General features: G+C 50.9%; 1 protein-coding gene across 1 annotated transcript; it reads left to right on the forward strand.

Moving 5' to 3' along the window:
- The first annotated feature begins 355 nt into the window (after nucleotides 1-355).
- Arfgap3 (ARF GTPase activating protein 3) lies at nucleotides 356-44,389 on the forward strand. The gene is made up of 16 exons (XM_026394339.2): nucleotides 356-504; nucleotides 5,217-5,335; nucleotides 13,465-13,537; nucleotides 16,247-16,378; nucleotides 17,385-17,468; nucleotides 20,158-20,245; nucleotides 24,884-24,943; nucleotides 26,939-26,985; nucleotides 27,577-27,716; nucleotides 30,899-31,027; nucleotides 31,653-31,775; nucleotides 36,132-36,263; nucleotides 37,351-37,474; nucleotides 38,389-38,479; nucleotides 41,933-42,054; nucleotides 43,453-44,389. The coding sequence occupies exons 1-16, from the start codon at nucleotides 436-438 to the stop codon at nucleotides 43,468-43,470; spliced, it is 1,551 nt and encodes a 516-aa protein (XP_026250124.2). The 5' UTR covers nucleotides 356-435; the 3' UTR covers nucleotides 43,471-44,389.
- The last annotated feature ends 12,079 nt before the right edge of the window (nucleotides 44,390-56,468 follow it).

Here is a 56,468-nt window from a genome sequence, read left to right on the forward strand (position 1 = left end):
GTGAGAAGGCCGCGAGAAGACCTTAGCCTCGTAAACAGCCCGCAGGCGAAACGGCGACCACCCAGCCGAAATGCTGGGGCATGCGGGGACGTGCGCGTGAGAGCCCCAGCCCCGGAAAGCCTCGTCCCGCCACGTCGCGTGCAGACGCGGGATGCCGAGGGCGGGAGAAGGCAGGTAGAGGGCGCGCGACCCTCCTGCGCACGCGCGTGCGGCGCCGGGGGCGGGGCGGGGGCGGGGCGGGGGCGGGGCGGGGCCCGCGGGAGCCCCTAGGAAGGCGCGAGGCGCGTGCGCTCCGGCCGTGGGCGGGGAGGTGGGCGGGGCCTCCGTCGCGCGCAGCTCCGCCCCTCGGCTCCGTCAGCCTCCAGGAGGCGGCAACCGCTCCTGGTCGGTCCTTCCCGGTCGGTGGGGCCCCTGCACCTCGGGTCTCCGGTGACCATGGGGGACCCCAGCAAGCAGGACATCCTGACCATCTTCAAGCGCCTCCGCTCGGTGCCCACAAACAAGGTAACGGCGCCTGGCGTGTTCGGGCCTGCCTGGCTTCCCCGCGGGACACCGCGGGCGGCCCCTGCGGGCGCCTTGGCCAAGGCCGTGGGAGGAGGAGCCGGCCCGGCCTGTGACACGTCGCACTGTGGAGCCGCGGCAGCGGGGCCTCGCCCGGGTCCGGAGGCGCGCCGCTCCCAGCCCCCGCCAGGGAGGGGTGGGGAGGGGGCGGTGCGGGGGGGGGGGGGGCTGGAGGCCCGGGCCAGGCACTTGGGGGTCCTGCCGGGTGGAGACCAGAGCACCTGAGGGCTCCGACGTGGGGGCCGGGGCCAGGCACCTGGGGGCTTCTGGGAGGTCTAGGCCACAGCACCTGAGAGCTCTGACAGAGGGCAGAGGCTGGGCACCTGGTGGTCCTAGGAGGAAGAGACCAGAGCACTTGGAGGTTCCTAGGGGATGGAGGCCAGAACACATGGGGACTCCAAAGGAGGGCAGGGGCTGGGCACCTAGGCTTCTGCTCCCAGAAGGGGGGCTTCTTGGAGGTGGAGGCCAGAGCACCTAAGGGATCCGACAGAGGGCTGGGTCTGGCACCTGGGGGTCCTGGGAGGAAGAGGCCAGGGCATCTGTGGGTTCCTGACACTTGATCAGAGGGGTGGGTAGTGGACAAATATGAGTTGCCAGGTCTGGGGCCAGCTCCTAGGGCGTCTCTGAGAAGAGCTGGGAGCATACATTAATCATACTAGGGCTGCTGCAAGTGGAGGGCTCAAGTGACACAAGGGGCCCCTGGACCTAGCAGGTCCCAGGGGTCAGAAACTCCAGCTGGTGGAACTGGGTACTGGGAAAGCATGGCTCTCCCTTCACTGTGTTCCAGGGAATTGGGGGAAGCCCTTGGAACCTCTTGGTTCACTTTGTTCCTGAGTGGCAGCCTCAGGTTCCCTTTCCAGTGACGCTGCTAAGCCATCTCTCAGTGGCTTCCCACTCTTTTCCATTCCTAAGGAATCCCACCACAGACCCTCTCTTTCCTCCCTTTGGCTCTCTGTGGAGATAGGGCACCCCCCCCAACACACACTCCTTTTTTTTTTTTTGTCTCCAGTGTTCTCCCCCCCACACCTTGTACAACTTTTACAACTTTCAGCATCTGGCTGAAGGTATAATGATGACACATGGGGCTAAGGTGACACCTTCTAAGGATCACAAGGAGAGTGGAACCTGCAGAGTGCAAAGGGCTGTCCTGTCAACCTACCCTTCCTGGGACAGTTCTATCTGGTCCCCACTGTCACCCAAAGGGAACAGCTGTTAATGAGTATGCTTATGAGCTCTAATGTGATGGCATAGAAAGTTTCTGAATTTTACAAAATTTAAGTGTTTTATATCTTTTTTTTTGGGGGGGGGTACCAGGGATTGAACTCAGAGTATATCCCCTGCCCTTTTTTGGGGGGAGGGGTTTGGATACCAGAGATTAAATTGAGGGGCACTCAACCACTGAACCACATCCCCAGGCCTATTTTGTATTTTATTTAGAGACAAGATCTTGCTGAATTGCTTAGAGCTCGCTTCTGCTGAGGCTGGCTTTGAAATCGGGATCCTCCTGCCTCAGCCTCCTGACCTGCTGGGATTATAGGCGTGGCCACAGCACCCAGTCCTTTTTATGTTTTATTTTGAATCAAGGTCTCACTAGGTTGCTGAGGGTCTTGCTAAGTTGCTGAGGCTGCCTTGAACTCACAATCCTACTGTCTCAGCTTCCCAAATCGCTGGGATTACAGGCGGGCGCCACTGTGCCCAGTACATTTTAAATCTTCATTGTGGAAGGGAGATTTATTTTGATAGCCTAAGAGAAATGAGGAAGGAAGTAGTTTATTGGGGGCAGTGTCTATTTGATGTATGAGAATGAGAGGAGAAAGGCTCCAGGAACTTTCCAATGCCCATTTCTTACTTTTCAAAATAGATTGATCTATTTGTAATCATGGTTACTGCATTACTAGACAAGACTGAATCTGCAGTTAGCAAAGTGGAAAATATTTTTTTCTGCTTTATCTCAGAACATATCAAGATGTATTCTCTTTGATTCAATTCATCAAAGGGAAAGGATGAAGTCTGTCATTATACCAAGAGATAATTTTGAGGGATTTGTGTAGGCTTATAAATTATCTAGACTCTATTATTCTAGCTCTGTTACCTAGGGCAGGTTACTTGACCACTTTGTGCCTTATTTCCCTCATCTGAAAATGAGGATATGAATTGAATCTAATTCAAGGACTATTTTAAGTATTAGATGAGATGGGACATTTGGAGCAATACATGCATGACTAGTATCCCATAAATGTCAGCTATTTTAAATTTTTTATCATGAAGAACATACCATTGGAAATTTTTATATGTTCTATAACAAAATTTTAAAACAATTTGCAAAAATATATTTTGGTAATGTTTCACAGTAGTTTATTTTATTTCTTGATCTTGAAACCATTACCTGAACAAAAATGAAAAACAGTTTTAATGATGTGGAAGAGTCAGACAACAATAAGCATTTTTAAAATGGAGTTTTAATTATAAAAGTTCTAAGATTAATGAAAGGCAGTTAAACAACTTGGTTTGCTTTTAGGATATGGAATCCAATATTTTCCCCTTATATATGATAGAGATCTACTTTGCACCAGCATGGTTGTGCATGCCTGTAGTCCTTGTCACTCGGGAGCTTGAAGCAAGAGGATCTCTTGAGCCTGGGAGTTTAAGGCCAGCCTGGCAACAGAGTGAGAGGCCAGCTTAAAAAAAAGATTAGCTGGATGCAGTGGTCCATGCTATAATCCCAGCGACTCCTGAGACTGAGCCAGGAGGATCACAAGTTCTCAGTGATTTGGCAAAACCCTTGGTAACTTAGCAAGACCCTTCTCAAAATAAAAAATAAAAAGAACTGGGGGTGTAGCTCAGTGTTAAAGTGCCCCTGCATCCAATCTCCAGGACCAAAAACCAAACAAACAAAACAATCACAGTGCAGTCCCTTCTCTGGGAGTGCTGGGTTCTGTTCACAGAGGAGATCGAGGCAGCACTGAGAGTGCTAGACCTGTTTCTCTAGCTGCCTTCAGACCTCCACTGGACCCAGCCCTCACCCACACACTGTTGCCCCGTGTTTGTCCATTTAATAGTAGCCACTCTGTGCCAGGCTTGGTGCTAAGCTCAGGAGAACAAGATGGACACGGCCCCGCCCCCTGCAGCTGCAGTTTAGTGATTCCTCAGGTCTGGGTGAGGGGTGGGAGGAGGATGCCACAAATCTGGGAACCCACTGCCATCTTCTTATAGCCATCCTTGTCACCATTCAGAAGTAACTCTCAAACTCTCCTGCTTAGAGCTACACACACCAAACCTCTGCTGTCCCCTCCTTCCACAGGGAATGTCCTAAGCAGGCTTTTGCCACTCACTGTTCTGGAGATCCCAGATGCCTCCTGGACCCTGTGGAGAAAACCTCCTGCACTCCAGCTCTGCTTGAAAGATAGTCGTATAACTCATTGTCTTGCCCGCTGGACCCTGGCTCCATGTGGGCAGACACATCCTGAATCATCTTTGTGGGTCCACTTTGTATGTGCTGGGGATAGTACTGGATAGCAAATGACAGCATGCATCAGTTGACAGCAATGTGGTGTCACAGCCAGCCTCTGGAAGCAGCGCACTTTCAACAGTCAGTCACGCTGTTTGGTGCCCCACAGGAGAGGCTCTCTCTTGAATGGCTGTTACTTCAGGGCAGTTTAATGTCATGTCTGTCCTTCTCACTACACAGTGAGCTTTTCAAGACCAGCATGGGGCCTTGCAGGAAATAGAACCGAGTATTTATTGGTGGAATCTGTGATGCTATCAACTCCTATGTGCCTCGGCACCTATCATGTTGCTGTTGCTGTGTGTCAGATTACCCCCGATGAACATTTGAACATATGTTCTCTCGCACAGGGTCTGATGGCCAGGAGTGGGGACAGCTTAGCTGGCTGGTTCAGTCCTCTGAGCGTCTCTTCAAGTGGTGTAGGCAGGTCTCTACTCCCCCGGCTGTTGAACCAGCCTTCACCCCAGTTGCTTGGCACCTGAGCCTCTCTACCAGGCTATCTGAGTGTCCTTGAGATAGGGCTGCTTTACCCAGAGCTGGTGATCCACCCATGGTGGGAGAGAAGGACCTTGAAAGCAACACGCCATCATTTCTGCCATCTTCTGTGTGTCACACAGATCAATTTGGTAAAGTGAGAGTGGAGATTATTTGAGAGTGGGGATCACTGGGACCATCTGGCTACCCCTGGCTGAGAAGAGAAGGAACACATGGAGGACCTACCATGTGAGATACAGCCCCTGCCCAGTGATGGCGAGAGCTGAGCATGTCCAGCAGTCCACATCCCTGGGCAGGACTCGTTTACATGATTACAGGGTCCTTGTTGAGGCTTCCTGGATAAGTAATAATTGAGATGGCCTACACGCCTCATTCTCCACTACGTTCAATGCAGAGTGTTACACGTACATAATAATGTAGTTTGATCTGTATGTTCATCTAACTATAATAATAGCATAATTAATATACTTAGATCTAATATAAAAGGAGTGGAAATTTGAGAGTTTTAAACACCTAAATGAAACATTCTCTAATAACTGAAGTTTAGATTGTGAAGGTAACACAACTTTCAGGCCAGTCCCGCGCTATACCCTACTGGTGACTCATCTGGCTAATACAAATTAATTAATAACTGAATTTAACATTTTTATTTCAGGTGTGCTTTGATTGTGGTGCCAAAAACCCCAGCTGGGCAAGCATAACCTATGGGGTGTTTCTCTGCATTGACTGCTCAGGGTCACACCGGTCACTTGGTGTTCACCTGAGTTTCATTCGGTAAGTGACTGTTCCCTTGCTGGGCGGCAGAGATTCCATTGTTATGTGGGGTCTTTCCCCTTTTTTCATTATGTTTGCTCTGACATCACGAAAGATGGCAGGGTGATTGTGAGATATAGAGATTGAGTCTTATGTCCCTCAGTAACCTGGTAACTCAGGTATCATCTACAGTGGAGATTCTGTCAGAGACACGAGGCTGTGACTGGGACAACCAAGTCAGAATGGAGGCTGTGACGCAACATTTCCTTCCGTCCCTTTATTAGTGGGAGGTGCTCACTCTTGGGAGAGGGCTTCAGTGCTGTGGGTCCCTCCTACACACCAACGAGGGCGTTCAGGTAAGGTGGGAGCCCCCTTATATCAAGGTGCCACTTCCCACGTCCCCTTCTGGCTTTGGCTCCCAAGGACACTGATAGCCCAGAGTCCGAGTAAGTGATTTTCATTTGACTTTAGTAACGATTTCAGATATTTATAACATGAGCCTCTCTGCTTTCTCCCTGAGGACGTGGGCCACGCTGGGCCTCTGCCAGTCGTCTTCCACTTCTGACGGTATGGCTGGAGCCACTGTGGGACCTCTGTGTGCACCAAAGAGAGGCGCCCCCTCTCCACAGAGAGCCCACAGTGGGAGGTGGGAAGGGCCACCCTATGAAGCAAAATAAATTGAAATAAAAAGTGGAAAAGTGCCTCTGTCCAGGCTTAAGGCCTGGAGCTGAGCAAGGTCTGCACGTCAGTGGCCGCGGCCTTTGCCAGGCCCCTCTGCAGGGTCCATGGAGCAGCCACGGCTCAGGTCTCTGGAGGAGTCACCTCCTCCAACCAGCTCACCCACTTCCCTGTCACCTCTTTTTCCAAGGAAAGAACCTGCTGGCCAGGCTACTTGGAATCATGGCAGTTTTATTCTCTACTATGACTTAAGGAGTATTGATACGGATGTGATTGCTGTAACAGAGCGAGTGTTCCTGTGGGATTAAAATCTGTGATAACTCCTAATGACATTTTGTGTGATGGCACAAAAACCTAGGAATAATCACAGCATAGCATATCTTTTTTCATATATTAAAATACCTTACTAGTGGGGCTGGGGATGTGGCTCAAGCGGTAGCGCGCTCGCCTGGCATGCGTGCGGCCCGGGTTCGATCCTCAGCACCACATACCAACAAAGATGTTGTGTCCGCCGAGAACTAAAAAATAAATATTAAAAAAAAAAAAAAGTGACAATATGGGCTGGGGTTGTGTTGTGGCTCAGTGGTAGAGCAGCCCTCAGGGCCTAGCTTGTGTGAGGCCCTGGGTTCGTCCTCAGCACCACATAAAAATAAATAAATAAAACAAAGGTATTAAAAAAATAAATAAATAAAATAAAATAAAATACCTTACTAGTGCATGGAGTTATTTTAGAAACCATCTTGTAAAGGCACTGTCAGTTAAATATATAGCTATATAATTCTGGATAATTATTTATAAAGGCAGTTAATGTGTATTCTTGTGGTTTCTATCATTTTCTTCTTTTTTTCCCCTTTTTTCTTACACTTTGGTTACAAAATATTTTGAATATACTATCCTATTTTTGTCTCTTTTGTAAATATTGAGGGATTTAGTTGCCATGGCAAGTTTATTTATGTATTACAGGTTTTTTTATTATAGTAAAATACACATAACAGGCAACTTATCACCATTTTTAAGTGTACAGTTATGAGTTATTTAATACGTTCATGAGCCGGCTGTGGTAGCTCACATCTGTAGTCCCGGCTACTCAGGAAGCTGAAGTGGGAAGATCACTTGAGCCTATGAGTTCAAGACCACCCTGGACAACACAGTGTGACCCCATCTCTCAATCAATAGGTAAGTCAGTGAGTAAATGCCTAGATATGTACACACATTTATGATGTGCCACCACCGCTGCCAGCCGTCTCCCTCACTCTCCGTCTTGTAAAGATAACTCTATGCCCATTAAACAATAGCTCCCTGTTTCCGTCCCCCCTAGTCCCTGGCAATCACCATTCTACTTTCTGCCTCTATGATTTTGACTCCTGTAAGTGCCTCATATGAGTGGAGTCAGAAGTATTTGTCTTTTTGTCACTGTGACTTTTTTGTCACTCAGTATAATCTATATTGGAATATAGGTCAGAATTTCCTTACTTTTTAAGGCTGAATAATATTCCATTGTAGGTATGTACTGAAACCAGAGTTCCAGATGAAACCAGTGTTCTGCTTCTGTCCATGGGTGGAGGCTGCTTGAGTTGCAGGCCTGTGCAGCCCAGGAGCCTTTGTTAGTGTTAGCACCTGTTAAAGCAGAGGATGTCTGCAGCGTCAGCTCCAAGCATTGCAACTGGCAAAGCTGGATTCTCCTCCACTGCTACCAAGCAGCATGTCGTAGTGCTAATGGCGGGCCATGCCCCCAGTGTTAACAGCCAGCCTCAGCCACCTGCCTGTCTCCTCTTCCCTGGTTCTTGTCTTGTGAATTTGAAGAATGAAATCCATGGATGGGGAAGGGTGAGCCTAAAAGAGTAGGATTCATTCAAGTGAGAAGCAAAGAGACCGAGCTCCAGCAAGAGCAGGCCCGCAGGGTTGCCACTTAAATGTGCTAGTCTAGGGGCGCTGAGCGATAGCTGTGCTGATCAGGTCTTGGTACACTGCCCAGGCTATTGGTCAAAATCTGTGCTAAACAGGTATTGGAAAAGGTTAAGCCTGCGGGTTAGCCCTCGAGTCTGTGGCCTTCACTCAGGTCTGCCCCGCTGTCCTGTCTCCCTTTTCCAGCTGGACAAAGGAGTTGACACGGGAAGGTTTGGAAGGTTAACTTCATGGAGTGGCCTTTACATTAAAGAAGCCTTACTTGGGGGCTGTTCCCTTCCCTGCCTTATTCAGGACTGCAGTGTGCTTGTCCATCGAGCATGGGTAGACCTTGGGCTGCTTCCACATCTCAGCTACTGTGAACAGTGCTGCCGTGAACAGCATATGCAGATATCTCTTTGATGATAAATGTTTATTGTTTAAAAGGAAAAAAAAAGTCTCTATAAGAATCTGTTTTGAGGGGCTGGGGATGTGGCTCAAGCAGTAGCACGCTCACCTGGCATGTGTGCGGCCCGGGTTCGATCCTTGGCACCACATACAAACAAAAATGTTGTGTCCGCCGAAAACTAAAAAATAAATATTAAAAAAAAATTCTCTCTCTCTCTTAAAAAAAAAAAGAATCTATTTTGAATTCCTTTGTGCACATAACCCAGAAGTGGCATTGCTGGATCTGATGGTAATTCCACTTCTAATATCTTGAGAAGCCATCATACTGCTTTTCACAGTGACTGTTCCGCTTTCTATTCCCATCAGTAATGTACAAGGGTTCCAGTTTTTCTGCATGCTCTCCATCAGTGTCTTTCTTTTTCTTCTTTTTTCCCCATCTCTGGAGATGGAACCCATGGCTTCATGCATACTATGCAAGCATTCTACCACTGAGCCACTCTCCACTGACTTATTTTTTATAGTAGCCATCCTAATGGATATGAGATCATGTCTCATTGTAGTTCAATTTGCAGTTTCCTAGTGATGTTGACATCTTTTCATGTGCTTATTGGCTATCTGTCTATCTTCTTTGAAGCATGTTTACCCAAGTTATCCGACTTTTTTTTTTTTTTTTTTTGGTACTGGGGACTGAACCCAGGGATGCTTTACCACTGAGCTACATCCCAGTCCTTTTTATCTATTATTTTGAGACAGGGTCTTGCTAAGTTACTGAGGATCTTGGTAAATTACTGAGGGTTGCCTTGAACTTGAAATCCTCCTGCCTCAGCATCCTGAGTCATTGGGATTACAGTTGTGCACCACCATACTCCACTCTTTGCCCATTTTAAAATCAGGTTATTTTGGCTTTTTGTTGTTGAATTTTAGGAGTTCTGTATGTTTGGAGGATATTAATTCCTTATCACACATAAGATTCCCAGGTGTTTTCTCCTTTTTTTTTTATTCTGTTGACAAGTCTTCTGATAAACAAAATTTTTAAGTTTCCATGAAGTTTGGTTTGTCTGTTTTCCTTTTTGCCTGCGCCTTTGGTGCCATATCTGAGAAACCACTGCCAAATCCAATGTCATGATGCTCTCCTTCTTTTCGTATTTTCATAGTTTAGGTCCTACATTTATGTCTTTAATCCATGATGAGTTAATTTCTTGTTTATGGTGTGAGGTAAGAGTACAACTTCATTCTTTTGCACATGATATTTAGTTTTGCCAGCACTGGTTGTTAAAAAGACTGTTCATTGCCCATGTAACCAGATTTTTATTTATTTATTTATTTAGTTAGTTAGTTGTAGGGGCTTGAACCCAGGACCTTGCTCATGCAAAGCATGCACTCTGTAACTGAGCTACTCCTCCAGTCTAGATTTATTTTGATGTACTTTTCCCCAGATTGATAGCAGTTAACATATGGTAACAGCGTGCCCAGAGCACGTGAGGACTGGGCTTGAGACCAGAGGTAACTAGTACACTCCCTTTCTCTGCTGACGGTGTTCTTTCCCTCTTTCTCCCTGCCACTCCCTCCCATTATAATCTGGCCCCCCTCTTCCTCACCTCTAAAGCATACTGCCAGAGTATGCTGGTCCAGGAAGGCAGGCAGTTTTCTGGTATGTTCCTTGTTGAGGGAAGGACTGGCCTGGATCTGGAGGAGGCTGGATGGCAGGATCTGTTTGGGTGGGTGCAGGCTTCACCACTAGTCTTTTAAAGGTCAGATAAATACATGTGTATGAATCATATTGCTTATGAACGATTCAAAAACAGCAATTAAAAATCAGTGCATAAGCAGAGGGCAATAGTCTAGGATGTGGACAAGAGAAGTCAAAGGTGAAAAGGTACTCAGCATGGGTTTGGGGTTTATTTGGGAGATGGCTATTCTTTAAATATTTTTATTGATGGAAAAAAACATTACATACACTGGTTCATTGGGAAAAAGTCCCAAGCATCCCCGAAGTATAAAGTAAGATGCAAGAGTCTCTCTTCTAGGATCCCCCCTCCCTTCTTCCTGCCCTGCCAGCCACACACACATTTCCCAGGCGTGGCCACTGTTCACAGTGTGTCATGGGAGGAGTGTTAAGTGGAGTTTGTTATTTTGTAAGTAGAATGTCAAGTCAACATTTTACAAAGGAAACTATGGCTTTTGCCGGCAAACCAGGTGAAGGCAGGTTAGAAGCGTACAGAAATGGCAAGCTGGGCCCAACTGAAGTGGCCCAGTCCCGCCACCTCTGAGGGCTGGGACTCTTCACCTGTGTTTCTGGAATGCCCAAGTGTCAGGCTGCTTCGCTCCCTTGAGCTGTTTCTTCTCAGGTTTGCCTTTAAGTATTTCCTGAGCTTATGAAATGGGAGCCCCACACGATTCTGTGGGGAGGGGGCAGGGGCCGGGGTGAATACGAGGATGTCAGAAGGCAGACTGAAGAGATCTCCATGAGAACTGGAAACCAGCCCAGCTACCAGTCAGCCAGGTGCCTGCTCAGGGGACACTGGAGGCCGCCCTCATTGTGTTAGTGTAGAAGGGGACACTTTCTTGACCCTGTATGGAACAGTTTCACACAAACAACCAGGTGCCCAGAAGCCATTCCTGAGCCTGTCTATGAGTACACGTCTAAGTTAATTGTGTACTTTATTCCCTTTTAAGTTTTGATTATATGAAAACTGTTCTGTTGACTTTGCAAGATCATTCTGATTTCATAAGCTTCTGAAATCTGTTTAAATCCTCTACTTAGAAAAAGTGCTGACTTTGGCAGCCTCAAGGGAAGCTGGTTTGTACAGTTTTTAAGGTTATATTTTGACTCAGGATTGTCGGGATTTGGGGACCCTGTGACATCCTTGCTTACCTGGTTAGTAATGGGAGCCCTTGGGACACACACTTCTGTAGCCTTTCTTGCCTTCCTCTTTACTTTCTTCTTACACTCTCTGCTTTCACTTATCTCCTAATCTAAATTGAAGATAAGAAATTACCTGCAGGGACTCCTGGCTCCGTGTGGGAGGAGGCGCTGTGAGCTCACTTTCTTCCTAAGGCTCCTGTGGACATGTTCAGAGCCATCGTCACCAGAGACTCGGAGCTAGAAGTCCAGTGTTCTGACAGAAAATCCTGGCAGCTCAGTTCAAGAACAATGCATTCTTAGGTTTTGTTTTTTTTTTTAACAGTTGTAGTTGGACACAATACCTTTATTTTATTTATTTATTTATTGTTATGTGGTGCTGAGGATCGAACCCACCACCTCACACGTGCTAGGCGAGCGCTCTACTGCTGAGCTACAACCCCAGCCCCTCATCCTTAGTTTTTATAGAACTGTATTTCTAAGAAATACATAGAGAGTTCTTGGGCTTCGTTTTTGTAAAGAGAACTTAGGACTAAAGTCACAGAGTCAGAGCAAGGCAGAGTAGGCAGGGCCTCACCTGAGGACACACGTTAAGGCAGCCCGTATTCAGCTACCTGTGATGGACGCCTCTGGCCTAGGAGCACCAGGGGAAGCTTGGGCCTGCCCTGTCTGGAATAGGGTGTCCAGGCCACCAATGGCAATGGCGTTGATGGGACTTCCAGCCACAAGCTATTTATCAGGGCCAGGTCCACATACTCTCAGACATTAGCTTACTTCACTTCTACACCAACAGGATGAATAACACTGTCATCATTCCTACTTTGTAGATGGGAAAAGAAGGCACAGAGAGGTGAACACTTCTCCAAGGTCACATGGCCAGCAAGAGGCAGAGTTGAGGTTGGCACTCTCAGTCTCTCCAGAGGCTGTACTGTCAGCTGCTTCCCTGTGACACGGAGCGAGGTGGGGAGGTCACAGAGGGAGAGGATGTTCCTGAAAAGGTGCCTAAGCAAGACCTTTCCGAGAGGGGTTCAGAAGAGCTAATTGCTTACTCGGTGGAAGGTGCATCGCCTGATCCTCTTCCTTTACCAAGTGAGACTTTCTGAACAGAGGGGAGTTTTGCTTGTTTTGTTTTTATTTTAGAAGCCTATCTCTTACAAAGTGTGGTTTGATCTCTACGGTTTATACATGACCATGGAGTGCACTTGTCATTGTGTATTTGTATCTTGAAGTTTAACACTTACACAGTTAAATGACACCAGCAGACATAGGCATTAGCCAGGGGAGGGTAGCCCAGAAGGAGATTCTGGTGTATCTGGGCTTGCTTGTCCTCTCCCCTGCTGTCAGTGTGTGCAGCATGCTCCGCCTCCTCCCATCTGCGATGGGGATGACAGGCCTGCCTTGCTCTTGCTCACGTCTGTGGACCTGGTACCTGGCCAGATGGATTACCATTAATCCTTTGGTGACACTGCGTCGTCAGTACTCTGCACACTACTGCCTTTGCCCTCTCTGAGCTGATGTCCCACTGGAGATGAGAACGTCAAGCATGGTGGGAGGAGGGGGGCATGCAGCTTGCACTTCAGGAGCCTGGCAACCTGCCTTTCCCCGCTTCCTGTGGGTGGTAATGTCATCCACCTGATGATCACAGTATGCGCATCCTGAAGGCTTCTTCGAGGGTCACAATTTGCAAGTAGATAGCTGACCTGAAGACATCCAAATGGCACATTTATTTTGGGTAGAGATGTGTTACAAAATTTTAGCTTATAACTCCCTAAAGATGAGAGGCAAGCAGTTGGGGTAATTGCAGCAGCCCCAGGACCCTGACACATCCCTGTGCCCTACAGGAGATGACCTACAGGAGTCAGTGCCATTGGCCTGCCCATGGGCAGTGCAAAGGACAGCAGTCCACAGGGTCAGGGAGGCCTTGGCTTCAGGGGCTGCTTAACTGTCCTGGCCAGAAGGCCTGATATCCTGAAAGTATGTATCCCTGTTAACACAGACTTCTGCAGGATCCTAAAGCCCAAGGAAACCTTGTTTTCAAAAGTGATTTACCATTTGTGGTGGGGCACACCTGTAATCCCAGTGGCTCAGGAGGCTGAGGCAGGAGGATTGCAAGTTTGAGGCTATCCTCAGCAACTCAGGGAGGCCCCAAGCAACTTAGTGAGACCCTGTCTCAAAATAAAAAATAAAAAAGGGCTGGGGATGTGGCTCAGTGGCTAGGTACGACTGTTTTTGATACCCCCTCCCAAAAAAAAAAAAAGCTTAGTGATTTGATTCTAGCAATGAGAAGTATTAACATTTAGGAATATTTTTTGTTTAGATCTACGGAGTTGGATTCTAACTGGTCATGGTTTCAGCTGCGATGCATGCAAGTTGGAGGAAATGCCAATGCCGTGAGTTCATTTCAGTCCTTTTCTTTCTTGCTTAAATTCCCTGGTAAAGAAGTTCAGCTCCTGTGTGCTTGGGAGGCCATATGGACTAAGAGACAGACCTGGTGGGCTTATTTATGCAAAAAATGTATTGAACATCTGATTTAAGCAGAAAGCTGTTGGACAGGGAGCTGCGTATGCGTGACAGACAAGACCCCCCCTCATGAGTAGAGAGTTGGAGCACACTGAAAGTTTAAACATTAACAATGGGGCAGGAGCTGTGGCTCAGGACTGTACTTCCAGTGACTCTGGAGGCTGAGGCAGGAGAATCACAAATTTGAGGCCAGGCTTAGCAACTTAACAAGGAGACCATGTTTCAAAATACAAAATTAAAAAGGGCTGAGGATGTAGCTTAGCAGTAAGGTGCCCCTAGGTTCAATTCCTAATACCCTTCCCCCCAAAAAATAAGTATATTGACAATAAAATAGCAGGCATAAAATCTACATGTTAAAAAACCTGTACTTTGCAACCAGTCTATGTCACATGCTTGTAAGCCCTAGGGACTTGGGAGGCTGAGGCAGGAAGATCAAGTTCAAGGTTACCTGTGCAATTTAGGGAGGCTCTCTCAGAACAAAAAGTAAAAGGGCTAGGGATATAGCTCAGTGGTAAAGTGCCCCAGGTTCAATCCCAATTATATAATAACATATATATGTATTAATATATATATTAATACATATATAAAACATTTATGTATTAACAAAACCTGTATATCAATAATAGCAGACAAATATCACATATTAACTTATAAATAGTAACTTCTATATAAAAGTAACTTTTAAAAAATATTTATTTTTTAGTTGTAGTTAGACACAATACCTTTGAGGACCAAACCGAGGGCCTCACATGTACTAGGTGAGTGCTCTACTGCTGAACCACAACCCCAGCCCCAAAAGTAACTTTTTTAGTTGTAGATGCACACAATATTTTTGTTTTTATTTTTAAAAATTTTTTATGTGGTACTGAGGATCCAACCCAGTGATTCATGCATGTGAGGCAAGTGCTCAACCACTGAGCTACAACCCCAGCCCTATAAAAGTAACTTTTAAAAATGTTCTGATAAGGCTGGGTACAATGGCACACTCCTGTAATCCCAGCAGTTTGAGAGGCTCAGGCAAGAGGATCGCGAATTCAAAGCCAGCTTCAGCAAAAGTGAGGTGTGGCTCAGTGGTACAGCGCTCACTTAGCATGTGCAAAGCCCTGGGTTCGATCCTCCGCACCACATAAAAACAAATAAGTAAAATAAAGATATTTAAAAAAAAAAATGAGGTGCTAAGTAACTCAGTAAGACCCTGTCTCTAAATAAAATACGAAATAGGGCTGGGGATGTGGCTCAGTGCCCCTGATTTCAATCCTAGGTACCTCCCCCCCAAAAAAGTTCAAATAATTTATAGTTTTAAAAGAGTGCATAATATTTAAAATTAAATTAATATCTAAATTAGTAGTTTACAAAATGCCAGAATTCCTTAGGTCAATGTTTCTCATCTCGTTTTCATTATTACCACCTTAGCAGAAAAATTCCATTAACTTTGTTGTCTTAAGTTGGATTGGATATTTCCTAATAAGGGAAATTAAGTGCTAAGGGACACAATCTGGTCAGGTAGGGGCGAGCTCTGGAGGGCCACGAACCATTGCAATAACCATTCCTTTTTCCCTCTGTGCCTCTTCATGTGTACACTAGGTGTCTCCAGCACATTGTTAGAAACCCTTTCTCATTAGCACAATGCTCACAGACTCAATAGTGCTGCCCTTATTGCTGAGGGTTAGAGTCACCAGTCCTCCAGCTCACCCTTTCAGGTGTGCAGAGAGCAGCTCACCCCCACCAGTGAACATAAGGAGACAGGGAGTCTGGGAGAGGGGAGACGGCAGAGCTGCTGACTGGGCCTAGAACCCGTTTGCTTGGCTTTGAACCCCAGCTCTGCCCTTGCTGTCTGTCACCTTGGGTGCGTTGTTGAGTCCCTCTGTGCTCAGTTTCCTCACCCGTCCAGTGTAGTGGCAGTGGTGACCGCGTGGGACAGAGTGACTGTGAGCATTTGATGGGACAATGCCCACGCCCAGCTTTGGACAGGAACTGAGAGATGTGGGCCGTCAGTACTGGCCCTGATCAGATTGGGTCATTGCAAGGATGGCCTGTGCCAGTCTCTAGAAGACCTGCTTTAACTCAGACATGAGTTCTGTGATTCCTTTGTATGTGTGGACTCTCGTGAAGTGGTGAAGGCCGTTTCTTCTAATTGTTTGAACATTTTTGCTGTCACCTCACCTGTGCCGTTATCTCTGCTGATGGAGAAAGGGTGCTGCACAGGGTAGGGGTTCGCAGAGCACCTAACCAACTTGTCAAAACTTCTGATTTAATGAAGTCCAAGTTGGAATTGATTGCTCATGAATTAAAAATAGTTCTGAGTCAAGAGGATCACAGGTTCAAGAACTTAGAACATGTCTCAAATAAAAAGTTTAAAAAGGCAGGGCGTGTAGCTCAGTGGTAGAGTGTCCCTGGCTTCATATTATAAAGCGCATCTCACATCCAGTTTTATTGATGCATTATGTTACCTTTGGATTTTACAAGGGAAATTTATTTTAGAACTGTTGGTGGTGTTCAAAGTGTTTTGGTCTTGGACCCCGCGTCATGTGGAACAGGGCTCTCGGTCATTTCTGTTACTCTGCCCGCTCTCCCTGCAGTCTTCCTTTTTCCATCAACATGGGTGTGCCACCAACGACACCAACGCCAAGTACAACAGCCGCGCAGCCCAGCTCTACAGGGAGAGGGTCAAGTCTCTGGCCTCCCAGGCTACCCGGAAACACGGCACCGATGTGAGTAGGCGAGTGTCTCTCATGGACGTGGTGCTTTCCCGGCACAGTAGAGCTTTCCCCTGGAGCCTCTTATAAGAAGCAGTGTGCAGTGGCTCTCCTTATTCAAGGTGGTTATTTTCCATAAACTGGCAGTGAATATGGATCAGCAAGTCCTGAAGCCTCACTCCTGGCAGCTGTAGAGTGAGGTTCTTCATCACCCAGCACATGGCCCTTATGGCACATGTGTTTTTGTCTGGGGGTAGCTCACTCAGGGACTGGGGGAGCCACTCAGAGGTAGCGCACTTGCCTAGCATGTGCAGGACCCTGGGTTTGCTCCTCAACACTGTAAGAATGAATGAATGAATGAAGCCCGTATAATGTGGTAACTCATGAACACTGAACCAGCAGCCAGGGGCTGGACCTCGTGCTCAGTGGACCTTACCTCACACATCGTCTTCTCACGGAGACACACCACAGCCTTCACAGCGTAGGGACACTTGGCAGCCTTTAGCACTGTACTCAGGGGCCATTTTAAACAATGAAATTAGCAATAAAAAACCAAAAAATGTGAAAAGTGTGGTACTGGAGCGTCTGCCAAGAGGACCTTGTTTCCAGGCGAAGCATTGAGGCAGGGAAGCGGGCCTTGTCTTATCAGCCTTGGCTCGAATGTGCTTCTTCTGCTACTTGGTTTTTGCTGCTCTTTGTGTGTCTGGAATGAACACAAAAATACCGTGAGCACTGATTTGGGATCACAAGTACTGTGAGTGAGTGGGTGCCTTCCCGGATATCGAATCCGGGAATACTGAGGGTTGGCTGTAGATGGAACCTCACTTCCATCTGAAGGCCTTGATCTGTCCTTAGAGCTGAGGCACTTGAGCCCCTCAAGTGTGGAAGTGAAGTGCCCACACTGGGGCCCTGGGCAGGCAGCTCGTGGGAGGTCCAGTCTGCAGGAGGCAGCTGTCCAAGGGGAGGGAGAGCCCTGCACACCGTGGGGTGCCGAGCTGAGGCTGCTTTGTTTCTATTTCAGCTGTGGCTTGACAGCTGTGTGGCTCCACCTTTGTCTCCTCCACCAAAGGAGGAAGATTTTTTTGCCTCTCACGTCTCTCCTGAGGTATGTATTGTGCTTCACATGAATTTAAACTGCTTTTCCTGAAAGTTATAAAAGATACATATTTACCACGTTTCAGTTAAGATACAGGCTGAGCTGCTGAGGTGTCAGGCTAAGCCCTGAGATGTTCATGACATGAATAAGACAGAAATCGACTTCCACTAGTCAGAGGCAGGCTGCCCGGGGTCTCCTGGTGGGGTCCCCTGCTGTCCTCCACATGTGGCTTCCCCCGGGGCGTCCACTGTGCCTTTCCCAGCCTGTGGGCGGAGGACGGAGCTCAGTGCGGAGCAGTGTGGAGGCAGCTCACCTTGCTCAGGAACGCGGTTGCCCGTGTGTGCCAAGCTGCCCGCCAGGCTAGGACACACTGCTCACATGTGCAGTCGACTCAGCTGTGCCCCTGGCCGATGAGGGTGGTTTCACTGGGGACTTGGGTCTTAGTGCCCAGTTTTGCCACGCAGCACAGCATATGCCTCAAGAGCATTGTGGGAAATGAATTGAATAAGTGAATCCAGGAAAAGGTTCTTGATACCTAGTGAGCTTTCTGTCGATGCCATGTTGCTGTTCTCTTGGAGATCTGACAGCAGGCCACTTCTGGAGGTTTCCCCAGAGCCCTAGGCACCGGAGAAGCTTGATGCATTCACCTGCTGGGGAGGGGGCACCAGCTGCTTACGTGCTCTTCAGTTCATGTTTAATTTCCAAGTTAAAATTACGTACAGTTGTATAAGTTTCTGTTGTTCACTTTCTGTCACTGAAACAAATACCTGAGAGAATCAACTGATAAAGAGAAGACGCTCATCTGGGCTCACGGTTTGGAGGTCCTAGTCCACGCTCCATTGCCCTGCTCCTTTGGGCCTGTGGCAGCACATCATGGCAAAGAGTGTGTGGATGAGCAAAGCTGCTCACCTGTGGCCAGGCTGGACTGAAGAGGAGAGAGAGAAGAGAAGGGGTCCCAAAGTCCCCTTCAAGAGCACACCTCCCTCCTGTGATCCAAAGAGCTCGTTGGCCCTGCCTCTTAAAGGCTCCACCACCTCCTCCTAGTCCGTGGGCCAGGGTAAAGCTCTGATGCACAGGCCTTGGGAAGCATTTAAGATGCAGGCCATAGCAGTGGCCAAACTTTGTGTTTTTTTCTGTTATAATTTGCACACACATTATCACTGGTGTAGTCAGTGGTTACCAAAAAAGAAGGAAACAGAAAACAAAAGATAAGGTGGTGTCTTATGGTATGTTGCTTTTGTTTTATAAAGAACTAGGCATAGAATATCCATGATTAATAGATGAGAAGTGTTAGAAATGATGGGCTGAAAAGAGGAGAAATAGGGGCAATGTGTATGGATATTAGACTGGAATCTAATCCATGTTGACCTCAGTGTGTGAACTGTGTATATAAAATATGTAAGTATGTCACACACATGCAGAGACAGAGAACTATAGATACCTGTGTGTACGGGGATCAGCACACACAGAGGTCACCTAGCAGTGTCCCAGAGAGGGCCTAGGGCAGCAGCAGCCTGAGACAAAAGCACACCTGGGGTCCAGATCTTGGTTTCCAAACACCACTGTCCCATAAAAGAGCCAGGTTACTTGTGGAGAAATGGCAGCTGAGGCTCTTGGGGCCAGAAGAGTCTGGAGCATCCTGTGTTGGAAATAGAAAGTCAGGGAGTGCTGTCCAGAGGACCTTGACCAACCTGAGAGAGCCCCCACCCCCTGTGCTCAAAGCTGGAGCAACTGGGACAAGAAAATAAACAAGGAAGGTGTTGAATTGTAATCCAAAGAACAAAATAAATATTTACAAGTCCATACTATTTTAAATAAGTGATTAGGAAATAAGTAAATGGATAGGGGAGAAGGGACAGTCTTCCTCATCGAATCCCAGGTCATGTATGTGAATATTGCCCCTTCAGGAGTGGCGCTCAGCTGCCTTCCCCTCACGCACAGCCTGGGCTTGGGGAGTTACCTCCTGAGACTGGCGTAAGGAAAGGGAGAAAGTGACTTTATGATGGAGGAAGCTGGCAGACACTTAATAGTGTGTCAGGTCTAGTGTCACACTGTTGAGTGACATTGACGTGGTATAAGAGGAGCCCTTCTCCTCTGTGGTGTCTTGCCCAGATCCAAGCCTAAGCAGGAAAGAACATCAGAGAAGCAAACCAAGGGACATTCCACAAAGTGCCTGACTAATGTCCTTCAAAAGTTTTAAGGTCATCAAAAACATGGAAAGACTGAGAAATTGTCACAAGCCAGAGGAGCCCAAAAAAGTAGGACAGCTACATTTACTGTGGCATCCTGGGCCAGAAGAGGCGTTGGCTTAAAACGTGGTGAAATTCAGATAACGCCTGAAGGTTAGCTGATCCAAGGGATGGTTTCGTTTCCCGCTTTGACAGGTGCGTCAGGGGTGTCTAACGTCACAGGAGGCTGAGTGGTGGGCACATGGAAACTTGGTGCGCTAGCTTTGCAGCTTTCGTGCAGATCTGAAATGCCTCCAGAATACACGTGTTATTTTTAAAAAGGTGGGACGGTGAGCACTTGAGCCCTGCAGCAGAGGCTCAGGTGTGACTGTGTTTTAGCATTGCCCTCTCCACTGTGCAGGCCCTCGGAAGGCGGCTGTTCCGGTGTTGGGTTTTGCCCTGCACTGATTGCTTTCTTGTCACTCTTCTCCTTGCTTTCTTTGCTAATGACTTTCCTTACCTTGCTTCAGGTGAGCACCACAACGCAGCCATCAGCACAGCTAGAACCAGCTCCCTTAGGACCACGGGCCACAGAAGCCACTCCAGAAAATAAGGAAGGTGGGGTCCTAGAGCTGTCACGTAATGCTGTTCTGTTTCCTTGGCATGTTGTCAAACTGTTAAAATTAAGGTGTGAAGCGGGCACAGTGACGCATGCCTGTAATCCCAGGAGCTCGGGAGGCTGAGGTAGGAGGATCACAAGTTCAAAATCAGCCTCAGCAATTTAGTAAGGCTCTAAGCAACTTCCTGAGACTCTGTCTCTACATAAAATACAAAACAAAAGCACTGGGGATGTGACTCAGTGGAAGCTCCCTAGGTTCAATCCCAGGTCCCCCGCCCTGCAAAAAAATTAAGATGTGAACCCTTCTGTGTTAGCAAAAGAGATTATGATAGATCATGGAGATTTCTGAATGTGCAATATAATCTCATTTTTTTTAAAAAAAAAGCAAGAAAAACATACACACAGGAGACAATCTGGAAGGCATGTACCACATTGTTAACTAAAGAGTGAAATCCATAAGAATTTTTTGGTTTCTTGATACAGCATTGATGTGCCTCTTTTTTTTTTTTTTTTTTTTTTTTGGTGGTGGTACTGGTGATAAAACCCAGAACCTCACACATGCTAGTCCAGTGCTTTACCACTGAGACAATAGCCCCAAAGTGTCTGAACTTTTATAATGAGTACAAGCTACTTATATAATCAGAAAACAAGATTTTAATTTTAAAACTATTCCCTAAATAATTGACACCTAATGACTTACATTTGGTGAGTTTATTGTGGGATATTTATTGTAAATAAATATTAAAAATCACTTATGTGATATTAGGAGTCATCCCTTTCTCTTAAAATTGAGCATCTTTTGAGATTGAACCCAGGCTTGCTTAACCACTGAGCTACATCCCCAGCCCTTTGTGTTTTGTTTTTTGGTTTTGGGGCATTTTTGTGGTGCTGGGGATTGAATCCAGGGCCTTGTGGATGCAAGGTTCCTATCAACTGAGCTATGTCCCCATCCCCAAATTGAGCATCTTTTGTTAGCCAGAGTGTTAGGCCAGTTAACAACTAGAATGGACATTCTGACAGCTGGGCAGTGAGCTTTGGGACAAGGTATTGTAAGGCAGCTTGGAGCAGTGTGAGGAGAACAGAGTCACCAAGCCAGTGCTGAGTCACAGTGGGATGTCTGAGAGGGCCTCAAACCACAGGCTTCAGAGGGCCAGTGTTGGCTTCAGCAGTGTAGGAGACATGCCCAGGGGTCAGGAAGACGCCCTCCAGCTCTGGGCAACAGTGAACTGTTTAGTAAGAGGAATTGTAACACAAATCTACATTTTGGAAAAAAAAAGAATTAAAAAAAGCATAATTCCTTCTTTACTTTTTATTTATTTATATATTTTTAGTTGTAGATGGGCACAGTACCTTTATTTTTTTTATGTGGTGCTGAGGTTGGAACCTAGTGCCTCACACATGCTAGGCAAGTGCTCTACCAATGAGCCCCAGCCCCTTCTTTCCTCTTGACACTAAACTAAATTCTAGTGGATCAAGGATTTAAATGGAAACATGGTGGCCCTAGAAGAAAACACTGGAGACGCTTCCAGTGACCTGGGAGCGGGAGCCCTTCTGTGCATATTCAAACCTCATAATAGGGAAGGATTAATAAATCTGGCTACATGCATATTTAACATTTCCATTCTGAAAAAATGACAAATGATAAATATTTGTAATTCTTATATAGGTAAAAGGCTGTTCCTCAAACTCTAACATGACTTTTTTTGCATGATTTGCAACCTGTAGGTTTTTTTTTCCTCATATCCCTGGCCCCTTCCTAGGTTTTTGTTTGTTTTTGTTTTCTGGTCCTGAGGATTGAACCCAGGGGCAGCCTATCACTGAGCTCGCCCTGTTCCCCTTCTGCCCCCCCCCACCCCCGCTTTTTTTTTTTTTTTTTTTTTGAAACAAGGTCTCAGTGGCTGAGTCTGGCCTTGAACTTGGGATCCTCCTGCCTCAGTCTCCCAAGTGGCTGGGACTATGGGCCTGTGCTCTGCACCCTGCCCCTTCGGGGATTGCAGCAGAGCCTAAGCCTACTAGGCAGGTGCACCACCCTGAGCTAGACCCCGCGTCCCACATTCCTTATGTGACTTCTGAGGCTGCACAGAAGTGGTTTCCACACCTCTGTCTGCAATTTGGCTTCTTGTTTCCTGCAAAACAAAACTACGGCCACGCCGGCCCTTCCTGTCTCTCCTAGGTGTGCTCTCTGTTTTGCGTAGGGTGCAGGACTGTCCCCTGATTGGCATGGGTTGGCTTTTTGTTGGCGTTTTGGCTCCAGGTCCGCCACGGGCACTGCCAGCCCAACTGCATACTTGTACTTTGTCTCCTCGTGGCACAGCATATCCTGTTCTGGAAATGACTGTGTCCCTTAGTTTGCATGTCACTGTGTCTCCTCCCCTGCTTTTTTTTTTAAGATGTGGGATCTATCTGAGCTGTCGATTGAGTCCCCTTATCCCTAAAGAGAGAAGAGAAAAACAGTTCCAGCACTTTCCTAATGAATGAGGGAGGGTGGGTCATGTATTTTCTGAAAGTACAAGTGATGATGTGACTGTTGTCACTATTACAATTCAGTGGCATAAAAGGCCCTTTGGGATTGAAGGTTATGGGCCGCAGGTGTTGGGGGCCTCTAGGGTCCAGTGTCTCAGTTCGTTTTACTAACTGGAACCTCAGCAACCAAACTCGGACGAGGAACCGTTCTGTGACCTGCTCCCTGAACTGACAGCTCCCCCTGAAAGGCCTGTACTATGGGGAAGCACCTTCCTGTCCCCGTGGGAAGGTCACACAAGCTGCTGAGGATTAAGGAGACCTTTGATGGCCCTTTACCTGGGATATCTTTGTCCCCACAGGTGGCAAGGGGCAGCCTCTTGAGTGACCTTAGTCAGTCAGTCAAGTGAGGAGAGAACAAAAGAGCTTCTTCACCCAGCGCCCCCCCCCCCTTAGGTCCTTTAGTCCCCGCTGCCTCTCTGGTGTCAGAGCAGAGCCCCGCTCAGTAGGTCACACTCCCCCCCCCGCTGTGCCTGTTGAAACACCCATGTAACTAGAGCTTACATTTTAGTTACAAAAGTGACAAGTAGAGTTTCCCCTGGTTCAGTGTTGGGGCTGACATTTTAAAAATAGCTCTACTGACATATAATTCCAAACTTTAAAATTCACCCTTTTTAAAAAGTGTACATTCCTGTGGTTTTTAGTATATTCACAAGGTTGTGGCACAATTCGCCACTAAATGATTTCAGGATATTTTCAGCAGCCCACACTCCTTTCATGTCCCCCTTCCCTCCACTGCTGGCAGCCGCTGGGCTCGTCCCATCTCTGTGGCTTGGCCTGACCTGAACATCTCACACGTGTGGAATCATACAACACGTGGCCTCCCATGACTGGCGGCTCATGCTTGTCACGGATGTTTTAGGACTCACCTTGTTCCTGATTGTAGCCTAGTAATATTGTGTGCACATACTACATTTTCTTTGGCCATTTTTAAAGTAATAAGTAAAACCAAATTACAGTGAAAAATATATTTTAAATGAAGTCTTAACATAGCTCCCAACCAGGATCATTTTTTTAGGTAAACTAGAAAACAGGGTAAATTTCTTGGCAACTGAAATTTGAACTTCTATCATCAATGAAGCTGGTGTTAAATTTTCCAATATATTGAGTATATATATACTAGGTAGCCCAGAGGCTGAGGCAGGAGGATCTCGAGTTCAAAGCAGCCTTATTAGAAAGCAAGGTGCTAAGCAACTCAGTGAGACCCTGTCTCTAAATAAAATATAAATAGGGCTGGGGTGTGGCTCAGTGGTTGAGTGCCCTGAGTTCAATCCCTGGTACCAAAAAAAAAAAAAAAAAATACACTTCTTGAGTGGATTTTTTTCCTAGTACTTAGGATTGAACTTGGACTTGAGCATGGTAAGCCAGTGCTCTACCCCTGTGCTACATCCCCAGTCTTTTTTTTTTTTTTTTTTTTTTTGAGAGTGTCCTGCTAAGTTGGTGACACTGGCCTTGAACTTGTGGTCTTCCTGCCTCCTCCCAAGTTGTTGGGATCACAGGTAGACTTTTAAATCAAATTGCTTATGTGGTAGAGCATTTGCCTAGCACAAGTGAGGCCCTGGGTTCAACCCCCAGCAAACAAACAAAAATTCAGTTTAAATCAAAAAGCTTTTACTCGAGGGAGGACACATGTAGAGAAAATGGTTATTGAGTATGGGGTACAGTTGGATAGATGGAATAATTTCTAATTCATATATAGTATAATAAAATGACTATGATTGACAATAATTAATTATATATATCAAAATAGTTAATAGGATTTTAAATGTTCCCAATACAAAGAAATGCTAAATGTTTGAAATGATAGATCTGATTACACATTGTAGACATGCATTGAAATGTCATACTATATCCTGTAAATGTGTATAATTATTGTGTAATTATGATAAGGTCTGATAATGTAGCTCAGTAGTGGCATAGGTGAGGCCCTGGCTTCCATCATCAGCTCCACCCCCCAAAATTTTGATGATAAAATAGAATACGGAGCTACAGAGAAAGATGATATTTGACAAAATTGGATAAGATGTACAGTATTGAGCAAGTTAAATTATTACGCATGCAAAAGCAAGTTTGTTGAGTATATTTCCTTTATTAATGTTAATGTTTTAAACTTTCAGGGGGACCAGAGCAAGGCCCGAGCGTGGAAGGTCTTAATGCCCCAGCGAAGGCTGCTGTAGGTAATGTGTTTACAACCCAAGACAGTCAGGTCTGTCTTTGCCTTCTGTATCATGTCTCGCTGTCCAGTGCTGACGTGTCATGACTTCCACCCCTCGAGAGCCAGCCTGGAGAACCCAAAGATGAGGGTGGCTGCAGGCGTGAGTGGGGTGGTGATGCACAGCATGAGCAGAGCTGAGCACCACACCATTCCAGTTCATTCAAGAACTCAGAATTCTCTTCCCTTTGATTCAATTTTTTTTTTTCAGTTGTGGATGAACACAATATCTTTATTTTATTTATGTGGTGCTGAGGATCACTCATTTGAGGCAAGCACTCAACCATTGAGCTACAACCCCAGCCCCCCTTTGATTTTATAATAGATGAACTTAACACTGACTTTTCATTATTAAGGAATCATTTGAAATTGATGCATATTCACTGGACATAGCTGCTTTGGTGAAAACAAGTAAGCTGTGTAGAACTAATGTTCCTGACATTTTCATTAGAGGTTAAAAGTGGGTTATGTGACAAAGGCAGTATAAACCTAAACAAGAATGATGGAATCCTGGCATGGTGACACACACCAGTAATCTCAGCAGCTCAAGGCTGAGGCAGGAGGATCACAAGTTTGAGGCCAGTCTCAGCAACTTAGCAAGATACTGTCTCAAAATAAAAAATCAGAAGGGCTGGGGATGTAGCTCAGTGGTTAAGTGCCCCAGGTTTGATCCCTAATACCTAAAAAGAAAAAGAAAATGGTAGAAAAGTTTTATTCATGGGTATCTTTTCTAATTATGTTCTCTTATTAGGACTAATGATCATCTTTTGCTGTTTGTGGTTTCTTGCTCTTTTTTGCCATCATAGAATACTTTTTTTCTGTGGTGCTGGGGATGGAACGCAGGATCTCACTCATGCTAGGCAATGCTCTATCACGGAGCTATACCCCAGCCTGCACATACTCATTTTTGTAGGAAAAAAATTAAGATTTTTCTTTTGTTGGGTATCTTAAACATTATTATACAAATAAAACATATAATCTTTGATTGAAGTTTACTCAATAAATGATTTTTAAATAAATTTTCTTTGTAAGGCTCAGTGGTACACTCCTGTAGTTCCAGCTACTATAAAACACAAAACAAAACGAAAAATTTTTTTCTAAAAGCATATGTTTTATTTCACTTGATCTTAGCCAAAAGACCAAGAAGTGGGCTGGGGATGTGGCTCAAGCGGTAGCGCGCTCGCCTGGCATGCGTGCGGCCCGGGTTCAATCCTCAGCACCACATACCAACAAAGATGTTGTGTCCGCCGAGAACTAAAAAATAAATATTAAAAATTTTCTCTCTCTCTCTCTCTCTCTCTCTCTCTCTTAAAAAAAAAAAAAGACCAAGAAGCAATGAAATTACTGCTAATGAAATAATAGTCTACTTGATACTTCTTAGTGGCTCATATGACAAAAATCTGTATAAGTTGATGTGAAAAAGCTCATTACTGACAGCTTTAGTTGTACACATAATGCTGGGCTAACTTTGTACTTTAAAATAATTTTCACTGGGGAGCAGATGGAGTTCAGTGATAGAGAGCTTGCCTAGCACATGCAAGGCCCTGGGTTTGAGCCCCAGCATCACACACACAAAATTATCATCATAACATAATTTTTAAAGTTTCTGAAGAGCAGAGCACAGTAGAGCTCGTTCTCACATACATTTTTAAATACTCCTAAGGAAAATGCTGAATGGGATGGTCCCAGGTTCGTCCTTTGTCTTCAGCGTGGGCGGCAGAATTCATGTTTTCTCTTGAGTTTGCACACTGCATGGAGAGGCAGAGGACACTGTCTTATGCTCTGTGGATCTAAGTTAACTCATGTACATGAGTTTTCTGGATGACAAACTAAAGTGGGAAAATCTTATAGTCTTTAGTAATATACAGCATCTTAAATTTCTTTTAACATACATGGTAAACAGAAAAATTGTGCTTGATTTCCATTGGTCTGAATTTTAAATTTTCCCTTTTTTTGGCAGAGGTTTCCTCTATCATAAAAAAGAAGCCAAACCAAGCTAAAAGAGGAGTGAGTATTATGTATAAGTACCTGATAGTTTGTCTCTAAAGCTAAAGAATCTCTTTGTCCTGTGGTTTTATTTGCTTTTTACTTTGAGCAATAATGTGTTGAACATGGTTTTGACATGTGCTTTTGTTCAATGAGATGAATGTTGTACTTAGTAAAGTTTTTAGAACGAATGTCTGATGTACCTTCTGTCCCTGATACGACTAAAAACAATTAGCAGAGTCCTTCTAGGCCGAGTTCTCTCCTGCCTGTCCTGGGTTCAGTGCCGCCCTGTGAGGCAGAGGGGCAGCTGTCTGCAGAGCTGGCACAGTGCTGTGCTGGAGCGCCATCCCTGGCGGCCTGTGTCAGGGCTCGAACCCTGGCCTCACCACCTCCTGTGTGACCTTGGCCACGTTGCTGGACTCCCATGAGCGTCAGGGTCCTCTTCTGTAAGCCAGGGCAGTGATAACGCCAACCTCCCAGAGCTGTGGGGACTGGGAGGAGCACAAGCGTCAGTGCTTGTCTTGGTACCTAGCAGGTCCTAACCTCCATCAGCATCAACCACGGTTGCCAGTTTCCTCCCAACGGGTGGATATAATCTTCCATGTGTTCCAGCTTGGAGCCAAAAAAGGAAGCTTGGGAGCCCAGAAACTGGCAAATACGTGTTTTACTGAAATTGAAAAACAAGCGCAAGCAGTGGACAAAATGAAGGAGCAGGAGGACCTGGCCAGGGCGGCGCCCAAGGAAGAGTCCATGTAAGTGAAATTTTGTAACAGTGGGACATTTGGGGGTGCAAACTTGGCTCCGACAACTCTGGGTCTGTCTTCCAGAGGCCACTTATCTCAGGGTGTGTGGAGGGCAAGCCAACTTGAGTTTTATGGAGGCTGTGAGGGCAGGACTATTGGCATCAGCAAGAAGGGGACGGGGTACATCAAGAGGTGTTTGCACACAGCACAGGAAGCCTGACCACACACCTCCTTGCTCCTCCACCATCGTCTCGTTGGAGAATATAATATGAGCAATCAGGTATGGTGCTCAGAGTTTTTAAAAAAGAGGTGTTATACGTGAAAGACACTCAGCCTCAGAGGTGTGAGGGAAATGCAGACCCAAGCTACATGGGGCCACTTGACATCCACCAGGGCAGCAGAATGAACAAGGCCAGGCCTGCAGCTCAGTGGTGGGTGTGCACAGCATGCATCAGGCCTGCTTCCATCCTCAGTAACCCCCAAAATTGTTTAAAGTTACCTTATGACCTAGTAATTCCTCTCCTGAGTGTACTTAAGAGAGATGGAAACACATGTCCATGCAAAAATTTCTGTGTGAATGTTCACAGCAGCATTAATCTTACTGTCAAAAGCAGAAACAAGCCTTATCTCAACTGATTAATGAATAGAGAAGCCTGACCACAGGTGGTGTATCCACACAGTGGAGTTGAGTTCAGTCAGGAAAGGAGAGAACACTGACTCCTGCCACAGCATGGATGACCTTGAAAGTCTGTGCTGAGACACAGACCAGTCACTAGGTCACCAACCACCACACACAGTGGCGACCTGGTCCACGTGAGATCCACGGTGAAGGAGAGTGGGGTGGGGGAAGCACCGAAAGGCCACTCAGACCCCTACTTTTATGCGTATTTATCTTTCTGGGGGTTTTCCTATTTCTGTGGGTGTTTTGTCTGCTTTAGCCTATAGACTATTGAATGAAGAAAATACATAGACGTGTTTTTGAGGTTGTTTTAGGATTAGTTTAGTTAATGTTCACTGGCGTGCGTCCAGTGACACCTGGCACACAGGAGGTGCTCAGCCGGTGTCGTCTCCCAGCGCTTTGCTAAGTGGGATTGCCGAGGCCAGCCCAGGTCATTTGCAGTGGGTGGTTGAACTCAGAACACAGGGGCAGCGCTGCCCCGTGTTGGAGTGTTCCTGCCAGATCCACACACCCTGGACAGGCTTTCATTTCCACATACAAAGCTAGGTTTCCGGCCCAGGGCAAAGGGGTGCATTGCAGCTGGTGTTTGGGAGTGGCCTCTGTCTAGACTGTTGGTCCTTAAGGTTTCCCAGAGGGTGAAGGGTCAATGCCTGCTTGGAACAGAGATGGAATCTGGGAAGTGACCATGCCCTGCTGCAGGGAAGGCAGCCAAGAAGTGTGTTCCTACTAGAAGCCACTCCCAGCCTTCCCTGGCACCTGCCGTTGGGCTCTGTAAGGCATCGAGAGAGCAGAGGTGCCCAGAAGGGATATTTTATGAATCTGCTTTGGGAACCCAGGTGGGCCATTCTCAGTTCTATTGGGGACACTGCAGCACTGTGCCCAAATGCCTGCCACTGATGTCAGACCCGTCTCGCCTCGGTGTCACAAACCAGTGCTGTGCTGACCAGGAGCACGGGGCGTGTGTGTGTGTTGTCCTGAGCATCGAAAATGTTCTACTAGTTGGGCAATTTAAAAAATATATATTTGTAGTTGTAGCTGGACACAATATTTTATTTATTTATTTTTATATGATGCTGAGGATTAAGCCCAGGGCCTTGCCCGTGCTAGGCAGGCGCTCTACCGATGAGTGCCAGCCCTAGCCCCTGGATAATTTTTAATGTCTGCAAATCAAGACTTCAGTTGGGTGAGCTGTTCCCTGGTGCAGCATCATTTCTTGCAGCGTCACACTGTGGAGCTGCGTGGCCTGAGAGCTATCCCAGTGCTGGCCTTCTGGCAGCCTCTAGTGGTCCTCAGAGGCCGTCTGTTGGGAGGGTTAAGAAGAGGCAGAGTGTGGCCTGGAGGCTCTGTGCCTCTGAGGATCCGGGACAGTCTGGCCTCCTGGTTCTGCCGGTGCTTCCAGAGCAGCTCTCCAGCCACTGTCCAGTGCGTACTGTGGCAGGCGGCAGACCTCCTGTCACATCCCTCTCAACAGGTCTATTGTTTTTCTCCAAAAATTACACTTGAAAGAATAGTATTTATTTGCTAAGGAATAAAATAGACTTGACCTATTCTGTAGTAATAATATTACAGAGCAAAACTCTGCTTGATCGTTAACAGCAGGAACAGCAAAGCAAACATGTTTTCCTTTCTTAGGCATTCTGTTGAGATCTGTTACTACACAGAATTTATTTTACTAGTGTTTTTGCCATGCCTCTCTTACAAGGAATTCCTGATTTTTCCTGATCTTATAAGATGATAACTTCAGAATCCCACAAAGAGAGTGTCACCTGAGGTGCTGGCACTTTGTTGTTGTCTCACTGATAGGCTGGAACCCTGCAGTGATACCACAGAGGCCTGGTTTAGTTTTCTTATGAAAACTGAGGTTCTTACTGCAAGGACCTTCCTACTTCTTCAGACCTCTTGGGTGCATTATTTGTAACAGGTGTTTGGTTGATGGAGCAGTACCCATCAGTGGTGCTGGAGAGCATTGGCTGGTGAATGTCCCATTTTAAATGCTCAGATACCTGACTAATAGAGATCCCATGGGGGGTTCTTTTGTAAACTGAAGAATCCTTGTGTAACTAATTATCTCCCCCTTCATTTATTTACGAAGACAAAATTGTATATATTTTAATCTTAAATCACAGCAGATTAGTTTGACTAATTAGTGAGGCATCAGATTCTGATGTCCTTTGGGGGAGTGTGATAAAATATCAACCCGAGGAGGAAGTCTTGCCTTTTACTGTCCCATAGAGAAGTCATTAAGACTTGTGTTGTTATTACACAATAATAGGTCAGATGAGCTAAACTTGAAAAGCAAGGACCAAAAGCATCTGTAGAATGCATTCAAATGTCCTGAGCATCTATTCAGAAAAGACTAGTAGGAAAAAATTCCATCTTCCTCCATAATTGCTAATTGTGGAAAGGAGTGTAAAGCTGAAGTATGAATCGATCGTCATCTGATTTGGCCTGGTATATTATGTAAGAGCACAGGGTCGACCCTCAGCTCAGGAGCATTTGTTTTCTCTGGCAGTGTGTCATCTTTACGATTAGCCTATAAGGATCTTGAAATTCAAATGAAGAAGGATGAGAAGATGAACCTGAGTGGGAGACGGAAAGCCGACGCAGAGAGACTGGGCATGGGGCTTGGGAACTGCAGGAGGTAGGTGTGGTTCTGCTTCCAAATCAGGAATGGATCTTCCTGGGGCTGTGTGCATTTCAGCCTTGAAGGTGTCCTCTTGGTATTTCTGCCCTTCTTTCATTGTGTTTGCTTTACTCCAGGACTCAGAATTGTATGAAAAATTGCAAACATGTTCGTTAGAAAAAGGAAAGGGGTCTGACTTGTCATTGAGCTAGCACCAGAGCCCATGCCACAAGCATCACCATGGGCGTGACTGTGTTTTGTGTAGTTATAGAAAGATTTCCTTTTTTGTACTGAGGATTGGACCCAGGGGTGCTCTACCACTGAGCTACATCTCCAGCCCTTTTTGTTTTTTATTTTGAGGCAGAGTCTTACTAAGTTGCTGAAATTAGCCTCAAACTTTCCATCTTCCTACTCAGCACAGTGTTGCTGAGATTACAGGTGTGATTGGGCCCAGTGATCTCACAAAGATTTTATATATTTTTAAGTTTAACCAAAAAAATTGTTTTGTCCCGTGTTTTTAACCCTCTTGATCAATTTGTCTCTGATTGGAATATAGCTTAAAGCATGCTTTTTTCCCTTAGTGAGATGCGGATCTCTATGAACTAACATGTAACTTTTCCCTGTTCTGTTCTGCTCTCTCAAGTGGCATTTCTCATTCAGTGACTTCAGATATGCAGACCATAGAGCAGGAGTCTCCAACCCTGGCAAAACCGAGAAAAAAGTACCATGAGGACAGCGAGGATTCTTACTTTACTTCCAGCTCAAGGTAAATCTAGTAAGAATCACCACCACTTTGAACAGTAGTGACGAGCACTCGGGTATTCATTGATTGGCAGTGGGAGTAGTACAAATTCATGTACTGCATTGTTTTCTAAAGCTCTGGCTGGTGTGCCAAGGCTGTGCTCTGGAATAAAAATTGGGGAAATATTTGTAAGTTGACAGTGTGTGCTAATATTAAAATGTCCAATAGGGCTGGAGATGTGGCTCAGCGGTAGCGCTCGCCTGGCATGCGTGCGGCCCGGGTTCGATCCTCAGCACCACATACCAACAAAGATGTTGTGTCCGCCAAGAACTAAAAAATAAATATTAAGAATTCTCTCTCTCTCTCTCTTTAAAAAAAAAATGTCCAATAATAAAATCAGCATCCAAGAGTTCAAATTAGAGGTGGGGATAGATGTGTTTATCTAAAACATGAAATTGGAGATATGCAAAGTCCCCCAGTCAAAGGGATGGCTGCTGGGTGTGGCGCCCTAGAGGTGGACCTGCATCTGCCCTGGGCTTCAGCAGAGTCTCCTGCTTCCGAATGCCTTTGGGAGGCTCCTGTGGCCTGAGTGTGTGGGTACTAATGAGCATAACTGGTGTGAAGCTGCCGTGGGGAGTGCTGGCAGCCAAGCCTCCTGTTGTAAGTCAGAGATCCCAGCAGTCAAGCAGCCCAGGGCCTCTGAGGGCCAAGTGAGCTTAGCTGCTCTGTGATGGGGAAATAGCCTGAGTCGCTTGGCTCAGTTCTGTGGCTGATCACTCTTGTTGGGGCTAAACTAACCACACCAAAGGCCCCCTCAGGCTAGGAGCTGGGGAAAGCTGCATAGCTTTGGGGCGGGCATGGAGTTGTCTAGCAATGACACTGACTTCAGGGATGTCATTGTATAACAGGTGTGTGTGTCACCTAGAGGATGGATGTAAATACATGCTAGCTAGACTCATGGTAGAATTATTTATTTCCCTATCAAAGCGTGAAGAAAAGGACTTGTGAAAGACTGCTGTCTCTAACACTATTTCAAATCCCCGTTTAAAAAAAAAAAAACAGCCTCCCATATTCCCTTTCATTAGTTTCAGGGACCTGCATGGTTTATGTTTACCTATTTTTATGACCTGTGTAAAGCACCAGGTTTCAGTTTACTTGGGGATTGTATCCAAATCATGCCCTTTAAAAGCATTTAAATACTTTTGTACAGGATGAAATTAAATTTGCAGTTTGATTTGGAAGCTGTGCGCGCGCTGGCCACTTCAGGAATAGGTGTTCAGCCAGGGAGGAGGTTCTCGCATTTGCCCCTTTGACTTGCTCTCGCCTTGTGGTAATCTCACTGCTCACTGATGCCTGCAGATGGTGGCGTAGGAAGTAAGGAGCAAATTTCAAGGTGAACCTTGCTATCACCTGGTAGCAGCCTGGCTGAAGGGCCCCAAGTGGGCTCACCTGCTGACTGGGAGCCCCAGATCCTCATGGCCCCAGGTGGTGGCCTTGGGGACCTTCAGGGCTCTAGACAGAAGAGTCGGCCCTTGTTGCCCTGGGGCAGTTATTTACCATTTGAACCTGGGAGCCCTCGATGTTTTATTGTAGACCAGGCTGCCTGGACTCCCACCAGAGAGACCCTAGTGCATTGTTTATTGTGACCCTCGGATTGTCCAGGGACATAAATGTCTGTCTAGTTCTCTGTGAGCAGGTGACCACTGTTAGTCAAGCGTGGCACTATTAGTTAGGTTCTTTGGCACACAGGGACTCCGAGATCCAGCATTTTAGTGCCATGAAGAGCTCTTACTGCTTCCAAATTATTCATTAGCCATTAGAACTTGCAGATTATGAATTATAAAGGAGTGTCATTTCTATTAAAAATAAGATCAAGCCCATCCTTGGGTTTTGAGCTTTATTGAGTTCCATTATTTCCAGGACATAAACAATGCAATTACATACTGAGTTCAAAACGAGCAGGGAGCACTTTGTGCAGCCAAAGGGCTCCTCGGCCTCTACCAGTGTGCTTGCAGGGGCTCTCAGCAAGGGCTCTGGGGAGGGTGCTCCGGGTGGAGTGAGGACACTGTGTGAGGGCAGACACCAAAGATGGAGCAGGGAGGGGACACCAGTGAGGCTGGAGCCAGGCTGCTGAGTACCCAGGAGAGACACAGTCCTACTCTCCCATCCTCCCAGGGCAGCTCAGGCCTGGCTGGATGTCTGTCTGTCCTCTGCGAGTTGCCAGAGCACAGACCGCTGCTCATGGTAAGTGGTAGGAAGAGAAGCTGCTGTTGTGGCTGCTGCTGCCTGAGCCATGCTGGTCAGGAGACCCACGCAGTGGCTTTCTCTTGCCTCCTGACCTGGATAGTTCAGCCATTTAGAAACCGCCCAGTGCCCTCCTCTCTAAGAAGAGCACTTCGGCTGTGTGAAGAAAGCGTTAGTTCCTTAGAGTGATGCTAAGTCTGCAATTGTAAGTGCCTCAGTCTCAGTGTTGTAAAGAACCAGAAGGTTCCAGCCTCCATGCCTAGGCCCCTGTGCACCTTCCAGGGCCACCCAGCCTCCCATGGACTCTCCATCCTCGGAGCAGCTCAGGAAGAAGCACTGCTCACATGCTCCCTGGGTTTCTGAGCTTACAGTAGCCTCTCCCTGAACCAGGGCCTGAGCCCCATGAGGGCAGGCAGAAAGGCCCCATAAGTCACCTGGGTCCCCTAGCAGAGTACCCGCCCTCCTAAGTGCTTGTTGAGTGGTTTGTCATTTTCTCATTGAATTGGTCTGTCTCCCTTAAAAAGCAGTCTGTCAAACATGGGAGGGCCTCTCTCCAGGCCAGGATGTGTCCCACATCTTTGGACCCTTCCTCTGATGTGACTTCCAATCCCTTCATTGTTCTGTTCTCTGTTCTCTGAAGATGGGTTGTCTCTGTTCCTCCAATCTGTGGCCCACAATGCTGAGCTGCTCACCAGCAGGAGCACAGGGCCCTTCGAGCTGAAAGCCAGAGCCTGGCACGGCGGTGAGGAGTCTCGTGCAACAAGACGTGTTTTTTTTTTGTTATTGTTGCTTTTTTAATACACATATATATTTTAGTTGTAGATGGACACAACACCTTTATTTTATTTATCTTTATATGGTGCTAAGGATCAAATCCAGGCCCCCACATGCTGGAAAGTGCTTCACCACTGAGCCATAGCCCCAGCCCACATGATGTGTTCTTAGTGCCCTCTTGCCAGGGCAGGCAGAAGCCTTCTCCACAGTCCTTACAAAGTCGCACCACCTGCTTCAACAGCAGTCTTATCCTGCCTCCCTCTCTTGCTTTTTTCTGCCTGGAAAGAGCTTTGTGGGTGCTGGGGCTGTCGCTCAGTGGTAGAGCGCTGGCCTAGCACATGTGAGGCCCTGGGTTTGATCCTCAGCACCACATAAAAAGATGAATAAATAAAATAAAGGTATTGTATCCACCTACAACTGAAAAAACATTAAAAAAGAGCCTTTGTTCCTGCACCCTGTGCCTCCGCCCAGATCTTGTTTCCTGGGTCCCAGCAGGTGGGTCCTGCAGGCTCTTGCCCATCTCACACCCTGCGCCTAGCATTTCCAGCTTTTGTGCAACTCCTTTCAAGGTGGAGCTTGGCACTGGCCTTTCTTCCTGTGCTCCTGGTTCTCTCTCTGGGGACAGGCAGGGTGCATTCTCTTCACCTGCCTTCCAAACCCTGAGCCCTGGGACCTGCCTTTCCTCAGAGTCCCTTGCGGTGTGGGGGCCAGTCTGTCCATGGACTCTGACATAGCACAGTCACTGTTTATCAAGGTCTGTCCTGTCCACCTCGCCTGCCAGGCTAGTCCTATTCCAGGCAAATCTTGCTCTGACCACACAGGACACTGCCATCGCAGGCTACTCTGAGCAGCGCTGTGCTGGGATGCGCTGGGATGTGGGGTCAGTTCCCCTGGCCAAGCAGCATTACTTGTAACTAGACTTAAAGAAAATGAAATATGTGACCAGTGGAGGATAACACTGAGCAATGTCACGTGCTGCCTGGAGAGGCCAGGTCATGCTGCGGTGTAAACATGCCCCAAATCTCAAGGGCGTCACATCAGTTTATTTCTGTGCACATCAAGTCAGCTGCAGTGCAGGTGATTGTCTGGAGCTATCTTCCACGTGGTGCCTCAGATGTCCAGGCTGATGGAGGGTCACCTGCCTGAGGTGATCCATGTGGAAAACGCAGCCATGTCCCTGCAGTAGCAGGGAGAGAGGGGACAGGTGGGCTGAGCACAGCGCTTGAAAAGCCTTAGAAGTGACGCCTTGTGTCTGCTGCTGTTTGTCAGCCACAGCTGTGTGGGGCAGGGAAATGAGAGACTGCAACTGGAGTGGGTGTCCCCACTGACCTCCCATGTCACTGTCCCCTCTTGTTCCTACAGGTACTTTGATGACCCCATGGAGCTAAGAGGTGGATCCTTATCTAGCTGGGATGACAGTGCAGATTCCTACTGGAAGAAAGAGAGCAGCAGGGACTCAGAGGCGGTTGTGAAAGGTGCAGCCTCTTCAGACAGGTATGAGCACAGCCCGGGGTTGCCATGGGGACACATGCAGCGGGGAACACCAGGCGAGGGGAGGGGAGGGGAGGGGAGGCATGGAGACCTTCCGCAGCACTGTCCCTGAAGCCTGTCTCTTTTAAGTCTCCTTTTCATGTGAAATGAGTGATTCCCATTGGAGGCACAGACTCACCTATGGATCTCAGACAGACACAGGAGGAGGCCTCTTCCCAGGGATTCCCAGCCCATGGCCCTGGGTGGTCTGGACCAAGATGCATCACTTTTCCCATTTCGAAGTCTTATTTAAACACAGTACAATGTATATATGTATAGATATTTTTTCTTTCTTTTTCCTTTTTGTTTTGCTCAAGATGGGCTAAGTTGTAGTCCTCCTGCCTCAGTCTCCTGAGTTGCTGGGATGACAGCCTGAGCCACCACACCTCTCATCTTTTTAGGTTACAGTTGTGCAGGTTTGGGCAAACATGTACGGTTGTATACTGGCCGCCGAAGGCAATGAACAGAACATTTCCCCCCTCTCCCAGCCCCTGCTGCCCTGTGTGGACAGCCTTGGTACCCTGGTTTGCCCTTGGCTTTCTCAGGATGCTGTGTGAATGGGCCCAGTGGTGGCCCCTCCTGTCCGGCCTCCGTAACTCTCCTCATGTGTTTGGCTGCAACTTACCAGGCTGTGTCTCCCTCTTTATCACCAAGGTTGCTTATCCTTCCGCCTGCTACAGGGCTCTCTAGCTGTTAGAGATCATGAAGGACTGTATAATTTATTGTCCCATCCAGGGGCCCCTTGTGTGTAAGCAGAGGTGGTCTAGGCACCTGGGGTGTGGGCACCCTCCCTGCACCACACACCGTGTATGCAGTGTCATATCCGACATGCGCAATTACACGTCAGAACTGAAAAGAAACAACAGACCTGTTTTAGGCAAGAATTCCTTTAAATGTTTTATTGTTTGGATTTTTTATTAGAATTTTCAGACTTTTTAAAAACTGCTGCTATTAGATTTTTAAATTATAAACTGTATTATGTGCACTCTACAGATGAGATCGATTTCTGCCTCACAAGTTGGTTTAACTCCTTTGACTATTGTAATTGTAGAGCTACTGCTCGTCGCAAGCCTGACTATGAGCCCATTGAGAGCACAGATGAGGCCCAGAAGAAGTTTGGTAACGTCAAGGCCATTTCATCAGACATGTACTTTGGAAGACAAGCCCAGGCTGATGTAAGGTCCAGAGAGTTCCTTCATAGGGAACCCCACAAGGCAGGAAGAAGGCCTGGGGGTGGGGGCAGCGGGGATGCTGCCAAGGCCCCAGGCTGAGTGCCCGAGCCAGGACTGGAGCGAGGCCTTTCTGACCACTCATCGCCAGCCACTTCAGCAAGACAAGTGCTGGGCGGCAGAGGCTGGGCCTCCTTTCTCTTCCCCTCAGTGTTTGAGTGAATGACAGGTGATTTTTGATACAGCTGTAATTAATTGATAATCTTTAGCCATCGTGAAATGGGGAACACTTGGTTTGTGGGCGGCTGCGTTATGTCTGGGTTGTTCTGGGGCCGTGCTGAGGAGGCCTGCTGCACTGGGGGCTGTGGTGGGGGTGGAAGGTCCCAGGCAGCCGGTTGCGAGGCGCGGCTCTGTCTGCCACACTCTTAGAGGTCCCTGTTCTCGAGGCTTCTTGGACCCCACTCTGCAGATTTCATTTCACAGCAATACCATCATTTTCAGAATAGAATGGCCTCCTGTGTGTTCCCCCACCCATAAAATCTACTTTGTTTTCAAGTCCCTGGCAGGGCTGGTGGTAGCTCGGTGGTTCAGCACCTGCCGGCACACCTGAGGCCCCAGGTTCCGCCCCCAGCACTGCAAAAGCCTTTTTCAGTTAAGGTCGATAGCATTCAGGCTCGGTTCTAAAATGGCGTGATACCTGGCAGCTGGCTGAATGCAGCACAGATCTAGCCTCTCCCCCTGCACCGCTCACATGGCCTTGATGTCACAGTGGATTTGGCTGCCTGTGCCCTCCCCAGGACCCCGCCTGGCAGTTACAGTAACTGGGAGAGAAGAGCCTAGAGGGAAGCAGTGCCTTGGGGAGCCTTTTCCTGTTGCTGCGCTCCCTGCAGGGAGCCTGACGGCCCTCTCCTCTCTCCTAGTATGAGAGCAGGGCCCGGCTGGAGCGGCTGGCGGCCAGTTCCTCCATAAGTTCCGCCGACCTGTTTGAGGAGCAGAGGAAGCAGACGGCAGGTGAGAGGCTGACGGGCACGGCTTGTGGCTTGCGTCCACCGCACGGGCACATCATGTTTCCTTGGGGGTTTTGTTGTCCCAAAATACTTGAGCAAGTGTCCTCCGCCTCCTGTGTCCTGTGAAGCCGGCAAGTGGAGGCTACTCTTCTGGGGTCACTCTTGGGAAGGCCACATCGTGAAACTTAAGCAGTGGCGCGCACAGCACCTGGCAGGCTGTCTCCTAGCACGCGTGGTGAACTGGTGTCTCCTGGCACATGTGGGTGTGCAGACGCCACAGGGTGCTGGCCCTGGGGACACGGGGCTCCCGCCAGCTGACGCACAAGGCCTGCCTCAAGGTTGCAGCGAAGCTTAGATGGATGCTGTGTGTTCGGTGCCACCCAGTCGGGTCTGACTCACAGCAGGTGCCTCACGGGCCTCAGCCCCCAGGGCTGGGTGGCAGCCCATAAGAACAGGGATCCCCCAGGAAGGCCAAACATCCAGGACCAGCAGGTGAAGAAGTGCCTGTCCATGCCATCTCGCCTCAGGGTGGGACCCCAGCGCCAGGTGTCCTTTCATCCCAGGGCTGGGGGCTGGGTTGGGAGGGGATGGCCTGAGAGCGCAGGTGTGAGCTTCAGTGCAGCCACTTGGGGACCGCCCAGAGCCCTGCCTTCCGGCTTCTGCTCCACACCCCGAGCTGCAGAAGGGCCTGGTGCATGGCCATGGGCCCCCCGGGCCACAGGTGTGAGGGGAGGCTGTGTGGTTGACGTGGAAGGGCAGTGTCCTCTGAGGTCACTTTAGGAACCCCTCCTCAGCAAGAGAGCTGAGGGGAGGGGACCCCAGCAGCGAGCGTTCCAGGCCCGGCACCCATAGGGAGCTGGATGTGCTGGAGAGGAAGGTCATGGGTCTCTCTGCAGGGGTGGCTGAGTGACTCAGTGGCTTCCAGCCATGGAGAAGTGACATAGAAGGCCATAGTGCAGACCGCCAGTGTCCAGGGCCTTCTGTGACGCGGCTTAGAGCATGTTAGAGACCCACTGTGCCTTGGGGTACAGCGGGCACCACCAGATAGATCAATGTGCTGTGCAGGAAAGAGCATTCTCTCCAGGTGTGTGGCTGGCAGAGTGGCTGGCAGGGTGACAGGGGGCAGGTGGGCACTGTGCCAGAGTGGGCAGGCCCCGCACCTCGACTTTTGCTAGACTGTGGCAGGGCAGCCAGGGCCACGGCTCCCTGTGCCTCACCTCTGACCTCAAGCGAGGGGGCTGTTGGTCTTGCTCAATCTCCGTCTGACCAGCGTTTCCCAGCCCCAGGTCTGCTGGGGCAGGGGTGGCCCTGGGCCATGTGCGCTGAACTTTCAGGATCCTGGCCTTTGTCAGGCAACTTCCTCTTTCCACCAGCCTGGCACGTCGGCCACCTTCCAGTGCTCCCAGCAGACCTACCCCAGGGCCCACTCAGGTCAGCTCCGGGGCACGCGCCGGGTCCTGGCACCGCCGGTCTTCTCAGGCCAGATACCTGGGTTATAGAAGCACCCCAGCCGTGGATGGTTTCCTAATTCAAGTTGCTGGGAGGTTTACTTCTAAAAATGGTTTTTTGTTTGTTTGTTTGTTTGTTTGTTTTTAAACTCTTGGAGGTCAGATGGCAGTGGCCTGCTTGTTGCTGCGGGAGGACTGAGGCAGCCCCTGTCTGCATCCTGTCCCTGTAAGAAAACAAAGGTTCATTGATTTCTTTGACCCTGTGTCAGACAACCGTCCATAACAATTCAAGATCATGTAAGGTGCACCCTGGGGCGCCACCACCCTAGACTTGGCCCAGGCGGGTGGTCTCTATTGGGCTTGCCCCCATTCAGAGCCAAGTGATGCAGACCTGGGGCCACCCTCCTGCACTTCCAGGTTCCCCCGGGACGCCAGCACATCCCGTGGTTTTCTGGAAACATTGACTTTTTACTTAGAGAGCATTCAGCAGAGCAAACGCTGGTTTTAAGAAATGGTCCTGTGTTCCTTAGCTTCAGGCGCTTGCCCTGTGTGTGGAGTAGGGGTGAACTGAGGGCCTCGTGATTTAACCTGGGGAGAAGGGGGGGTAGTTCCAGTTGAGACTCCTTCCTGTGAAGTGACTCCCCCACTGTGTCCCCACCAGGAGCACCAAGATTTCTGGCAGCTGTCCCCTTCAGGGGTGGAAGGGCTGAGTGGGAAATGCGTGTCAGCACCCTTGGCCAGCTTGCTCCTGCAGTGCCTCTGGTCACTCCCAGGGAGCAGGGCCAATGGGGACATGGATTGCCATGGACTGGGCCCTGCCTGGGAGAGGGGAGCTCAGGGCCCAGGTGACAGAGTGCAGGTAACTTGAGAGCCATGTGATAACAAGGTGACTGGAAGCCCCACCGCCCTTCTCAGAAAACTTGTTTCAAGAAAACCAGTTGTAGGGCGCTGGGGGTGGCTCAGGGTTAGAGCACGCGCTCTCCCAGGGTGCAGGAGACCGGTTCATCCCAGCGCCTGCCCCTCGTGTCTAGGCCTTGGCTCTCTCCTGTGGGGCTTGATGGCTGGAGGCCCCGGAGCACTGTGCTCAGTCCTGAGGTCTTGCTTGGCTGTTGGTCGGAGCATTTGTCAGACATCGCAGCTGGGAGGCTGAGTCCCTTAGGCAGAGTCCTCACTGACTCGGTGCATCCCAGCCCTGACCCTTCTCAGAAGCAGCATCTGTGGAGAGCACTTTGTTCTCGTTGGATTCGTTGTTCTTTTAATCTTGGAAATACTTTTCTCTTGATTGTCTCAATTTCAGGGAAATTGGTACATAATGTTCCATTAAAAATCCTCGTGGTCCAGCCTGCGCCATGGCCATGGGCTGCTGCGGTGGCCTCCTGCCCGCACAGTTCAGCCCTCTGTTTAGAATCCTGCCCCAGGTGGGCCTGCAGCTCCCCTGCCCACTCACCCACCTCGGCTCCTGCCAACCTTATTTCTTTCACTTACCGCCTGAGCCTGGGAGGCCTGAAGACGCTGGGCTCCTACAGGACCCCAGGCCCCGTCTCCCACCCGCTCTGCCCAGGTGCCTCACAGCAGGGGCGAGACCATCCCACGGTGTCCCCCTGACAACCGAGGAGCTCTCTGGGGAAGGACTGTCTCTTCACTTTTCCGAGGCACATGGGGGAGCATTGGCAGGATGAGTGATGGGCAGCTGGGCAGCCAAAGCATCCAGCCACTGGCTGGCCTGGGAGCCTGCCCACTGGCTGCAGGAACGTGTGTGGACCCTCTGCCCAGCACCCTGAGGTCCCACGGCCAATGCCAGGTGGCTGTGGTGATGTTCCCTTCCCATACCAGCCTTAAGAGCAGAGCATGTGCCCAGGGCAGGTGTCCCCTCCCAGCTGCTAGAATGTGGCCATGCCCCTCCTGTATAGCTGCTTGGAGTAAGCGGGAGGGGCGGCCCTTGTCCTCTAAAGTCACTAGTGTCCTGGCTGTGGTTGAGGGACAAACTGGCATCTGCCCTGTGTATGCAGGAAATTACAACCTCTCCAACGTGCTGCCCAGCGCCCCCGACATGGCGCAGTTCAAGCAGGGCGTGAGGTCCGTGGCTGGAAAGCTGTCTGTGTTTGCCAACGGAGTGATGACTTCCATCCAGGTCAGTGAGGGATGCTCCGACCCCTCCCCCACAGTCGCAGGGCAGTGGGTGGTGGGTTGCTGCTTTGTGTGTTTGCTGCAGTGTGACCCAGGGCCTCACGGAAACCAGAAGTCACAATTCTATATTGGCTTAAAATTCTCTAACTTATGACATGGATATGGCATGATATTAAATTTTCTCCTAGTTTGGAACAGAGAATTATTAAGAAGAAAGTTTTTATAAAATCATCACTAATGCCCCTGCTCAGAGAAAAAAATCTGTTAATATTTTGGTATAGTTTAGTTCCAGATTTCCATGCAAGTCATTGAATTAAAAGGGGATTATATAGTCTATGATTTTATATCCTTAGAACATCTAATTTAGTTACTATTCCCATGTTGGATATTTAGATTGTATTTCAATCTTTTAAATAAAGCAGAGATGGAATCTGAAGTAAAGCCATCTCAGATTATGTGAAAGGCTTATTTCTGGAACCTTCTAATTTGTATCATTTTAGAAGGACTCTGTTAACATAAAACTACTCTGGTTGGGCACAGTGGTGCACGCCTGTAATCCCAGCAACTCAGGGGCTGAGGGAGAAGGATTGCAGGTTCAAGGTGAGCCTCAGCAACTTAGTGAGACCCTGTCTCAACATAAAAAATACAAAGGGCTGGGGGTGCAGGTCAGTGGTGGAGCACCCCAGGTTCAATCCCCAGTATCGCAAAACAAACAAAAAGCTTGGCTCTGGCAGGTTACTGAATCCAGGTGGTCTCTGGTGCCCCCAAGGGGGTTCCTAGTCCCAGGGGCTGCTGCTATGGTGGGTAGGGTGGGGATCCCTGTGGGGGTAACCTTGCCTGACTGGGTCTCTGTCCCAGGCTCTCTGCAGAGCCACAGAGCTGCTTCCCACTCCTTGGTTGGCTGAGCCTACATGGGTCCCTTCTAGTGAGTAGCACCCCCATTTGGTAGGTAGTGGCCCCATTGTACAGATCGCCACCTTTTCATGTCCCTGTTTTACAGTGAAGAGGTGGAGGCCCAGAGGGCAAGTCACTTCTCTACCATCAGCAGCTGGCCCCAAATTTTAGGGTTTCAGACTGGTGGGTGTTCCTCTGTCCTCCCCAGAGGGCTCAGCATGTGGCCATCATCTTCCCAACACCCCTGCCTCACACGCTCACGGGCCCTGGACGAACCCTGCAGCACGTCCACCCGCAGGTTCCCAAAACCCTCGCCATGTCCTGGGCGTCGGAGAACATCGGGAGGCCCAGCAACCTGTGTCTTGCCCTGTGCTTGGGGTGCAGCGTCGGTGCCGATGCCACACACACACCCACCCATCCCCAACTCTCGTGCCCAGGGTCAACAGCCGCATCAGCTGCACTGTGCTGTTGGGAGCCCCGAGCAAACCCTGGCTTTGGTTCTCCCCAGGATCGCTATGGCTCCTGATCCCCAGGTCAGGCTCTGCGCTTCCTGGAGAAATTGCCTCTTCTCATGGACCAGTGACCGCATCACAGGCTGCGATAAAGACCAGACACACCAGTTTTCAAGATTGTTTTGCTACTTTTTCACATGGTATATATACACTTCTGATTTTTAGTATTTCTTTTTGAGAAATTCCTATTTTTGATGTAGAGAGAAGCCTTATTGTAATTTCCATTTGCACCAGTCCTGCGCATGCCCCCTGTGGGCACCTCCCAGCGGATCCTCGCTTTAATTTCAGGAATCTTTAGTTCCAGCAGTGGGGCTGCAGTCCCCTCCGCCCCTTCTCCCTGACTGAGCCTTCCTCCGGGGAGCAGGGCGCGCACTGTCCGCTGACCGGGGATTGGCCTGGGGAAACAAATTCACAGCACACATCTCGTTGAAAAGGGAGCAGAGAATAAAACAAAGACCAAAAATGACTGGTGTCTGATTTGACAGACTGTTCGTTTTTATTTCCATATATTGAGGTGATTTCAAAATAATATCCCTTTGGAAATTATTTGTTGTGTTCTATAAGGTTAAAAATACTTCCCTGTAGTGCTTTTAACAAACCTAAGCTTCCACATTGTCAAGGGAATTAATTTGGTCTTTTGACGAGGTGTTGCTGTTTGAATCTATGAGAAGTGAAAGCCGAGCGCTCCCTGCGTGTGCTTACGAATCAGTCCAGTGGCAGAATCACGGTTGGAGAAGGCGAGGGGGCACAGCTGCGGACAGCAGTCATCGTAGTGAAATAGCATTGTTATGATTTTTTTGTCTTAATCTTGGTTTTCAAAAAGTCACAGAATGTTTGTGAATCAATAAAGACAGACAATCTGGCTGTGTGATAGAGGCACTGGGCTGTGTTGTTCAGCCATAAAATATATTTGAAATTTGATGAACCAAAAATGTGATTTCAAATGAATATTTTGTGAATCTTTCTTAAAAGCTCAAATTTGTAGACTCCTAAATACAATAAACAGTCGCAGCAGATCCCGTGAGCCATGTTTTTTTTGCTTCGTTTTAACTGAAGTCTTTGTGGGTCAGGGCCGTGGTGCAGCATTGACTCATGATGTGATCACAGACCCGGGCGATGCTCTTAATGTGGGTGGATTCCATTAACTGGGGTGTTCTTCCCACTTCCTGATGGGGACGGGGTGTGGGTCCGCCTGGGCCTGACAGTGGACAGGTGCTTCCTCACAGTCCAGGGCAGTGTCCTCAGGGTTGGTTTCCCATGAGGTGCCTCCTGCCTGAGGGAGCCCCTGCCTTAAGGACACTTTTGTCATCTCTCCTCTGGGATCCCTCCCTGTTTGTCATTTGGGCCTGGGGTGGAGCATGGCTACCTCAAAGGCACCCCCTCACTACCCCTCCTTACTATCCCTCACTGACCCCCTCACTACCTCCCTCTCTACCCCCCTCACTGCCCCTTCACTACCCTCCCACGAGTACCCCCTTTATACCCCCCTCACTGATGCCCCACTGACCCCCCTCACTACCCCCTCTCACCCCCTCACTACCCCTTCTCACTACCCCCCTCTCTATCCCCTCAATACCCCCTCACTACCCCCTCCCACTCCCCCGTCACTGACCCCCTCCCACTACCCCCCTCACTACCCCCCACTATCCCCTCACTACCCCCCTCACTACCCCCCTCACTACCCCCCTCTACCCCCTCACTACCCCCTCACTACCCCCCTCACTACCCCCCTCTACCCCCTCACTACCCCCTCACTACCCCCCTCACTGACCCCCCTCACTACCCCCCACTATCCCCTCACTACCCCCTCACTGACCCCCCTCACTACCCCCCTCTACCCCCTCACTACCCCCTCACTAACCCCCCTCTACCCCCTCACTACCCCCCTCACTACCCCCCTCTACCCCCTCACTGACCCCCCTCACTACCTCCCTCTTTATCCCCCCTCCCTACCCCCCACTACCCCCTCACTGACCCCCTCCCACTACCCCCCTCACTACCCCCTCTACCCCCTCACTACCCCCTCACTGACCCCCCTCTCTACCCCCTCACTACCCCCTCACTGACCCCCCTCACTACCCCCCCTACCCCCTCACTGACCCCCTCCCACTACCCCCCTCACTACCCCCTCACTGACCCCCCTCTCTACCCCCCTCACTACCTCCCCTCACTAACCCCTCTCACTACCCCCTCTCTACCCCCTCTCTACCCCCCTCTCTACCCCCTTCACTATCCCCCCTCACTACCTCCCCTCACTGACCCCCTCACTGACCCCCCTCACTACCCCCTCACTACCCCCTCTCTACCCCCCTCACTGACCCCCCTCTCTACCCCCCTCACTACCTCCCCTCACTGACCCCCCTCACTACCCCCCTCTTTATCCCCCCTCACTACCCCCTCACTGACCCCCCTCACTACCCCCTCACTGACCCCCCTCACTGACCCCCCTCACTACCCCCTCACTACCCCCTCTCTACCCCCCTCACTACCCCCTCTCTACCCCCCTCACTACCCCCTCACTGATCCCCCTCACTGACCCCCCCTCACTACCCCCTCACTACCCCCTCACTGACCCCCCTCACTACCCCCTCCCATTACCCCCTCTCACTACCCGGGCACCAGCCCTCTTGGTCAGGGGCCACCCTTGACCTCTCTTGACCTCAGCTATCTCCGTAAGGCCCATCTCCACTGGCACAGGGGAACTCAGGCTTCAGCATGAGTCTGGGAGGGACACTTCGTCCCAGCAGTGTCCACGGGAGACTCCACCCGTGTTGGCCACCCTGGCTGGCGGCTCTTCTCTCTTGGGAGCCCTCAGGGCTGGGGGCAAGCGGCCCTGTGCCCCCTCACTGGGCTTCCTGGCCAGCAGCCAGCCCACCCCAGGCCTGGGGGTGACTTTCTGGAGCTTTCCTCGCGGCAGTGTGTGGGGCATTCCCAGGCGTCTCAGGGGGTGTGGGCCCCTGGCTGCACTGCGCCCTTCTGTGGGCCGTCCCCCAGCAGGGGTGAAGGAGTCTGTCCTGGGCCCATTTATCCTTGGGCCTCGGCGGCTCGTTTTATCTGCGGAGTGCTTCGTACATCAAGGATGTGGGTTAATGTCTGTTTAGCAAAACACGTGGGATCTTTGGATTAAAAAAGAAAATGGTGGGACGGAGCACCTGCCCAGGCACAAGGCCCTGGGGCAGGCTTGGGCAGTGGTGCTTTGACGCGTTGGGTGTTTGCGGAGCCTCTGTTCTTGAAGGCCCGTGGTGAGCACCAGGTGGTGTTGCTGACCCTCTCTGCCAGGAGGGGTGAGGAGGCCTTTGCTCTCAGAGCCTTCCGGGGAAGGGATTCGTGTTTACCGTGCAGCATGTTTTAATCGCCCCAGAGAGCTGCCAGGAACGGAGATCGACAGATGTAAATAGAGAGCTGGGTGCCACCTGTGAGCTCCGGCCCCACGGAAGGCAGTGTTCAGGACAGAGGCGCTGCCCCTCTACAGCTCCAGGAGGCCAGGCCTCAGCTCCTAGGGACACAGTGACCCCCTCTCACTACCCCAGCAAAGCCAGAGGGGTGAAGCTCCAGCCCCAGGACCCCCGTGCCACACCCTGCCCCCCACTCACCCTCAGGCACGACAGACTGACCACCCCTGGCCAAGAGCCACCCCATCCTTTAGCTAGGAGCCTGATACTCAGGTTGCAGACCTGCTGACACGTCCCTCCCACACGTGTAGCAGTCTGCTGGGAGGTCCCCTTAGTCACCCAGAGTCCGGCTGAGGCGCCTAGGTCACCGTGCTGCTGCCCAGCTGGTCTCCTTGCTGACCCCTGCCATCTCCCCCCCATCAACTCTCCGGTTTCAGGGCTCAAGTCGTATTAGTTCTAGAACTCTCCAGGGCCCTGTCCCGAGGCCTCCAGTCCTGGGAACTCTCCTGCCCCTTTCCCCCTTTCCCGCTGCCCAGCTGTCATTAAGGTAGACAGCATTCACTGGACACAGTCAATTCACAGGCTGTCCCCTTCAGCAGTGGCGGTTCCCTGGACACCCAGGGTCACCTGGCAGGTGTGAGCCAGGAACCACAGGCTCTTTATTCCATCTTAATTTCTAATATCTGACCCTCACTCACATCACATCACACTTCCCACGATTCTGCACACACAGGGACAAAGGCTAGGGAAGGGTTAAGGCAGGGCAGCGGGGTGAGGAGGCTGGCCAGGCAGACCTGTGGGCACTCAGATAAGATAGCCAGCGGAGCTCGGAGCTCGTTCTGGGCCAAGCTCCAGACGGCTGGGTTCCCAGTACCAGCTTGGGGACGACTTGGCCATGGGCGGTCATCACAGGCCGCAGGCACCTCACCTTGAGCAAGTCCAAGGACAGAGGTTTGGGGGTTGGTTGCTGTGGTGATCTTCCTGGGCCAGGCTCATGACGAGTGACCAGGTGGCAGGGTCAAGGTACCCTGCCATGGGCTCGCGCGAGGGGTTGCACCATTTGCTGGCTGGTCTGGTGTTCCCCAGGCTCAGGGCCTGGTTTTCCCTCCTGGCTGCCCATCAGTGCCCGCAGCTCCAGGTGGTTCTTTGATTTGCTGATTAACGTACTCACCAGCTTGGGCCTGTGCTCCGCCAGGCAGATGGCGGCTGTTTACGTGTGCACACAAGGTGGAGTCCCCGCCTCAGCCTTGGGCTCAGACTGTGCTGGAGGAGCTCAGGTTAGGCCTGCGAGCCCTCCCTGTCATGCAGTGGCTCAGGCCCTGGGGGACCCCTTCAGGGCCTCGGCCAGGTAGCCTCCTGTGGCTTCTGATCGCCCTGTTAGAAATGGCCACCTGCCGCTGGCTGTGTCTCAGTCCCCCTGTGCCACACCCTGGGGATGGGGCTGTCGGTCTCTTGTTCACTGATGTCACCTGTGCCTGGAGGTGTGCCTGGCCCATCACAGGCTCTCAGTGAGCACTGGAATGAGGAACCTGGTCCTTCCCACCCCTGAGGAAGGTGACACCAGGTGACAGGAGACAGCACTGAAGCCAGAGGGCGGAGTCACCCTGGGCTGGAACCCAGGGTTCTCAGAACCAGCCTGGGGACAGACTCCCTCCCTCGGGGGTCTCAGGCCCCTTTCAGTCACCCCTTCCCAGCACATGCTTCTGAGTGTGTCGGCACCCTGTTCCTGCCCACCCTGGCGCCCGTGGACGTCCAGGTGGCTCTGGTGAGTGGAGGAGGGACAGCCTTGCACATGGCAGCAGGGCTAGACGGGCTTGGGCACCCTGGCTCGGCTTGAGCTGCCCCTGCGGCTGGAGTGACCATGACCCAGGGGCAGACACGGAGGGCCACGGCGCTGGGGCTGCCCACAGAGGGTGGCTCTCCTCCCACTGCGGCCAGGCGTCCTGAGGGACTCGCTCGGCCCGTGGGCTCCGCTGCCCATCGGCTCCCTGTTCCTAGTTCCCAGCCCATGAGACAGGCGCTCGGCACAGAGGATGTCTCTCCTCTGCCCCCTCTGCCTGGCTGTGTGCTGACCAGGGAGCGAGCGTCCAGCCTGACCAGGACCTGCCTGCGTCCCGAACCTGGGGCTGGCTGCTGGCTCTGGGACCCCCTGCCCTGCCCCAGGCACACCCGCCCCAGGGCCACCCCCCCAGGGCCACCCTGTCCTCCTGGGGTCAGGGCAGGCCAGGGTGCTAGAGAGCGGCGGGACCCCCAGGCCTGCGCCCACGGCAGGTTCAGCGGCCACGCTCGGCCCGCGGGACAAGGGCCATCACTTCCCGGCCATGCGAGCCCAATCTGTGTTCCTGTGGGGACAGCTGCCCTCGAATGGGCTTCTGCAAGGTCCAGCCGCCGCCTTGCACCTCCGAACCCCACCGCCCCGCTTCTCCCACTGGACTGTGACAGTCAGGGGCCGAGGGTTCGGTGCCCGGTGCCCCAGAGCAGGCTGGACGAGGGGCCGTGTGGCCTGTGTTGAGGGCTTGGCTGGGGGGGGGGAGCGCAGGTGCCTCCAGGCCATGCAGGGTGGGGTGCAGGGCCTCAGGTGCCGGTGACACCCAGGCAGGTCCGCGGGAGCTCGGGGCAGAGGCTGCGGCCTGCAGTCATCCTGTAGACGAACTGAGGACCCTGGCTGTTCAGGGGCATGTGCCTGTCAGCCGTCCCAGTGCCTCCCCCGGACTCTGTCCTGACGACCCAGAGGCAGCCAGGGCCTGGCCGGGAGTCAGTGGCTCAGGTCCACGGGTGGGGCAGTGTGGCCCTGCCCCGCCTCCCCTCCTCTCCTGAACTGGGAGTGACTCTTAGAGAGGAAACAGCCCGTCCAGGTGGAGGCAGCCAGGCCTCCAGGCTTTTCCTGGCCTCTCCCAGCGGAGCCCTGGGCGGCAGGGTCTGGAGGGCAGGCTGTAGGGGCCTGAGAGTCCAGTGAGGAACGTGGGGTCCTCCGCCAGTGACCGCAGAAGCCCCGGGGCTGCGAGGACGGGTCAGAGTGAAGGGTGCCTCCAGAGGGAAGATGAGTGAGGAGGGGACTGGACACAGAGGACACACTGACCCTGACCTCCCCTTTGCCCAGGGCCAGCAGGAAGGCCATCTGCTAGTGGCGAGGCGCCATCTGACACCGACTTCACCATCAAGGGTGTTGTTTTTATTTTAATTAATTAATTAATTAGTTTATTTATGGTGCTAGGAATTGAACCCAGGGGCCCTTAACCACTGAGTCACATCCCCAGTCCTTTTTATTTTCTGTTTTGAGATGGGGTCTCACTAAGTTGCTTAGGGCCTCGCTGAGTTGCTGAGGCTGGCCTCTAATTTGCAATCCTCCTGCCTCGGCCTCCTGAGCCACAGGGATTGCAAGTGTGCACCACCTGGGTTTTACAGAGCCCCGGGCCTCAGAATCGTTCCACCTTCATAAGTGAGGAAACTGAGACGCAGGAAGACACCCACAGGCAGGTGGTGCTTCTGAGTCAGCATCTCCGGCAGGTGGAAAATGAGTCCTGCAGCCTGGCAGGGCACGGAGGGCGAGGCTGACCACGCCTGGTTCCCAGCTCCCCCCACACACTGAACACGCCCCACGGCACGGAGACAAAGCGAACCCTTCTGTGGCCTTTAACAGACGGAAAGAGACCGGCATGACCCCGAGGGTGGGGGACATCCCACCTGAACATGGCCAGCATGGCCACCTCAGAGCACAGCATTCTGGGGGCCTCTTTATGGAAAAAAAAAAAATGAAACACTGTGTGAAACCAGGTTTCAGAATGAATGTTGAGCGGGGCACGGGGCACACTCTGAAATCCCAGCAACCAGGAGGCTGAGGCAAGAGGACCACAAGTTGGAGCCCAGCCTCAGCAACTTAGCAAGATCCTGTCTCAAAATTTAAAAATAAAAATATAAAAAGGACTGGGGGAGTGGCTCCGTGGTGAAGTACCCCCAGGTTCAGTCCTGGGTGCCACAAAATAAAGAACGGCAAGGCAAAAGAGTCACAACAACGACACAATGTGACAAACTGGCCCAGACGTGGTGCAGGGGTGGCCCAGAGGGGGCCTGGATCGAAGCCTCGGTGGGCACAGAATGATAACAACATGCAAAACAAAAGGTCAGGCCAGGCGCGGTGGGCGTTCCTAATCCCAGGGACTTGGGAGGCTGAGGCAGGAGGATCGTAAATTGAGTCCAGCCTCAGCAACTCAAAATAAAAAAATAAAAAGGGTCAGGGATGTGGCTCAGTGGTTAAGGGCCCCAAGTTCAATCCTGGGTCCCAAATTAAGTAAATAAATAGCCAGGAAGCAGCATCAGCATAATGAAATCCAACGAGTCGGCGCAACATTCTCTTAGAGACCTCCCGTGGCCCCGCTAGGCCGTCCTCCTTGGCCTTTCCTCTCCTCTGGTCACCTGGTTGACAGTTTGTAGTTTGGTCCCCTGGCAGAGGAGACTGGCTGAAGGGCCCGTGCGCCCAGCTCCCGCCCGGCCCTGAGGTGCTGGCAGGTTTCTGCCGCGGGGAGGAGGGTCCCCGCTAACTCGTCCCCGGGGCCAGCCTGGAGGACCTCGCTCCATTTCCCTAAAATGTGCCCAGGTGGTGGCACCTGGTGCCCAGCCGTGACCTCCAAGGGCAGGAACGGATTCCAGTCCACCCGGCCAAGCACTCGCTGCCCAGCTTCCCTGTGCGGGATCTCCCCACGCCGCGCCACGCGTCCAGTGCCCAGCGCCCGGCGCCCAGCCGCAACGTGAAGAGAGGGTCAGGGCGAGAGGCGCCACAGTAGGAATGCCCGCCGTGCCCACGGGGAGCTCTCGAAGGACATCTGAGCTTCAGGACTCCACACAGCCCCGGGGCAGTGGCGTGTCGCGGCGCCCAGTCAGGCCTAGAAGCTTCCTGCAGGATCGGGGCTGAGGTCACCCAGGAAGCTGTCTTAGGAGTCATCGGGACAACTTGGGCCCTTGACCCAGGCCTGCCCCCAGGTGTCCCCAGAACAGCCCCACCCAGCCAGGGCGGGGGAGCCTGCGCTGGGCCTCGGGCTGGCCTCCGCCTGACCAGCTGGCTGAGGGCACTTCCTCTCCTGGGGACAGAAATCCCCAGCAGCCACCCCCTGAGCGAGCAGCTTGGAGTCCCCCAGGGCTCCCCGCCGTCCTGGGGCTGCCAGCTGGCCTCAGAGTTGGCCCTGGAGGCGGGGCACCCTCCACGCACAGGCGCAGGAAAGAGGAGCCACCAGAGAGGGGACTTCACCCTGCAGACTCCCAGGGACGGGGCGGGCTCCAGCATGTGCGGGGTGGGGAGGGGGTCTGGGACAGACAGGCCACCCCAACTGCTGCAGGATGTCACCAAGTGGCTTTGGACGTCCAGTGGAGCCAGGGTCGGCTGGGAGGTGCCTTAGGGCCACCCTGTGGCCAAAGTGGAAGCAGAGAAAGCAGCTCCTGGGGACTCGGTGCCCCTCCCCTGGCTCCAGCCCCAGAGGGACCCCCGGGGCGGTTCAGAATGGGGCCTCGGGCCACGGCCCTGGGGCACAAATGACCGGCGCAGCGAGGTCTGGGGTCCGACAGCCAGCGCTCGGTGCCCAGCAGCCCCCCGAGGGGCCAGCGTCAGAGCCCCTGGGACTCGGGGTGTCTGTCAGGCAGAGAAGGTCCTGCAGGGAGCCCCAGCGTGACCCGGCGGGTGGCAGTGTTCAGACTCTGGCCTGGCTGGAGGTGGGGACAGTTCAGAGAGACGTCCCCAAGAAAATGGGAGCCCCCCGGGCCGCCCTCGCTGGTGGAGGAAAAGGAGGCAGGAGGGAGGGCTGTCCCTGGACACCAAGCCACAGGTGACGGGGTGGCTCAGAGGCTCAGGCCGGTGGGTTTCGAGTTTGAGGCCAACCCCGGCAACTCAGTCAGACCCTCAGAAACTTGGTGAGACCCAGTCTCAGAGAACAAAAAGGGCTGGGGACATAGCCCCTGGCAGAGCACCCCGGGGTCTGCCCCCAGCTCCAGAAATAAAAAGATCCATTTCAGGGTATGACAGGTGGCTCCTGGGGACTCCGGGCAGGAAGGGTCAGGCCCAGAGACTGGTCCCCCCCCAGACAGTCAGCTGAGGCAGGGGTTCAGAGTGCACACCTGAACCTCTCTCGGGGACAGCTCAGTGTGCTGGGTCCCCAGGAGCCCGGCTCTGGGAGACGCAGCTGGGGAGACAAGGCCCTGGCAGCGGGGGGAGACGACGTGGGCAGGTGCCGCGCGCGGTGGCAGGGCTGGATCTCCTGGGCAGCCTCCCCCGCGGGAAGCGAGCCTCGGAGAAGGCCCTGGGTCAAAGGCCACGGGGGCTGCACTGACCCCCACGGAGCAGCAGTCAGGTCCCTCTGAAGACCTGGGTGTCCGTGGCCCAGCCTCAAGCCTCCCAGCCAGGGGGAGCGAGAGGCCACAGGCCAGAGCAGGTCCAGGTCCCCAGGAGCCCTGCACCAGCCAGTGAGGGGCCGCCCAGAGTCCCCCGGGGTGGGTGTGGGTGAGCAGAGCCCCCAGGGACCTGTTTTCAGAAAAACAAGGGGTTACAATGGGGGAGGGTGGGAGGGAGGGCGAGCTGGCCCCCGGTGGGGCGGGCGGGCGGCGGGCGGGAGAGGAAGCGCCCCTTGTGAAATTGCTCACCGAGACTCCAACGGTCGTTCTGCTCTGGGAACAGAGAAGCCGAGGTGCCTCCCGACGGGGGCGGTGACCGCAGAGGCTGCACAAAGGTCCCCGGACCCCACCAGAGGGCTGCTCCCAGAAACGGAAGGAGAAGGGCCGGTGAGCGGCTCAGACACCGCAGAGCCCCGCCCGGCTCCCCCTCCTTCCTCGTGAGCGGGGACCCGGCACCCAGATCCAGGTCTCTGGGGACCCAGGTCTCTGGGAGCTGCGGCGGGCTCACCCCTGCACCGAGCCTGGTCTTTCGAGGGCTCACACCGTCACCGCTCAGGTCTTGAAGTCCCCCACCCCAGGGGACTCTTTCTCCAATGGGGCCTGGGTTGTCCTTTGTCCACCGAAGGGTTCTCGGGGGAAGTTGGCGTTGATGGGGAACAAGGACAGAGAAAGGTCCCTTTTTGTTACCTACATTTCACAAACATGCGACACAAGACCGACAGTGACAGTTCACAGAAATCTCCTTTTTTTTTTTTTTCTTTACCACAAAGCCACATCCTCCAGCCCTTTTTGTTTTTCACTTTGAGACAGCGTCTCGCTGAGTTACTGAGGCTGGCCTTGAACACGCAATCCTTCCGCCTCAGCCTCCTGAGTCACTGGGATTGCAGTGGCCCAGCACCCAGCTCCCCAGGTTCCTCAGGGTCACTGCATCCTCGAGGCTCAGCAGAGACATTTGCATGTGATGTGCCCTGGAGAGCTTCCAGGCCCACATTTGACTGCCTCTGTTATTTCGGTGTTGCGTTATATCCTCAAACTCAGAGCGAGGAGGAGACGGGGGTCAGAGTGATTCACCAGGGACAGTGAGCCCATGGATTCTACAACCCAGGAAGATGTGGCCAACACAAGCACAGGGGCAGGAGGAGAGAGGAAAGCACAGATGCCTCCACGTCCTCCAGGCCAGCAAATGCTCCGGCCTGAAACTCCCAACCCAGCAATGGGAGCAGGCAGGCACGAGGAGGAGGAGGAAGGAACTGACTTTCTAGGCTCTGTGTAGCCCCAGCTTCCAGGGGAGACTGTGATGCATTGTTGCTAACAAGGGCTGAAGTGATAAGGAGCTCTTACTCAAAGACTGCGGCTGGGCACAGTGGTGCACACCTGGGATCTCAGCAGCTGGGGAGGCAGAGGCAGGAGGATCACAAGTTGGAGGCCAGCCTCAGCCACTTTCAAGACCTGTCTCAAAATGTAAAATGCACTGGGGCAAACTGGGGAGGTGGTGCAGTGGAAAAGCACCCCTGGGTTCAATCCCCAGAGCCTGGGGAAGGGGGAGGACGGCAGCTTGGGAGAGGTCCTGGGGAACAAAAGCTATATTGTTATGTGGTGGGTGTGCGGATGTTTCCCAGCGAGTGCCACCATTAGGTGTAATTATGATGCACCAACTGAAAAGAGAGATGGAAGCTGGCTTCCCTGGAGGCTGGGTGGCTGTGCCCCTCAAACTTCGTGTGTTGGAAACTTACCCCCTAAGTTCATCTGCTAGTAGATTTGGGGCTGATTGGAGGATGAGGTCCCTGCTCTCACAAATGGGTGATGGGTGACCCAGAGACTGGCTGCCAGGGAGGGTGAGGTGTGGGGTGGCAAGTCAAGACTAATCTCAAAAACCTAGCAAGACCCTGGGTCCCCAGAGACCTCCTCCCTCCTTGTGCCTCCAAATAGAAAGAGCAGGGGATGAAACTCAGTAGGTCCTGGGGTTCAACCTCCAGTGCCACAAAAACAGACCAAAAAACCCCACTATTTCTGGGAAAATTTCTGAGGGTATTTCAAAAGCAATTTGTGTTTGAGTCAGTAGCTGGGTAAAGAGGATCTCTCCCAGCCCTGTGGCGGGCCTCGCCCAGCCTGCGGAGGCCCAGGTGGAGGCCCAGGTGGAGGCCCAGGTGGAGCCACAAGACAGAGGCAGGGAGAGTCTCTGACTCCTCCCCGACATCAGAACTTCTCGTGCTCTCCACACCGATTTCCTGGTCCTTCAGCTTGTAAATAGAAGACCGTGGGGTTTTCTTGACCTCCAAGATCCAGAGAGCCATTTCCCACAACCCGCTCTCTGTCTGTCTGTCTGTCTATCGTCTACCTACCTACCTACCGTCTGTCACCTAGGTGTGTGTCTATGTACCTATTGTCACCAGTGACCACAAGTTCCATTTCCCCAGATGTGAGGACTGAACACCCAAGAAACGCCAAGCAAGCCTAGAAACACGTTTTACCTAAAGCCTGGGACCGGGCAGAGCTGGCCTCGCACATGCGGGACCCTGGGTTCCGTCCTCAGCACTTTATAAAGATAAATAAATAGAATTAAGTTTAGGGAGCAAAAGGGTAGAACAGAGACCCCTTCTCCACACAGCAGGGGTCCCAGGGCGGGGAAGGGGGTGTCCTGCCCTCCATACAGTCTAGATTTTCTTTGTTCTCATGCCCTCCCCCACCTTGTCTTGCGGAGGTGACCAGGGACCAGAACACAGAAGGGCCAAAAGGTGAGAAGGGAGCCGTCCAGGGGTGCCCTGTGCTTCTCCAACAGCCTTGTGGGGAGGAGGGAGGGCTCTGGGGCCTCAGGGTTTCCACCCTCTTGCCAGACCCAGATCCGCTGGGTCATGGTCATTGCCAGTCCCTGCCTGGCTCCACGTGCCTCATCTGCGTACCACACGCTCAGCCTGTTGGTACCTGTCATCTATGTGCCTCTGTGTGCGTCTCCCCAGGGCTGACGTGGTGCAGGTCTCACCTGGATTAGGAAACTTTGAAATCAAGGATGTGATTTTTTTTCCTGATGCTGTTTATTACAGGAAAAGCCATGACTCCGATTTCTGTTTGTTTTTTTGTGGGATGGGGTGGGTGGGTGGGGAGCAGCAGGGATTGAACTCAGTGGTGCCTAACTACTGAGCCACACCCACCCCTTTCTAACCGTTTATTTAGAGACAGGGTCTCCCTGAGTTAGTTGCTTAGGGCCTTTCTAAATTGCTGAGGCTGGCTAATTGCTGAGGCTGGCT

The sequence above is a fragment of the Urocitellus parryii genome, chromosome 5 (assembly GCF_045843805.1).
Source record: "Urocitellus parryii isolate mUroPar1 chromosome 5, mUroPar1.hap1, whole genome shotgun sequence".
Taxonomy (NCBI): Eukaryota; Metazoa; Chordata; class Mammalia; order Rodentia; family Sciuridae; genus Urocitellus; species Urocitellus parryii.

Excerpts from the sequence above, each read along its gene's own strand:
- Arfgap3 (XM_026394339.2), top strand. The coding sequence starts at position 436 with ATGGGGGACCCCAGCAAGCAGGACATCCTGACCATCTTCAAGCGCCTC. Across the intron at positions 26,986-27,576 it reads CAAACCAAGCTAAAAGAGGA|CTTGGAGCCAAAAAAGGAAG; the intron begins GTGAGTATTATG and ends CATGTGTTCCAG. Across the intron at positions 31,028-31,652 it reads GGGCTTGGGAACTGCAGGAG|TGGCATTTCTCATTCAGTGA; the intron begins GTAGGTGTGGTT and ends TGCTCTCTCAAG.